The following is a 72,089-nucleotide window of genomic DNA, read 5'->3' as shown; positions in this document are numbered from 1 at the left end:
CATTAAAACTTTATGTTTTTAGTAAAAAACTAAATCCAACTAGATTATAATATTTATTAGAAATATTGGGAATGATATATACAAAAATCATATACATGCTAGTATTTGAGAAAAAAATATTTAGTTTCTTGTTACTGTTGGGATTGAGGATTTGCAAAAACCCCTGCAAAAAGTATATCCTTTTTATTCCAAATGAAGTAGAAGAAGCCGTGGTTTGCACAACATTGCATAGGCATGCAATAACCTACGGCTACTACAGCAGTGGCAGCTGCAGCTTCAGAACCTTCTTCGTTCACTTCAATGCAGGTTTTGTGTAAGACCTTTGAAATTTTAATACCTTGGGGTAATTCTAAAACACTACCGAAATCGGCTGTTTGTCCGAAAGCATTGACAATTCCCAGCTGTAAAAAAAGAACAAAGTGTCTATAATGTGGATTTAAGAATTTGAATTAGGGCAAGGAATGTTTCGTTAATAGAAAACATTTTCAGTAGTATCGGTAAACTTTTTTTGTATATATAAGACCATATAATCTATGCCTAAGGTTCATCATTTGTGTTGAGTACTCAAGCCGTTCATAAGTTAGCTAAATGGAAAGCCAATCATGGAACGTCGTCTGGACTGGGCCATAAAAACAGCCGGCTTAACATTGAATTTAACTTGAATTAGGCAGGAATTTGCGCAATTATCTTTGTAAAGGTTTCGTCTCCTAACTAAACCTTTAACAATTAGACACATGGAGCCATGAGTTCATATGTTGATTAATGACAATCTCTTGGCAGGGAGCGACTGTTCAAATCCTGACGGCCTAAACAATTTTTAGCCCCCGTTATCACCTCACCAAATGGTAGCAACATTTGTGAGTATTTCAGCCATGTACAACTTCTCAACAAAGAGGTGTAACTTTTAAGTGGGACGGCGTTCGGACTCGGCATAAAACAGGAGGTCCCCTTATCATTGAGCTTAAATTTGGGAAACTCTCAAAAAAACACTATCTCTTGGGTAGACATTAAAGTGTCTAAAATAGTTTTTTCCTTTTCAAACCATTTGAAAATGTTGAAAGAAAACACTTTTTTTTATTTCACACATTTTAAATTTACAAAAATATTCGAAAAACTAATGGAGATACTATTAACTGTTGGGGTTTCTAAAATTTAACTTTCAGCTGGAGGTTTTACAAAAGCACCGGCAAAGAAAATGTTTCGTTTATTCCAAATGAAGTAAAAGAATGCATTATTAGCTGAAAATCTCCGTGGCATGCAACGAAACTGTATTTTAAAGCCTGTAGCAGCTGCTGCCTCACATCCTTCTTCATTGACTTCTATGGAAGTTTTGTGCAAAACTTGTGACACATAGAGACCATGGGCCGATTCCACCATATTACTCAAATCAGCAGGACCAAAAGCAGTTTTGATACCCATCTGAAAGAGAAAAGGGAGGAAGGAAGAGAAATGGGAGAAGTGAAGTAGCCAGGTTATTGTTTATTCCGCTATAAAAAATATATTTTTTCACTTACAAAGGATTTTCAAAAATTAAAAAAAAAACTTAAAAAACAAGGACTTTTTGTCTCTATTTGTAATAGAAGCAGATTACCCTATAGTCTATAGCCGGACAATATCTGATTATATGGATTTTAATTATATTTTTATTTGAGCTCTTCAGAGTTTAAGGAGATACAACCATTTTAAGTTATTTTGTAAAAAAATATGAATGAAAATTATTGTAACGTCAATTTACACGTCTCAAGTAAAATCGTACAAAAATTGTGGTTTCTACAGGCTAAAGTCTATTTCGTATAAAAGATATATCAGGGACCTATATCTAAATCTGAGCCGAATTTTATGAAATTTTGCACACGTATTAAGACGTCAAATAAAAAAAACACCTCGTACAACATCTTGTTAAGATAGGACTAAAATAGTGGATTCTACAGCCTTAAAAGACCACATCGGACAAAAGATTTATATGGGAGCTATGTCTTAATCTAGACCAATTTATACGAAACTTTGCACTCGCATTGGGACTTTAAATAAAACAACTCACGCTAAATTTTGTAGAAATCGGGCCAAAATTGTGCCTACTACAGCCTTTAAAGTCCAAATCGGATGAAAGATATTTTGCACACATATGAAGTCGTCAAATAAAGCAGACCATGCCAAATTTGGAAAAGATCGGACCAAAATTGTGGCTGCTACAGCCTTAAAACTCCATATCGGATAAAATATACATATGGGTGCTATATCTAAATTTGCACCGATTTTTATGAAATTTTGCACACATATAAGGACGTCAAATAAAGCACCTCATGCCAAATTTTGTAAAGATGGGACGAAAATTGTGGTTTTTACAGCCTTTTAGAGCCATATCGGATCAAAGATATATATGAGAGCTATATCTAAATCTGTACCGATTTTTTTCAAAGTAACTTAATCACAAGAATGCATGGACTGACGACGAACAGACGAACATAGCTAAATCGAATCAGGAAGTGATTCTAAGCCGATCGGTATACTTATCAATGGGTCTAGCTTTTCTTCTTCTTAGCGTTGCAAACAAATGCACAAACTTACCATAGTGGTGGTGTAGAGTATAAAAATACTTTACATAGCAAAAATTAACCAAATCGGAGAAAATTCAAGGCTTCTTGACACTCATAAGGTCAATTCCATTTTATGTGGAAGGTATATTCAAATTTGAATCCATATGGCCCTTTTGTAACCCTCAGAGTCCTCATCAATAAGACCTAACTTTGCAATGTTTCAAGCGGATACCGCTATACCGGACTATAACTTGATATGGCCCCCATTTAGAACGATCTCCTGATTAGAAAAATTTTGGGGAGTTTGGTCGAGTCGAACCATATTTCGATATGGTCTGACCTGGGTTCATAAATGCTGCATTTTTCGCAGGATTTTCACAAAATTTGATTAATACGCATATATATCAGAATTTTAGTGTATCCTAAGTTCGCTCGGTTAAACTTAATGCCATTTTATATCCATCACCAAGGGATAGAGGGTAGTCATTCCATTTGAAACGAATCAAATTATTCATACCCGAGGTGTTGAGCCAGAATTTGCCACAGATCCGTAATTTGAACGGCAGATCCGTTTTTGAACGGGCAGTATCTGTCAAAATCAGTAATTAGTGCAATTTTGATTTTGTGCTAGTTCGTTACTAGTTCGCGCCATTTTTCGTTGTTTGTGTGTTATAGTTCTTAACCATAGTACACACACACAACCAAAACTCGTTGACAGATAGTGCACTTCTTGAGAAAAAATTTTACTCAGCTGTTAACGGTACACTACCTGGTAATTATGTCATGTGTCTATACAGACAAGCCCGCTTCATTTGACGGATGATGAGACAACATTGAAGCATTTATTCGAGAGATACCGGCCGAAATGTTGGAAAGAGTATGACAACATTTGCATGAAATAATCTTTAAACATTAAATCTTAGACATTAAAGATTTCATGCATTTCTCTGAATTTTAGGTGTTTTTTGTTTGAAAAATTTTCCTATAGCTCTTAAAAAATCGCTTTTATATCCATGGTGGGAGGTGTTCAAAGTACAGCACAGCCGAACTTAATACGTCTTTACTTGTTATGTATTTATTTGTTTGAAATTTGGTTAACAATATTATATTTTCTCTAATTTTTGAAACAATAATTTGAACCAGTTTGTTGTAAAAGACTTCACTTCTCCATGTATACACACACATTTTTCGGCACACTCTCATACCCATTCTGTGAGTACAGCTTTATGTTTTGAAATTGCACTCGAAGTAATAATGAAATGACATACATCTAAGAGAGTAAATATTACTCTTCATATTAACTCTCTTTCAATATTCCCATAGTTATTTACTTTAGATTTTATTTTCTCTTCTTCAATTTCACTTAAGTTTCAAAATTTTGTCAACGGAAAAGTTGGAGATCTATAACCAAAGATGATAAGAGTGCGTGGGATCACCCTAAATCCATTTCTATTCCTTTCACTTTAATGAAAAAAAATTCAAACAATGCTTACCTCTTTCAGCACATCCGACAATTCAATGGAGTATTCAATTTTAAATTTGGGAAATCTCACAATCATATCATCGGCATCATGTAATTTCTGATCCAAGTCCAATAGATTGACGGTTTTTAATTTCTCAGCCAAATCCTTTAGGCCATCACGTTTATCGGGCAATAAAACGAACATGCTAAGATCCGAGTCTTTGTAGGGCAATTCTAAGGCTTCACACTCAAACTCCCTTATATAGCCGTAGCGAAAATTTGACTGACGAAACATAAATTTCACCTGTACTGATTCCTCTTCATTAAGCCAGAAATCATCTTCGCGAGTGTCTTCTTCATCGAATTTCTCTTGCCATTCTCCCTTGAAATGCAAAGCATTGAGAAGGACCAAACGGGTATCGGGACCCAATGATTCGGCGGAGACTAAATCGGTAATTTTTCCAGCAGTTTTGTTCTCAACCCAAGCATTGATATTTTGAGCGGCAGCTTCGCTTTTGGCAAAATCCACGGTTTCAGCTGCAGCATGATACTTTTCCTTGGTCACTGTGGCATATTCAGGTTTGATGGCATTGCCTTCTTGGACATAAACCTTGTTGGCGATTTTCACCAAAGCACTGTCTTGATACTTAGCCAAAACAGTGTGAAATGATTCAGCCACTTCCTTGGGACACTTGGATACAAATTTCATAGCAGACGCTATTTCATCAGCAGTCGCACCTTTGGCACCGGCAAAGGCCAAAGCCATGGCTGTTTGTATGGACAGCGGTGAGAGTAGAATGTTGTCCTTGTTTGTGGAGGCCTGTAGTTTGTCGAAAAGCTCCAAAGTCAATTCGGCTCCACCACGAGCAAATTTCTTTTCAATTTCGGACATTTTTTACTGGAGAATTTTAATTTTATATTTCACTATATAGGTATGACTTGTTTTTCAAAATGCCAAATGATGCGAATGATGTCACGCAATCAAAAGTGAATAGATCCAGTAAGATGAGAGTTTGTTTTGCGAAAATAACCTTCCGCGAGCGCTGTCTTCTTTATAATGCTGCCAAATATATGCGAAGTTCTGCCCATGGGTGTTTAAGTTGTGCGTTTGAATGGCCTTAGTTGTATTTCGCTTATAACTCTCTCTCTCTTCTATGGCGGCCTTTCTCCTTCTCTTACTCTCTGTTTTTGTTTTTTGGGGAACATATATTGGGGAGCAGCCGGTGACTCAAACAAGTAGCCCACATATACAAATGTACATGCATGTGTATATGGATCAGGGATGGAAAATACAAATTTTGAAATGGTACTTAAAAGGTACTTTTTGGGCTGAAAGAGTAAAATGAGAGTTTGTTTTGCAAAAATAACCTTCCACGAGCACTGTCATTAGAATGCTGCCAAATATATGCGAAGTTCTGTCCATGGGTGTTTAGGTTTTGCGTTTGAATGGCCTTAGTTTTATTTTGCACATAACTCTCTCTCTCTCTATTTTTTGGGGGAACATATATTGGGGAGCAGCCGGTGACTCAAACAAGAAGCCCACATATACAAATGTACATGCATGTGTATATGGATCAGGAATGGAAAATACAAATTTTGAAATGGTACTAAAAAGGTACTTTTTGGGCCGAAAGATTACTTTTCAGGTTTTCATAAAGATTTGAAAAATATTCTAGTGAATAAATCAAGCCTTTGGTAAGATTCAAATTATTTTAAGTAAATTCAAAAAAAGTTAACCACACCACAATACCGTTATTATACCCGCCACCATAGGATGGAGGTCATACTTATCTAGTCATTCCGTTTGTAAAACCTTGAAATATTGATATGCGATCTCATAGAGTCTAAACAGCCATGTTCGTCTGTCGAAATCACGATAGCGGTCGAACGCTAAGTACGATCCGAATCGGTCTGTAAACAGACATAGCCCCCATATAAACCGATCCCCGGATTTGATTTGTTGGGCCCTTAGAAGCCTAAATATTCATCCGAGGTGGCTTAAATTTGGAACAAAGACTTCAAATATGAATTTTAACATCCATGCAAAGTATGATCCGAATCGATCCATAAACAGATTAGCCCCCTATAAACTGACTCCCGTATTTGACTTATTGAGCCCTTAGAAGCCTCAATTTTCATCCGATTTGGCCGAAGTTTAGAACAAAGACTTATGTTATGACTTCCAACATCCATGCCGAGCATGATTCGAATCGGTGTGTACATAGAGATATAGCCTCCATATAAACCGATCCAAGGATTTGACTTCTCAAGATCCTAGAAGACTCATCCGATTTGACTGAAACTTGGAACAAATGCTTGAGTAATGACTTCCAACATCTATGTCAAGTATGATCCGAATCGGTCTGCTTCTTCAGCCCTTAGATTTTATCTGATTTGACTGACATTTGGCCCAACCCCTATATAATGACTTAAAACATCAGTGCCAAGTTTTATCCGAATCGGTCAATGTGTTGTAATAGGCCCCTCTAAGTATCACAGTAGCGCAGAGGTTAGCATGTCCGACTATGACGCTGAACGTCTGGGTTCGAATCCTGATGAGAACGTCATGAAAATTTTTAGCGGTGGTTATCCCCTCCTTATGCTGGCGACATTTGGGAAGTACTGTACCATTTGGTATGGTAGCCATGTAAAAATTTCTCCACCAAGAGCTGTCACACTGCGGCACGCCGTTCGGACTCGGCTATAAAATGGAGGTCCCTTATCATTGAGCTTCAAACTTGAATCGGACAGCACTCATTGATATGTGAGAATTTTGTTCCTTAATGGAATGTTCATGGGCAAATTTGAAATTTTTCACTATTTTTGTTTTAGAGAATAAAAAAAAACTTGCTGGTTCCATTCAATACAACATTCTCTGCTATATCTAAATCTGGACCGATCTGGACCAAATTGCAGAGGGACGTCCAAATGCCCAACACAACTCACTGTCCCAAAATTTGACAATAAATCCGCCTTTTGTGGACCCAAGACCTTAAATCGAGTGATCGGTCAATATTCAAATCTGGACCGATCTGATCCAAAATGAAGAAGGATGTCGAAGGGCCTAACTTAACTTACTGTCCCAAATTTCGGCGAAATCGGATAATAAATGCGCCTTTTATCCGATCTGGGCCAAATTGAATAACGATGGCGACTGGCCTAACGCAACTCACTGTTCCAAATTTTGGACCCCAGACTTTAAATCGAGAGATCGGTCTATGGGCCAAATTGAAGAAGGATGTCGAAAGGTCTAACACAACTCACTGTTTCATATTTCACCAAAATAAGATAATAAATGTGGCTTTTATGGACCTTAAGTCGGCGGATCGGTCTATATGGGGGTTATATCAAGATATAGTCCAATATAGCCCATTTTCGAATTTAACCTTCCTATGGAAAGAAAAATAATATGTGCAAAGTTTCAATATCTCAATATCTCTATTATTAAAGACTGTAGCGAGATTTCAACAGACAGACGAACGGATATGGCTACATCGTCTTAGATTTTAACGCTGATCAAGAATATGTATACATTATAGGGTCGGAAATGAATATTTCAATGTGTTGCAAACGGAATGACAAAATGAATATACCCCCATTCTTCGGTGGTAAGTATTAAAACGAGCAGATGGAAAGGCATGAAAAACATCCAAATTGTCCAAATAATTCTTTGGGCTTGAAAAAGTACTAAATCAGTCACGGGGATATTACAGTACTCCTCGCGTCGAAAAGTACTCAAAAATGTCTATATTAATGACTTTTCCATCCCTGATATAGATATGTCCCCTTCTAGCGTTTGCTCTCACACTAGTTGCCATTGAAATTTCTCAACGGAATTGTTTTTGTTTTGATGGGGAGTGTTGATATTGTATGGTATATTTTTTTTATATATGTATGCATGTGTGTACGCATATATTTGTGAGATTGAAGAGCGAATTGCAATATCTGCTGGATGCAGATATTGCATCCAGCAGATATTGCAATATTAAATGAATTCGATATTATTATTCTATTGGAAACCCATCTTATCATGGAAAATACAAGACAGGCAGAAAAATACTTTCCCGATCATTGTATAAACTGGATAAATGCTACAAGATTAAGCCGATTTGGAAGGGCAATTGGTGGAGTTATGATAGGTGTAAAAAGGTCATTAACAAAATATAACATCAGCTACCACTTTCATAGCACCAATGAAGTACAATGCTTGCATATCAAAACTGCCTACTCCACGCTGCGAATAATACCATTATATCTGAGAAGCGCAAACTGGTCTAATGATTACTCGATTGTTAAGAACTTCGTGGAACAGTCAGATTGCGATAATTACATTCTAATCGGAGACTTAAATATACGTATAGGCAATTTACAGCAAGATATTGCTCCACTATATAGAGAGCTATTTCCTGCTGGAAAAGCAATAAGAAAATCCAAAGATGAGGAAATAAATGCAAAGGGCCGAACATATTTGGAATTCTGCAACGAAAATAATCTGATGATTCTAAATGGGCAAACCAGAGGTGATGAAAATGGGAATCTTACGTTTATTAGTACTGTTGGGGAATCTGTGAATGATATCTGTTCAGTATCTCAATCTTTGTTGAAATATGTGGAAGGCTTTCATGTTGATGAAAAAATATGGTCTGACCATCTACCAATAGTTCTAACATTGGAATTAAACTCGCCGAATAATGCTGAAAAAAATTTGAAATTATTACCTAAATTGCACTGGAAGGATGCAGATAAATATATTTACCAGAGCAAGCTTAATAGAAATTTGCAAACTATTCTGGAAAACAATGAAAGAATATGTCTAAAAGATTTGACTGGAGTTATAACAGCATCATCAGAAGCGACAATCACGTCAAAATTCACACCAAAGATGAAATGGTTCAATGAAACATGTCATTGGGCCAGAAGAAAGGTTTTTGAAAACTTGCGCAAATTTAGAAAAAATAACAATGAAATACAGAAGCAAAAATACTTAAGCGCAAAAAAGAAGTACAAAGAAGTATGTGAGATGAGCAAACGTAGGTACTTTTGTCTCATTAATGAAAAAATTAACAATATTAAAAATGGCAAAGAATGGTGGAAGCTAGTAAAAGAAATAAATAATCAAGAGCTTAAAATAAGTCATAAAATCTCAGTCGACATGTTAAAAGACTACTTCATACGGCTTTTGAATCCTGAGCAGACTTCATTACCAATACTATATGCCCCAATGCTAGCAACAGACCACTTGTTGGATATGGAAATTACAGTGGACGAAGTTAAAGATATGCTACAAAATGTTAAACTGCACAAAGCGCCAGGGGAGGACAGAATTCCGTATGAATTTTTCATACACGCCACTGAAGGGTTTCTATCGGAATTAGCTCGTGGATACAACAAAGTGTATGAAAATGCAGATGTGGAAGATACATTTATAAAGACCATAATATTCCCGATCCACAAAAAAGGTTGTCTTAGTGATGTTTCGAATTATAGAGGAATCTCCTTTATGAACTGCGTTGCTAAAATCTTCATGGGAATCCTCAATGAAAGGCTTATTACCTGGATTGAAACACGAAAGTTACTGCTGGAATATCAGGCTGGATTTCGCAGAAATTATTCAGCCGCAGACAACATTTATAACCTTGCTGCAATAGTTAATATCAAGATGGCAGAAAAAAAGAAAGTATATGCCTTCTTCGTTGACTTCAAGGCTGCATTTGATAATGTCAGTCGAAGTCTACTAATTTATAAACTACATGAACTTGGTATTTCCTATAAATTTGTTAAAATGGTAGAAAGCATTTATAAAAACACAAAATCAGCAGTTTGGGCAGGTGAGGAAATATCTGAATATTTTGATACATTATCGGGCGTGAAACAAGGCTGTCTGTTATCCCCGCTGCTTTTCGCGTTATATCTCAATGACCTCCATGATTTTTTAAAAGGTGGCTTGTATATAGAGGGCTTGAATATAAGATTATTGCTATACGCCGACGATATCGTTATTTTGGCTGAGGATAAACAGATACTTCAACTTATGATAACGAATTTAGAAAAGTATTGCTCTAAATGGAATTTAACGGTCAACATGGCAAAGTCGAAGATAATTGTATTTCGAAAAGGAGGCAGATTAGCCGAACAAGAAAAATGGGTTTTTAAAGGAGAACAAATTGAGATAGTTTCACAATATAACTACCTTGGAGTAATTGTAACGCCACAAATGTCCTTTTTAAAACATATACAAAATCGAAATAGCCAATCGAAGAGTGCCATAAACGTCACATGGAAGAATTTTATAAATAAAGATGAGGTGCCCTTGGCCCAAAAGTGGAACATGTATCAAGCTGTGTGCAGGGCAATCCAATCATATGCTGCGCAAGTGTGGGGCCATTTACATTTTGACGAAGTAGATAAACTACAACGATTTTTTCTAAAACGTGTTCTGAGATTACCTGAATCAACACCAAACTACGCTATTTCAATTGAAACAGGTCTTGATGCTGGCCACATTTATACACTTAAACTGCACTTAAATTATATTTGGAGGACATTGTTTCAATATAACCAAGAAAGGTTACCGTGTCAATTAAGTAAAATAATAATTCGGAAACAGCTATTTTGGGTTAGATCCTTAAATGATTTATTAACCGAACTGGATATGCAGACAATAGAGGAAAATATTTCACCAAATGTCTGGAAATTTATGGAAGCGGCTCTTATAGAACGTGTAGCAACCAATAACAGAACAAAGGATTTGCGTAGAGCACGGCAAAGTAACTCACGTATCTATAAACACTTAGATCTAACACGAGGCACATGTTATTTCAATGGTAATTTCAACAGACAAGAAATCTCCTGGATTTTTAAAGCAAGGTGCGACCTAATTTGTCTTAGTGGAAATCGTTATATATCAGGCACAGATGAAAACAACAACTGTACTATTTGCAATATAAATGAAAAGGAAACACTTCAGCACTTTCTCGGTAACTGTCCAATTCTCAGAGAAATTAGAATACAAATATTTGGTAAACCCCACCTTCAACAACACGAAATCGTATCAATACTAGATGGACATGATGGGGCTGATTGGAAAAAATTAGTGTCTTATCTTATATCGGCGCTTAGATATCGAAAACTTATACTTAATGAATACAATTAAAACAAAACATAACGAAAAAGCCAAACAAACAAGAAACAAGAATATATGCTCTCTTTAACATATAAGTAAATGTACATATTTTTACCGACTGACGACATAATGTCATAGTCGTGAATCCACTTTATTTTTTTTTTTTTGTTTTGCCCAATTGTAATTAAAATTACATTTATATTTAAGAAAATTTTGAATTGTACCAATTATTAAGAAGAAATAAAGTGATACTACTACTACAATAAGAAATAGTCAGCAATTCATAAGTTTTCTTCAATTTTTACTTTTAAAATACTTTTACACCCAGATTCAGAGAAAAGTATTTTTTTTTTATCGTTTTCACAAACAGAAAATAGTCAATTTGACTTTTATTAAATTTATGATAAATAAGAAAAAGTTTTTATTGCTTTAAGTTTTAAGGAATAAGCTGGAGAAAAACGTAAGTACTCATAATTTTTGATTTTATTCAAAACATTTAAAAGATATAAAAATATTGCAACAAAAATATTAAAAATGAATTTTATTTCGTTTTATTCAATATTATTTTATATTATTTTGCATATTTTCATTTTGTTTATTTTTTTTTTGTACAAAAACGCCCCTTAAACTTAATTGGGAGCATTCACAAAAGCTCCTGCAAACAAAATAGTCTGTTTATCCCATATCCAATAGAGGAATGGATGATCCGCTACAAATTCATATACAATGGGTGCGCAACGTTTCCTTATAACTCCTGCCGTGGAAGCAGCTGCCTCACAACCTTCCTCGTTCACCTCTATAGAGGCCTTGTGTATAACATTGCTTAGGGAAATGCCTTCAGCGGGGTCCAGCATATTGCTGAGATCTGCATCATTTCCAAAAGCTTTTTTAATGCCCATCTAAAAGAAACCAAAGAAAAAAGGGTAAAATAGGTCACTATATGGGATTATGCAGGAAATTAAATATTTCATTCGGAAAATTAAAATTTCTCCAAAAACAAATAATAAAAACGCATTATTATTTTAATTCTCTTTCGAAAGGTGTTTAATGATCGAAGATTTTTTTGCAATTAAAAATAAAGCCAGAAGATTACACAACACCAAACAGAGTATGACGCCTTTCGACCTCTTGGTTAAGGAGGTCATCATCGACTACCTTTAGGTATAAAGGCCTCAAGGACCTCATGTTGATAGGTTGTACTTATATCGAATTCATTACGAAAATGCCTTTGTGATATAAGAACGGCACTAACCAAGTTCGACACCCTATCTACTAGTTGTTTTTTTTTTCAATCCATGTGTTTGTATTGTAATATGGATTTTTAGTCCACCAACTACAATTGCTTCCCAAAGGAAAGGGTACTTAAGCTACCCTTTCGCAAAGGAAAGGGTACTAAAGCTACTATTTGCCAAAGGAAAGGGTACTAAAGCTACCTTATCCTAAGGAAAAATGTACCAAAGCTACCCCTTCTCAAAGGAAAGAGTACTAAAGCTAATTTTTCCCAAAGTAAAGTGTACTAAAGCTACCTTTTTCAAAAGAAAGGTTAAAAAAAGCTATCATTTCCCAAAGGAAAGGGTACTAAAGCCACCCTTTCTCAAAAGAAAGTGTACTAAAGCTACCCTTGCGAAAGGAATGGGTACTTAAGCTACCCTTTCCCAAAAGAAAGGGTACTAAAGCTACCCTATCCCAAAGCAAAGTATACTTAACCAACTCTTTCCCAAAGGAAAGGGTAAAAAAGCTATATTTTCCCAAAGGAAAGGGTACTAAAGCTACTATTTCCCAAAGGAGAGGGTACTAAAGCTACCATTTCCCAAAGGAAATGGTACTTAGGTTACCCTATCCCAAGGGAAAGTGTACTAAAGGTACCCTTTCTCAAAGGAAAGGGTACTAAAGCTATCCTTTCCCAAAAGGAAGGGTACTAAAGCTACCTTTTTCCAAAGTAAAGGGTAGTAAAGCTACCTTTTCCCGAATGAAAAGGTACTAATGCTACATTTTTCCAAAGGAATGGGTACTATAGCAACAATTTCCCAAAGGAAAGGGTACTATTGCAACACTTTTCCAAAGGAAATAGGAAAAAGACCCATTTCTCCAAGGAAATGGGATTTATGCTGTCCTCTCTCAAAAGAAAGTGTACTAAAGCTACCATTTTCCGAAGGAAACGGTACTTAACCCACCCTTTCTCAAAGGAAACCTACATTTTCCCAAAGGAAAGAGTACTAAAACTTCCCTTTCCCAAAAGAAAGGGTACTGAAGCTACCTTTTCCCAAAGGAAATGGTACTAAAGCTAAGCTTTCCCAAAGAAAAGGGTACTTAAGCTACCTTTTTCAATGTAAAGGGTATTAAAGCTACCTTTTCCCAAATGAAAATGTACTCAAGCTACATTTTCCCAAAGAAAAGGGTACTATGGCAACACTTTCCCAAAGGAAATAGGAAAAAGCCCCCTTTCTCCAAGGAAATGGAATTTATGCTGTTCTTTCCATAAGGAAAAGGTACCAAAACTATCCTTTCTCAAAGGAAAGGGTACTAAAACTATCCTTTCTCAAAGGATACGGTGCTATAGCTACCCTTTCTCAAAGGAAAGTGTACTAAAGCTACCCTTTCCCAAAGGATAGTGTACTAAAGCTACCCTTTCCTTTCCCTAAGAAAAGGGTATTAAAGCTACCTTTTCCAAAGGAAAAGGTACTAAAGCTACCCTCTCGCAAAGGAAAGCTACCGTTTCTCAGAGGAATGGGTACATAATTTACCCTTTCACAAAAGATGGGTACTAATGCTACGCTTTCCCAAAAGAAAGCGAACTAAAATTATCCTTTCCCAAAGGAAAGGGTACTAAAGCTAACCTTTCCCAAAGGAAAAGGTATTAACGGAAAGGAAAAGGAACTTAATCTACCCTTTCCCAAAGAAAAGATAACTAAAACCACCCTTCCTCAAAGGAAAGGGTACTAAAGCTACCCTTTCCTTATCATACTTGTCTCGAATGATGAGGACTCTAAGACAACTCGGTGTTCTAAATATCATAAAATTCTTTTGAAAAATTTCCCTTTTAATGGCTCAAGGCCATAAATAGGGGGATAGGTCTCTATGGCGCCTATACCCTAAAATGACCCTACGGAGACCTAGTTCGGCAAATATGTTGAGAGGTGAAATTAGTCAAATTTCGGCAAAATCGGATGATAAACGCACCTTGTATGGGCTTAAGACCCTTAATCCGCAGATTGGCCTCTATGGCAGTTATGTCGAAATATGGTTCAATGTAGAACAAATTCGATTTGAAAATCAAGAAACCTATTGCAACTCATTGCTCCAAATTTCAGCAAAATTATCTACAAATGCGGTTATTTTGGGCCCAAGACCCAAAATATGGCCTGATATAAAACATATTGGGTTTGGGTTTCGAAAATGCATCTCATTTTTTTAAAATTTCAGCAAAATCGGCAATAAATGAGGTTGTTATAGGCTTAAGACCCTAAATGGGGACATCGGTCTATGAGACAGCTATACAAATATATAGACCAATCGGGCTCATACACATTACCATAAACTGTGTATGAACAAAATACGAATGTGTGCAAAATTTCAGCTTAATACTCGTATCTCAAGTTTTGAAGGCCCTAGCGGGTTTACAACTGACAGACGGACGGACATGGCAAGATCGTCTTACACTTTTAGTACGATCAAAAATTTGTGATGTATGATCGAAATGGACATTTCGATGTGTTTCAAACGGAATGACAAAATCAATATACCAACAGGTATAAAAAAAGAGTCTAAACGAATCTGTAAAACAGGCTGCTCCAATAAGCTAAGAAGTACTTACGTCACTAATGCTAGTGACATATCTGAATATTTTAGCCTTGCAAAAAATGGGTGAAGCATGCTGTCCGTTATCATTGAACCTTAATTTAAATCGTGCTGCACCCCTAGATTTGAGATAACTCTCTTCATTTGAGATAACTCTCATAATAATACGTGAGAATATTAGTATTTTTTATTTCTTATATAAAGTTAAAAAGCATAAAATCTCCCCAAAAACATAAATTAGTGGGCGTTAAAAAGATTCAATTGAATTTGTTTGCTTTTGTTTCTTGTTATGTGTATTTTCATGAATTTTTTCATAATTTTTGGGAAATATAAAATGACGCAATTAGATAGATATTGCTCGTGACAAACAATCAACAAATTCTATTCCAAACATTTTTTTGCCAATAAACGTATTAGGATGTGCCGATACATTTTTTCCAAGTGACAAAAGTCTTCTATCCCTAGTTTGAATCTAAGTTAGATTGAATAAAGGATTCACGACTTCATAAGTATCCTAAAACGTTGTATAAGTTTCGAAAGTTGGCATAAATTCGAATGTTTATTTATCATCACAATCTAATATTACAAGAGTAGTAAGTTTCTTATGACCAGTTTACATGGCACATCATGATGCGTGGTTATTGTGAAAGTATTAATTAAAATAAGGGTGTATGCGTCACCCGTACACATAACCATCTTAGGAGTCCAAAAGTCTGTCGTGACATTGCCTTCAAAGGCTTCTTTAGGACAATTTGAATTTTTTCACCGATATGGCATATCTGCTGACGTGTCTTACTGATAGAGTGTTATAAAATTTGATTGTAGACGAATTCACTAACTGTGTCCACGAACAAGTCACCACAATATTTTTTATTGAGAAGTTTAAATTTTTTAATTTTAAACGGACGCTCTATAGAGTAAAGGTTATAGACCTTTCACTTGAATTTTCATGAGACATGATAAGATGTTCGTTCGCAATGTCGCTTAAGATATCATGCATGGATTTCGAGACAACTAGATGAAGATGTCATCAACGATTTGTATGGGCTGTCGGCTATATGTCTTTAACGATTTAACATGATCGAGCACCCTTCTTTTAAGACGTCTTGATGACGCGGCATTAGGTTAGGTTAAATGGGTCGCCCATCAAAGGTGAGTTCTCTCGGAGGCCAGTTTGGCCCATTGTGATACCCTAAAGAGAGAAAGGGAAGAAAAAGGAAAACATGTGAGACCTCTTGCTAGAGGTTATACACGAAAAAAAGACAGGAGGAGTGGAGAAACCCGAGCGGGAGGTGAAGAACCGCCTTTCGCTACTCAAGCGGGGACCTACCTACACCGGAGCCTGTGTCACCATCCATTCGGAACCATCCTATTCCCTCAACAAATCTCAGGAGAAATACCAGAGGTACATTCGCAAGTTCACCCAGATCATAGTAGAAACGGCTCCCCAGAGTTCTCCTTTCTGGGGAGCCGTTTCTACGTCTCTGTAGAACCGGACAGGAACAAAGCAAGTGCTCTATAGTCTCCTCCTTATCCTCATCGAGCCAACTCCTACAGAAGTCATTGTGCGGTATCCCCATGCGTGCCGACATGCGGTCTATGGCACATTGTCCCCTATTAAAGTTCTCATCGACCTCTTATCGAACGCCAGCAATTCCAACTACCTCCTCCAGTCGATGACCGGCCATAGCGCCTTCGCAGTCCGTCAACATCTACCGTGTCCCATCTCGCCACCGACGCCGACCTGGCCATCCTCTCTACTTTGTTCAGTAGCTCGACAAATGGCACACAGGCAAGACCGATGACCGGGCCGCCCGACGCAGACGAACACCCTCCTGGCGCGCTCGTCCGTCCTGATATTTCCTGGAATTCCCTCATGCCCATGAACCCATGTCAGCGTCACATTGTGGGCCCAGAGCTAATCCAAGGATTCCAATTAGTCCGCCACGCATCTCGACCTCACCATCCTCGACCCCAAGGCCTTGAGCGCCGCCATACTGTCCACATAAATTCTGAGTTTTGAGGGCGGTAGGTTCCTTGCCAGAATTTCTCTTGCGGCTACTGCAATGGCACCGACTTCTTCTGTCAGTCTCAGAGACATACTGATATTGAGTGCATCAGAGTAGACCCCCAATCCAGTCCCTGATGCCATCTTGGAGCCATCTGTGTAGATTGAGTTCTCATCCTCCTCAAGTACACTATCCACCCCGACGCGGCATTAGTCATGGCTGAAAGATCAAATTCATTTGATTTTTTCGACGATTGTCGTCTATCGATTACCGTTTTAGCCTAATACTGTCTTCAATTATTCCGAAATCCGACGGACTCCATTTTTTGCCAGAACACAAACAAAAGTCAAACAATAACACACAATAAAGACAACATCATTGAGTTGATTCTCATTTAACAATGTCTTGGGTCTTGACTTCTTGAGCCTCTAGAGGGCGCAATTCTCGTCCGACTTGACTGAAATTTTGCACGTAGTGTTTTGGTATCACTTTCAATAACTGTGTAAAGTATGATTCAAATCGGTTCATAATCTCGTATAGCTGTCATATAAACCGATCTCTTGGATCTTGACTTCTTGAGCTAATAGAGCGCGCAATTTTCATCCGGGACCGATTTCGTGGATGGTTTCGGTTCCAATTCAGTACGACATAAAATTTCACATCCTGGAATTTTGCTCTGACATCGGTTTGATATCGGTACAATATGGCGGTAAATACACCAGATTTCCCTCAGTCGTCTCTCATTTTTAGTTACGATGTCGGTAAGACATCGTATCCGATATCGGATTATTCATCCGATTGTCGGACCGATATCGGAAAGTTATGTTAGCTGGGTTAATGCCCATTTCGTTAGCATTTAATAACCTGGTGTTTGCCTACAATAACTTAGAGAACACGAAACCTTTTTTGGCAACCCTAGTTCCGTACGTGGGATGGTGGAAAAAACGGGGCAATCGGAAGGACAGCATCAACGACACATGGTATAAAGAATTGAATTTTATTTTACTTGTATGTCAATAGAATTTTTTTGTTATATTTTAAGATTTGTTAAAAATAAAACTTTTTTTAGCACTTTTTTCCTTCTAATTCTATTTACTTACCTTTTGCAAAGTCTTTGCCAGATCAAGCGAATATTCAATTTTAAACTTTGGAAACATAACCTGGACATTTTTTCTTTCACACATTTCCTTTGACAAATCCAACAAATTTACATCTTTCAAGTTTTCTGCCAAATCCTTTAAGCCATCACGTTTGTCGGGCAACAGAGCAAACAAACTCAAATCAGAATCCTTATAAGGCATTTCCAAAGCTACACAATTGTATTGGTCGAACTCACCATAACGGAAAGCGGTCTTTTGAGTCATGTATGGCAGTTTAATCGATTCTTCGGCGCTTATCCAAAAATCTTCCTCTGAGGTTTTGGCCTCATCGAATTTCTTACACCATTCACCTTTGAAGTGTAGAGCATTCAAGAGTACCAAACGAGTGGAGGCATCTAAAATACCCTCCTTTATCAAATTCGTTATTTTACCGGCGGTCTTTTCCTCCACCCAGTCATTAATTGTTTTGGTGGCCTCTTGGCTTTCAGCAAAGTCTATGAGCTCAGCACTGGCATTATATTTATCTTTTGTTATATTGGCATACTCATCCCGTAATTTGGATTCTTTTTGTAAATAAACTTTATTGGCTATTTTCAGTAAATCATTTTTGTGGTATTTTTGCAGGATATTTTCGAAAGAGGCAGCAACTTCATCGGAAGAGTTGGAGACATATTTCATTACCTGGGCTATTTCTTCGGCAGTTTCACCCTTTGCTCCCGCAAATACTATAGCCATGCAAGTTCGAATGGAGAAGGGTGAAAAGATGGTATTCTTTTTGGTAGTGGTCACCTCCAATTGTTTAAATAGTTCTTGGGTGAATTGAGCACCGCCTCGAGCATATTGCAAGTCCGTATCAGTCATGTTAATTTAATAATTTTAGAACAATTTAGGTGTTAGTAGTCCCTTTGCTTATGGTGTCTCGAGAAATACTATCTGAGATTGAATGCCTTTGCTGTGGACCGTTGAACTATTTGCTGCTTTCTCTCATTTAAAGAGAAAGTTTTTCATACCCGTAGCAGAATAGAGTTGCCAAATAAAAAAATTTCGTTGACCAATATTTAGTTTTAATACTCACCACCGAAGAATGGGGCTATAGTCATTTTATCATTTCGTTTGCCACACAGCGAAATTGATAAACTTCCGACTCTATAAAGTATTTATATATATTCTTGGTTAGCAACGGTTTGCGCAAATGGTCCTTTTACAACACATCGAAATATTCATTTCCGACCCTATGCAGATGCAAATTTGCCCCAATACATTCCATTAAGGAACAGGGGCAAATTTCTTACATATCACACATCGATTCAAGTTTAAGCTCAATTATAAGGGCTTCGTTCGAATTCGGCTATAGAAAATAGCCGAATTCGAACGGCGTGCCGTAGTCCAACACCTTTTGGGAAGAAATTTTTACATGGAAAAGTACCTCACAAATTTCGCCTCAAATAGAAAGGGATAACCACCGATGAAATGTTTTCTGATGTTCTCGACTGGATTTGATTCAGTGTCATAGGCGAACATGCTAACCTCTGCTCTTCGGTGGTCTCCGATATATATTCTTGATCGTCGTAAAAATCTAAGACGATCTAGCCAGGTCCGTTTTTCTGTCTAGCCGCCCGTCTAATGAAATCACGCTACAGTCTTTAACAAGTAAAAAGGCGTTAAGTTCGGCCGGGCCGAACTTTGAATACCCTCCGAAGTAAACCACCTTTCGTCAAAATCCAATGGAAAATGCATACCCCCAGCAGCTATATCGAAGTATGTTCTGAATTTGACCAAATACTTATAAGTACAAGTCATTGTTTAATTGTGTATAACAAAATATTGGTATTTTTAGTAGCTATATCTAAAAGTACACCTATCTGAACCATATACGACACGGATGTCGAAAAGCCTAACAAAAGTCACTGTGTCAAATTTCAGTGAAATCGGATTATAAATACGCCTTTTATGGGGCCAAGACTTTAAATCGAGATATCGGCCATATCGGTAGATATGGCAGCTATATCCAAATTTTGACCAAATTGGGGCAAGATTTAGAAAAATGTCTAAGGGCCTAACACAACTAACTGTCCCAAATTTCGGCGAAATTGGATAATAAATGCCCTTTTTATGGGCCCAAACTTTTAAATCGAGAGATCGGTCTATATGGCAGTTATATGCAAATCTCGATCGATTTGGACCAAATTGCAGGAATATGTCGAGGGGCTTAACTTAACTCATTGTCCCAAATTTCGGCGACATCGCACAATAAATACGCCTTTTATGGTCCCAAATCCTTAAATCGAGATATCGGTCTATATGGCAGCTATATTCAAATCTGAACAGATCTGGGTCAAATTGCTGAAATATGTCGAAAGGCCTAACACATCTCACTGTCATAAATTTCGGCGACATCGCACAATAAATTCGCCTTTTTATGGATGCAAAACCTTGAATCAAGAGATCAGTCTATATGGCAGCTATATCCAAGTCTGGATCGATCGGTGCCATATTCCAGAAGTATGTCGAGGGGCTAAACTTAGCTCACTGTGCCTAATATCGGCGTCATCGGACAATAAATGCGCGTTTTTGTGGGCCCAAAACCTTGAGATCGGTCTATAAGGCAGCTATATTCAAATCTGGACCGATCTGAAATTGAAGAAGGATGTCGACGGATCTAACACAACTCACTGTCCCAAATTTCAGCAAAATCGGATAATAATGTGGCTTTTATGTGCCTACGACACTAAATCGGCGGATCGGTCTATATGCAGTTATATCCAAATCTGGTCCAATCTGAGCCAAATTGAAGAAGAATGTCGAAGGGCCTAACACAACTCACTGTCCCAAATTTCAGCAAAATCAGATAATAAATGTGGCTTTTAGGGGCCTAAGACTCCAAATCGGCGGATCGGTCTATATGGGGGCTATGCCAAGATATAGTCAATATATATATAGATATAGCCCATCTTCGAACTTAACCTGCTTATGAACAAAAAAGAATATGTGCAAAGTTTCAGCTCAATATCTCTATTTTTAAAGAATGAACAGACGGATGGACATGGCTAGATCGTCTTAGATTTTTACGCTGACCAAGAATATATGTATACTTTATTGGGTCGGAAATGGATATTTCAATGTGTTGCAAACGGAATGACAAAATTAATATACCCCCATCCTTCGTTGGTGGGTATAAAAATGGAAAAAGTGAACGCGTTGTATTTAGCTAACGGCATATTAGATGCATTGCTAGAAAGTTCTTCATGCGAAGACGAACATGCGATCTTTATTATTTGATCAAAATGACTACAATGGGCATATGAAAAATCGGCCCCACCGAACTAAGCACGTTTTTACTTTTATTTTTATACATTTATCTGAACGTTGGTATCCCTGCATCACACTCACATCTATAGACTTTGGATGACGTCACGAAACACTGAGACCTCTATATTTCTATTCTTCACTCTCGCTCTCTCTCTCTGTCTAGATATTCAAATTAGTGACTGCTTAAAATCTAAACATAAACAATGTGCCGGCATTTTTGGTTTGTCACACAAAATTGCATATGCTTTGCATTTATTAGGATGTAACGTAAAATGAGATTTAAACATTTTTCCGTGCCGATTTTACTATAAGAAAAAATAAAATTTGAGAATTTTGTGAAACTCAAAAAGATTTCCCTTTACGAATGTATGGAATTTTTAATTTTGCCTTTTGTAACAAAAAATATTTTTATTACTTAATAGCTTTTGTTGATATAATGATGAAAATTATTTAAAAATTAAGAGATAAAAACAATTTCTGAGATTTACACTTGCTTTAATTTTTGTTAAGTACCTACATTAGCAAATACCCCTGCAAACAATATTAGCTGCTTATTCCAAATCCAATACAAAAAGGGATGATTAGCCACAAACTCTTTTACCGTTAAGCCACAACGGCCTTTTACAATTGCGCCTGTTGCAGCAGCTGCCTCAGAACCTTCCTCATTGACTTCAATACAGACCTTGTGGAAAACATTGGTAATGGATAAAGGTTCAGGAGATTCCAAAAAGCTTGTGAAATTTGCGTCAGCATCAAAAGCTTTAGTAATACCCATCTAAAGAGAAGAAAAATATTAAGGAATATGTTCGGCCAGCAAAATCGTATATACCCTAAATCAGGGACAGCAAGCATATTTTGATTTTGTTGTGAGCTACAGTTAACTTATAGTTTAAGTCCATGATAAAATCGTTCAAGGAACTTTACAAATGAGATCCATAATGGAAGGTGTATAAGGTTGACCAAACTTAACAACTTGTTTTACTTTTCAATTTAATTCAACTTTTTATTTTCATTATTAAATGGTCTTCCATAGTATGACTTACCTCTTTCAAAAACTATTTTTAGCTGCTTTAGAGTTGTTACAGAAATCTATTGATTCTGCCTCGCCATGATAATGATCTTTGACTACAGCATGATATTCTGATTTAATACTTTTACCTTGCCTGATTGGTTCTAAGGCTTAGTGCAAATATTGCGCCACCTCGCTATGGCAAATGGAACCATATTTCAAAGTATTGGCGATTTCATTGGCTGTCTCGCCTTCAGCACCCGCATAGACCAGAGCCATACATGTTTGTATGGAAAAGGGTGAAACAATAATATTTTCTTTGCTACTGAAGGCTTTTAGTTGCTCCAAAAGTTCTACGGTAAATAGGACACCACCTTGCATAAATTTTGGATTGAGATCTGTCATTGTGAATTTGTATGTATACTATGCTAATGCTTTGAATTTGACTTTTTCTATCCGTGATTTTTAGAGAATGTTTGACAATATTTTGGGCATGTTTGCTGGTGCATGTTCGTACGTACATATACATCTGTATTATGACGTAAGCGTTTCTCTCAGTTTGACCGTTAAGAGCAGATTTTTGAATGAGAGATTGCCTCTCTTTCTCTTGTCTTGCATAGAAAGCAAAAACAATAATTACCTTTATTTAGTATGTTTAGTATACTGTTATGAAATTGGGATTGCGTTCATTGTTCTCACAATAGTGAATGAGTGGCATTGTCTATAATAATAAACAAATTTGTATATAGTATTGGGCTAATCTTTGCTACATTAGTATTAATTTTCTTCATGATGGACCAAAAACTGCATATATTAAGAGAAGAGAAGACAAGACCTTGAAACTTTTGAATGGGTTACAAATGAGAGGTATAGTTGTCTACTATCTAGCAATGTCCGTTCGCTGTCCGTCTGTCTGTGGGAATACACGCTAACTTTCGAAGGAGTACTGCTAGGCGCTTGAAATTTTGCACAAATACTTCCTACTAATGTAGGTCGGCTAGGATTGTTAATGAGTCATATCGGTCTATATTTATAGCTCGCATATTAACCGATCTTATTTCTTGAGCCTCTAGAGGGCGCAATTCTTATTCGATTTTGCTGAAATTTTGCGTAATGACTTCTCCAAGTTACGTGCCAAGTATGGTTCAAATAGTCCTATATCCTGATACAGCTCCCATATAAACCGACCTCCCGAATTGACTTCTTGAGCCCATAGAGGGCGCAATTCTTATCGGATTTTGGCTGAAATTTTGTACTATGACGTATTTTATGACAGTAAGTGGATGTACTAAGTATGGTTCGAATCGGTCTTAAACCTGATATAGCCCCCATATAAACCGTTCTCCCGATTTTACTTCTTGAGCCTTATACGATTTTGTTGAAATTTGGCACTGTCACTGTATCCATGACTTCTAACAAAATGGTCTAAATCGGTCAATAAGCTAATAAAGCTTCCATATACACCGATCTCCCGATTTTTCTTCTTGAGCCCGTGGAGGACGTAATTTTTATCCGATTTGGTTGAAATTTTGAATTTTACTATTGTTTTAAACATCCAAGCCAAGTATGGCCCGGCTAAGTTTATAACTTGACATAGCATAGCAATTCTTATCCATTATCCTTTGTTTGCCTAAAAAGGGATACCGGGAAAAGAACTTGACAAATACGATCCATGGTGGAGGGTATGTAAGATTCTGCCCCGGCGAACTTAGCACGCTTTTACTTGTTAAAGTTAAAAAAGTAAAATATGAATAAATTCGGCTGGACCAAATCTTAAAAACTCTTTACCAAGAAAGATTTCTTATTAAAGGCTGAAACTAGCAGAATATAACTAGAGCCCATAATCTGTACAAAATTCAAGCTGGACAGTTAAATGTTACGCACAGTGGGATTGGAATATTAGTGTAAATAAGTCTGTCAATTGTTAACGGATACAGATCTCTTCAATGAAAACACAGTGTCCGTAGCCGCCACATGACCAAATAGAAAGCTCCCTTAGCCTCACATCAGTGGTCGCAGCAATTTGTCTGGCCGCAATATTCAGAAGCATTAAGAGGATAGTCCAAGGTTCCTTTGTCAGCACACCAAGTGCTGCCGACAAGGGTCTTGAGAACGTTGTTTCTACTTTTGTGTACGGTGATGGCATGTAAAGCAGTTGTAGTCCTATGCAGCCTTCGAAATGCAGGCTGATGCTCGAAGAATGAAAATTACCAACGGCAGGATCGGAAGGAGAAGTCCCTTAGGCGTCATGGCTCCTTATGAAAGAAGACAGATCGGTCTGTACGACTTCCCCTTGCTCGTGTCCTTTTCTGGTTTCAGGCTGAGGACAGTTGTAAGGTACTCGACTCCAGACAGATCCAGAGTCTTCAGCATCAGTGTAGAGCACGGATGAAATTCGTAGCTTCGTGCAGTGTAAATTGTATTGGCTGTCCAGCGGCACGGAGATCACGGATACTACGAATGGCGCCCCTTCTAGCCTTGTCACTCTCGGGCCAATAAATTGACGTTTATCTAAGGAAAAAATGTTTTCTTAAGCAAGCAAAGAAAAAACCAACCAAACCAAAAATCAGCTGTTCTGCAAATTTTCACTGGAAGTCGTTCGCGTTCTTTTGCCTGCAATTTTTCAAAGAGTGTAAAATGGCGCGTACTCTTCTGCAAATTTTGACAGACAAATTTTTACTGGTAAGGTACGCGAACAGACCTAAAAACTCGTCGAAGTGCACTTCACGAGAAAAATTTATACTCAGATGTTTACGGTACACTACCTAGTAATTATGTCATGGATGGTAGCAGCAAATATGGTACTGATCAGACTATATGTATATATAGCTGTCATATAGACCGATCACCCGATAAAGGGCCCGAAGCCCATTTTAACCGATTTCGTTGAAATTTGAAACAGTGAGTTATTTTTAGCCTCCTGATATCCTACCTAAATATGGTTGAGATTGGACTATATTTAGGCTTTATTTAAGCTTTATTTAATACCCGATTTCGCAGAAATTTGAAAAAGTAAGTTTTTCTGAACCTCCCGTTATCCGACCTTAAAATGGTTCAGCTCGGATTATATTTGGATATAGCTGCCAAAGTGACCAATACTTTGTTCTACAAAATTGAATAGTGACTTATATATATTAGACCAATCAATGTCTGTGCGGAATTTGGGTGCTTCACCGGATTGTGACGAAAAGGGGTTTACATATATTCCCGAGGTGGTGGGTATCCAAAGTTCGGCCCGGCCGAACTTAATTCCCTTTTACTTGTTTTTTTTTGCTTTTGATAAAAGAAAGTTTACTAGATTTCAAAATATAAAAAATTTGTTGACATTACCACAATTTATTGAGATCTTATAAATATTTTACAGCTATATTCGAATAAAAGTTTTACAGTTATGATATGTGAATTAAATATATATGTGTTTAAATAAAGGTATAACATACAGTTTCCTGATATTTTAAAAAGTCTACAAACTTCTGCAACTTAAGTGTTTAGTTCTTAAGCTTCTTTGGGAGCATTTACAAATGTACCGGCAAATAAAATATTCTTTTTATTCCATATCCAATATAGGAATGGATGATCCGCAATGAATTCAAAACTCATTAAACAACGTGCCATCATAATCGCTCCACTGGCGGCAGCTGCTTCAGTGCCCTCCTCATTGACTTCAATGGATGCCTTATGGAAAATATTCGATATGTTTATATCTTCAGAGGGTTCTAACATACCACTGAAATCGGCCTCTTCGGTAAATGCTTTTTCAATGCCCATCTGAAAGGGAAAAGGGAAATTAAAATTAAAAAATAAATAAAAAGAACTCTATTATATATTGGGTTGCCCAAAAAGTAATTGCGGATTTTTCATATAGTCGGCGCTGACAAATTTTTTCACAGCTTGTGACTCTGTAATTGCATTCTTTCTTCCGTCAGTTATCAGCTGTTACTTTTAGCTTGCTTTAGAAAAAAAGTGTAAAAAAATTATATTTGATTAAAGTTCATTCTAAGTTTTATTAAAAATGCATTTACTTTATTTTAAAAAATCCGCAATTACTTTTTTGGGAACCCAATACATATACTAGTAGAGCTTGTAAACTATCGATATTCGCAACATTCGATATTTTTTATAATAAATATCGATAGTATCGATACTATCTTAAATTTCGCATGACCTATACTTCAAACGGAGGCAACCGTAGCGCAGAGGTTTGCATGTGCGCCTATGACGCTGAACGCCTGGGTTCGAATAATAACAATATTTAAGCCCATCGGATGAAAATAGCGCCCTCTATAGGCGCAATGTGTCTTATAGGATACATTCAGTGTCGGATCGGTTATTAAAAGACCGATTTGGACCGTACTTGGCACAGTTGTTGGGAGTCATGGGAGAGCACTATGTGCAAATTTTTAGCCAAATCGGATGAAATTTGTGGCTTCCAGGGGCTCAAGAAGTGAAAACAGGAGATCGGTTTATATGGGAGCTATATCAGTTTATAGACCGATTTAAACACTATGTGAAAAATTTCAGCGAAATCGGACGAAATTTCTGGCTTCCAGGGGTTTAAGAAGTCAAATCAAGAGATCAGTTAATATGGGAGCTATTACTGGTTATAGACCGATTTGGACCGTATTGGTTTATATGGGAGCTATACCTAAATTTGAAACGATATGGCCAATTTGGTTACATGCCATTCGGGGCATATTTTGGAGTGGGGCGACTAGAAGCTAATTTTTATATAATTTTTGTATTTAACTCTCAAATACCTATCCTTTAAATCCCATATTGTCCCGTTCGGTGTTCATATCCATTTGGTGTCATATAGACCAATCTACTGTCGAAGGGGCTTAAGCCCGGAAAAGCCACATTTATTACCCGATTTCACTGAAATTTACAACAGTGAGTTGTATGTATCGGGCCCCGCGATATAACTTCCGAAAATGGTTCACATCGAACCACATTTGTCCATTTGTGGCATATTTTGGAGTGGGGCGACTTAAACCAAATTTGTATATAACTTTCGTATTCAACTCTCAAATACCTTTCGTTTGAGTTCTTTCTTGTCCCATTCGGTGTACATGTTCATTTGGTGCATAATTTTGGGGTGCGGCGACCAGCCTAAGAATATATCCCTTTTAGATATCTTTCGTATTTTACTCTCAAGTACCTTTTGTTTGAATCCCATATTGTCGCCATCGGCCTCCATGCCGGTGCGGGGGTGATTTTTGGGGCGGGGGCGCCCCCTGGGACTTGACCCCAAATTTTAATATAAGTTTCGTATTCTACATCAAATTACCTTCCATTTTTCCCATATTCCATACCCATATTGCGCCAATCAGCAAACATGGCAGGTGGGCGGGTACCTCGACATGTGAGGTCGAATTGTTCTATTAAGTTCGTACTCTACTCTAAAGTAACTTTCATTTGATACTGATATTGTTTCAAACGGGAAACGTTTCAAGTGGTAGATATTTTTGAGTGGAGCACTCCACTCAAAAATATTTATCACTTGATCCCGCCATTGTCTTAATAGGTCAAATAACCTATTTGAGGAGCTTTTATAAGGTAAAAGCGCCACCTAGATACGTGGACGCAAATTTTAATGTCATAGTCGTGATCTACTGCCAAATATCTTTCATTAAAATTCCGGCTATATGCCCATTTGGTGGGCTTTTGGAGGTGGGGTGACCCCCAATTACTTGGACCTCATTTTTATACCCACCACCGAAGGATGGGGGTATATTCATTTTGTCATTCCGTTTGCAACATATCGAAATATACATTTCCGACCCTATAAAGTATATATATTCATGATCAGCCCATTGAAATCACGCTACAGTCTTTAAAAATAGAGATATTAAGCTGAAACTTTGCACACATTCTTTTTTTTATCCATAAGCAGGTTAAGTTCGAAGATGGGCTATATCGGACTATATCTTGATATAGGCCCCATATAGACCGATCCGCCAATTTAGGGTCTTAGGCCCATAAAAGGCACATTTACTATCCGATTTTGCTGAAAGTTGGGACAGTGAGTTGTGTTAGGCCCTTCAACATCTTTCTCCAATTTGGACCAGATCGGTCCATATTTGGATATAGCTGCAAAGCCGTGACTTATGTTAGGCTTTTCAACTTCCGTGTCGTATATGGTTCAGATCGGTTTATTTTTAGATATAGCTACTTTTAGTATATTTTGTAATACACAATCCAAATCGGAACCTATTTCGTTATAGCTGCTATGGAGCATAAGGCATGCGTTTTTCACCGGATTTTGACGAAAGGTGGTTTACATATATACTCGAGGCGGTGGCTATCCAAAGTTCGACCCGGCCGAACTTAACGCCTTTTTACTTGTTTAACGTCATATTCGTAATCTACTCCCGAATACCTTTCATTTGAGTCGCATATTGTCATGATCGTCCAATAAGCCCATTTTAGGGGGTTTTGGGTTCGGGGCGGCCCCCCAGTAACTTGGACCCAATTTTTGATAAGAAATTCATACTCTACTCTTGAATACCTTTCATTTGAGTCACATATTTTCACGATCGGTCCACTTTTATTTTTGGGTGGTACTTTTGGGCTAAGGGGGGGGTTCGCCCCCCTTGCGATATCAAAAATTTATAAAGCCTATTGCTCCTACTGGACCACTACCACAATCTCTGAAAATTTCAAAGAAATTGATTTAGCCGTTTTTGAGTCTAAACGGCACAAACACATTTACAAACCCACAAACAAACAAACACAAATTCATTTTTATAAGTATAGATAGATTCTAAGGAGGAACAATAGATTCTTTTAACTTTCTTATGAAGTGAATTACTGGGAAAAATAACACCAATTATTGTTTGTAATAGAAATGCTTTGTATATCTGGGCAAGCCGTCTTGTAAGATAACTCTTGCAGGCATGTTATATCGAAATAGTTATCTCTTATGTCGACATCAATTTAATTAACTAATCGATTACTGTCATTAAAGATTATATCGCTCATTTATCTTTAGGTCTATTTCGTAAAATCCCGCTAAACATGTATGATACACACACGTACACAGGCTTACGTACTCGCATAAGCCTGTATGTTGTTGGTATCAAACAAACATTTCTTGAGTCAAGTCAACTTCAGCATATAGAATAAAAATAAATGCCTTTATTTGATGGGCTATATGCAACATGTAGGGCGCGTCAATGTTGTTGTTTACACTGTACGAGTGCGTCTGTATGTTTTCCCATGGCCGCGGGCATAGGAATTTATAAGCAGACTTGTATGTTGCCCTTCTTTGTACTAAAGTAACGAAATTATGTACTCTGTAAATGCGAGAGCAGTTATTAAAGTGAGAGAAACTGTATATGTAAATACACAATGTTAGGCACGATTCAAACCAGCCCCAAAACCCCTTAAAATAGGTTTATTTAACGATCATGACAATATGAGACTCAAATGAAAGGGATTAGAGTATGAATATGGTCACGAATTAGGAATAGGCGTTATACTTTGTTGATTACAGAAGGGGACGGACCCTCGACCGTTACCCCAAAAACACCACCAACATTCAAAAGTGGACCGATAAGGACAATATGGGTAACAAATGTAAAGTAAGCGGGAGTAGATAACGAATCTGGTATACAAATTCATGTCGAAGTATAGGGGGTCATCCCACCCCCTACAAAAATGGGCACATTAGCCAATCACGGATATATGGACTCGGTTTGTTTGTTCTGGATAGTCTGAAAAACGGCAGGACCGATTTTCTCGAAATTTTCACAAATTGTGTAGGGTGGTGTGGAAGGAAACATAGGCTATATAGTTTTTCGATATCAGACGGGGGACGGACCCTCCCCGTTATGACAAAAACACAACCCAAAATCAAAAGTGGACCGATAGAGACAATATAGGTATCAAACGAAAGGTATTGTAGAGTAGAATAATAATATGGTATTAAAATTTGAGTCTAAGAACCCATCGGGCCGCCCCAACCCCAAAACTCCCCCAAACAGACATATTGGACGTTCGTTTCAGATCGAACTATAGGGGGTCACACCAACCCTCAAAAACCCTATTAGACCCCTTTTTAACTAAATGATACTTGGCTGAACCGATTTTCTTTCCGATTCAGATTGTGTACGTTTGTCTGCGAGGAAAGGGGTGGAGGCGGACCCTCCCTATTACCCCAAAAACGCCACTTATATCCGAAAGTGGTCCGATGGGCACAACAAGGGTATCAAATGAAAGGTATTGGAGACCAGAAAGCGAACATGATACATAGTATTTGGGTCCAAGTACTACGCGGGCCTCCAACCCTAAAACTCCTCTAAACAAATATATTCGTAGTTCATTTCAATGTGGGACTCAAATGAAAAGTATTAGGCAGTAGATTACAAATATGGCATTAATCATTAAGTCCAAGTAATGGGAGGTCGCCCACCCCCACCCCAATACCCCCAAATGGGCATATTAGCAACCATGGCTATATGGGACTGAAATGAAAGATATTTGGGAGTATATTACGAATATGACATTAAAATTTGCGTTCAAGTATAGGTGGCGCTTTTCCTCCTAAAGATACGTCAAATGGGTTATTTGACCCATTATGACAATATGGGACTCAATTGAAAGGTATTTGAGAGTAGAAAACGAATTTGATATCCAATTTTGGAGCCAAGTGTTTTGGGGTACGCCCTAAAGCACCCCCTAAACTGAACTTCATTTCCGTTGGAAATAAAGAACGAATTCGATATTGCCGTTGGCCGCTCCGCCCCCGAAACACCCTCCAAACGGTTCATATTTACCGGCCATGGCAATATGGGGCTCAAATTAAAGGGATTTGGAAGTGCAGCATGAATTTGATACCCATATTTGAGTCGAAATGTCTGAGGTGCCATCCCTCCCCTAAAAAGCACTTTTCATTAACCTAATTTTTAAAAACACCAGGAACTGAGGAGGGTAAACTTCTCACACATCAATGAGTGCTTTCCGATTCTAGTTTAAACTCAATGATAAGGGACCTTTTTTTATAGTCTGAACGGCGTCCCCGGGTTGCGACACCACTTTGGGGAAAATGTTTTAAATGACCATGCATGGCATTGTATCTTGCAAATGTCGCCAACCACCGCTTTGTCCGATGTTCTCGCCAGAATTCGAACACGTTCAGCGTCATAGGCTACAATGGCACGAATTCAATATCCGCATTCAGGGCGAAGTGTCTCTATCCTAAAAAGATATTAGAGAGTTAAAGAAGGCGCTGCGGAGCGGGCCCGGTTTGGCTTGTAGTGTTTTGTTTGCTCCGTATAGACTCAAAAACAGTTGAACCGATTTCGGTTCAGATATTTTCACAAATTGTGTAGGATGGTGGGGAAGAAATTATAGGCTCTATAATTGTTCAGGGGTGGAACCTCCCCTTTACTCCAAAAATCTCTCCCAAACGGAAAATTAGACCAATGTGATAAATATGGAGCTACGACTAAGACGGTCATGAAGACCGATCGGAACAATATGGGACTCAAATGAAAGATATTTGTAAGTAGAAAATTTGCAACCATGTCTCAGGAGGACAATGTGGGACTAAAATTCAAAGGTAGACAGGGCCAGCTAGTAAAATATAAACACCATGGATTATTCTAAATATTTGACCATTTTCTTACCTCTTGCAAAACGTTTTTGGCATCAACAGCAAAATCCACTTTAAATTTGGGCAACACTAAAATGATTTCGTCACTGCTTATTTTTTCCGTCAATTCCAACAAATTAATATCTTTTAACTGTTCCATCACTTCTTTTAAACCATTACGCTCATCCGGCAAAAGAATCATCATACTTAGATCCGAATCTTTGTAAGGTAGTTCTAGCAGGCTAAATTTATGTTTATGGAAATAGCCTTGATTGAAATAGGCTGTCTGCCTCATGTATTGCACTTTAACCGATTGCTCGGCATCCGTCCAAAAATCGCCCTCGTGGGTATTGGCCTCATCAAATTTACACTGCCAGCTGCCCTTAAAATGCAAAGCATTCAACAGCACCAAACGTGTATCGTCACCCAAAACTTGGGAGGGTATCAATTCAGTAATTTTACCCGATGTTTTATTCTCAACCCAGTTGTTGATGGTCTGGGCAGCAGCTTCGCTTTCAGAGAAATTTATGATCTCAGCCTCGGCATGATAGCTTTCTTTGGTGGTGTTCTCATATGCATCTTTGATCTTCTTTCCCTCTTTGACATAGATTTTATTGGCCATTTTCAAGAGATCACTATCCTGATATTGATCCAATATACAACGGAAATTCTGCGCAACTTCCTGTGTACAATTGGAGGCATATTTCATGGTAGAGGCTATTTCTTGTGCTGTCTCACCTTGGGCCCCCGTAAATGCCAAAGCCATACAGGTTTGTAGAGAGAAGGGAGAAATGATGACATTTTCCTTGCTGTCAGCAGCTTTTAGTTTTTCCAAAATTTCCAAGGTAAATTTAGCACCAGCAGCTGCAAATTCATCTTTCAGTTGAGACATTGTTTATGTTGCTTTTTTTATCTCTATTTTTAACAGGTAATTTGTCAAAGAATTTAGCTTTGATGGTTGTAGGAGTAAGTTAAGTCGTTTCTCTTAATCTCCTAATGACCTAAAATATAAACACAACCTCTATTTAGCGCTGTTTATGTGGGACTGATTGTTTGACAACAAACTTTTCGACCTCAGCCAACATACGCATTTTAGTCAAAGAAGGCCTTCTCTTGTTATGGCTAATTCATTCTCTCACCGATTGGCCCTACAAACAATTTGAGAGTATGACTCACTTGTAATCAGTGTTGCCATAATGAAAGAAATTTCTACGACCACGGAAAAAAATTCTACGCCATTTTAGCGATTTTTCTATATTTTTCTTTTTATTCGTGTATAACCTCTAGTACGAGGTCTCACATTTTCCTTTTTCTTCCCCTTTCTCTCTCTAGGGTGCCACAATGGGCCAAACTGGCCTCCGAGTGAACTCACCTTCGGTGGGCGACCCATTCAACCTAACCTAGCCTAGCGATGTCCTTGCGTTTGTCAGTTTTAACCATACTACAGGCTTAAAAAAATTAGACATTGCATTGAGACAGGCAAATTTTCCCCATTAAGGAACAGGGGCAAACTTTTACGTATCAAGTAGTGCTGTCCGATTCTAGTTCAAGCTCAATGAAAAAGGACCACAATTTTATAGCTGAGTTTGAAGGCGAGGCCACCGTAGCATGCCCGCCTATGACGCTGAACGCCTGGGCTCGAATCCTGGCGAGAACATCAGAAAAAATTTTTTCAGTTGTGGTTAACCCCTCCCCATGCTGGCGACATTTCTGAGATACTATACCATGTAAAAACTTCTCCCGCACTGCGGCGGACTCGGCTATAAAAATGAGGCCCCTTATCATTAAGCTCAAACTTGAATCAGACAGCACTCATAGTGCAATTTTCACTATGCCCCCGATATTTGAACCGAATGTGATCGGACCATATTCAGATATAGGTGCCATATAGACGGATCTACCGTCGAAGGGTCTTTAGCCCAGAAAATCCATATTTATTACCCGATTCCATTAAGGAACAGGGGCAAACTTTTCAAATATCAATGAGTGGCGTCCGATTGATAAGGGGCCTCCTTTTTATAGCCGAGTCCGAACGGCGTGCCGCAGTGCGACACCTCTTTGTGGAAAAGTTTTTACATGGCTGGCATACCAAATGGTACAGTACCTCCCAAATGTCATCCGGCTCAGTGATATTAGTTCCAAATATAGATCTTCCGATTCAGGGTTCTAAGGCCATAAGAATCGTAGTAATTGTCCGGTTTTACTGAAATTTGGAACAGTGAGCTGCACCAGCAATTTCCGACCCCCAGTATGATAAATATGGGACAAAATTTAGATATAACTATTGGGTTGCCCAAAAAGTAATTGCGGATTTTTCATATAGTCGGCCTTGACAAATTTTTTCACAGCTTGTGACTCTGTAATTGCATTCTTTCTTCTGTCAGTTATCAGCTGTTACTTTTAGCTTGCTTTAGAAAAAAAGTATAAAAAAAGTATATTTGATTAAAGTTCATTCTAAGTTTTATTAAAAATGCATTTACTTTCTTTTAAAAAATCCGCAATTACTTTTTGGACAACCCAATATAAAAAATAAACTTAAATTAAATAACATTAAATACTCATCATTAATCTAAAGGGTGATTTTTTTAGAGCTATAGGAAAGATTTCCAAAAAAAACATAAAATTCAGAAAAATTCTTGAAATCTTTATTTCAATCGATACGGTACGGTCCATATAGTTTAATACTTGAAGATTATTTCATGCTAATGTTGACCGTGACTGCGCCTCACATAGTCACGGTCAACATTTTTTTTACACTTTTTTTCTAAAGCAAGCTGATAACTGACAGAAGAAAGAATACAATTACAGAGTCACAAGCTGTGGAAAAATTTGTCAGCGCCGACTATATGAAAAATCCGCAATTACTTTTTGGGCAACCCAATATTATTTTAATTAATTCAATTTTTTTATTTATTTAATTTAATTTTATTTTTATTTCCTTTTATTTTACTCCATTTTATTTTATTTTATTTTATTTTAATTTTTATATTATTTACTTTTACATAATTTGCTTTTATTTTCTTTTTATTCATTATTTTATTTATTTTAGCTTATTTCATTTTGGCGAAAAATTGCTCTATATATACAAAAAAACTCAAGTTGGCAACACTGTTGGTTATGTTTCTCATTGGAGAGAGATGATGTTTACCGCTCTATTCATGCTCGTTAAAATTCAAACGAATTTAGGTTGCTTACTTACCGGGAGAATGAGATTTAGGTCAGAATGGCTTGCTGGACAGCGATAGATTTTTGGTAATTGATGTTACTCAAAGTCAATTTGGAAAAAAACGAAAAACCGGCATTGTAGTCGTAAAACACCGACTGAAAGGTCATTCATTGGGGGGAAACCAAAAAAAAAAGATTGTAGGAAGTAGTTATTTACATAATTTCTAGAGTTTGAGACACAATTAAATTGTAGGTGACCCAAAAATGTACGAAAATAAACGGGGAACAGGTGGTGGGCAAACATGTAAAGTGTAGACAGCCTTGCAACATTATATTTTTTTACTTAAAACAATGGCTAGACCATATTTGGCTTGGTGGTGCTAGTGGTTTAATAAGTTTTCTGTGTGGAAATTATAGTTGTAAATGTCACGCTGCCTATTATAGCGGAATAAGACAATATATTTTTGATTGCAATTCAAATACAAAGTCAATCTAGCGATAGCCGTCTATTCTTTCTTAACGAAATATTTATTGAGCTACTTTCATTGGGATTCAAAATGGTTAAAGCCGGTCCATGTTTAGATACTGCTACCATAAGTCGGCTTCCTGAGCGTCAGATGGTATTGTATGCTCCAGGCTGATCTGATTTTTGTAAGTAACCTAATTTGTTTTAATCCATCTCAATGTGTCATATTTTTATAAGAATTAATCGATACTTATCGATTTTACATTAACCTTGTGAAATTCTCTGTTTACTTTAAATAAATAGCAGACAATGTTGCAGTGCAAATACAAAACCATCTGCAACCATTTGCTAATTTGAAATTTTACTAATTGCTCGATGGTGTTAGCAATTAGACCGAAATTGTTTTTGTGGCATAATGCGAATAAACAATTACGCCTTGCTGAAATCTAATAACATATGCATATAAATTATCATTCTCAACTGTTTGGAAAAAGGCGATAATGACATAAAACAAGAATTGAGTTATAGATCATCAATCATTTGGAGGCATTTATCATTCATACCACCATAATGGGTATTAACCTCATTCTAGGTCTCCTGGGACTAAACACAAAATGTTTTAAACTGATAATCAATGAAAGTTTGAAATTTTGGCCAAAGAATAACATCGGTATTCACAAATCTTAATGCAGCCTTAAAGCAGGTTATCTTGACAGTTCTATAAAGGAAGTTTGTCAAATAAACCTATTTTAAAGCTGAGTATTCTGTTCAGCTTTTCAAGCGGAATGCTGTCAAGCTCCATATAAAAAACGTCGGCGAAACGTTAGCTAAAATAGGCGGAAAAGTAGTACTCTGCTTATGAAAATGACAAAAAAAAAAATCAAAGTGGCAACACTTGAAGCCCTTGCGGGCATAATTTTTGTTTTTGTATGTTTTATTGGTTTCAATGATTGTTTTTATACCCACCACCGAAGGATTGGTGGTGGGTATACATACAACACATCGAAATATCCATTTCCGACCCTATAAAGTAAAGGGTGATTTTTTTGAGGTTAGGATTTTCATGCATTAGTATTTGACAGATCACGTGGGATTTCAGACATGGTGTCAAAGAGAAAGATGCTCAGTATGCTTTGACATTTCATCATGAATAGACTTACTAACGAGCAACGCTTGCAAATCATTGAATTTTATTACCAAAATTAGTGTTCGGTTCGAAATGTGTTCAAATTTTGTTCAGCGATGAGGCTCATTTCTGGTTGAATGGCTACGTAAATAAGCAAAATTGCCGCATTTGGAGTGAAGAGCAACCAGAAGCCGTTCAAGAACTGCCCATGCATCCCGAAAAATGCACTGTTTGGTGTGGTTTGTACGCTGGTGGAATCATTGGACCGTATTTTTTCAAAGATGCTGTTGGACGCAACGTTACGGTGAATGAACACATTTCGAACCGAACACTGATTTTGGTAATAAAATTCAATGATTTGCAAGCGTTGCTCGTTAGTAAGTCTATTCATGATGAAATGTCAAAGCATACTGAGCATCTTTCTCTTTGACACCATGTCTGAAATCCCACGTGATCTGTCAAATACTAATGCATGAAAATCCTAACCTCAAAAAAATTACCCTTTATATATATTCTTGATCAGCGTAAAAATCTTAGACGATTTAGCCTTGTCCGTCCGTCTGTATGTTTAGATCACGCTACAGTCTTTAAAAATAGAGATATTGAGCTGAAACTTTGCACAGTTTCCATAAGCAGGCTAATTTCGAAGATGGGCCATATCGGACTATATCTTGATATAGCCCCCATATAGACCGATTGGCCGATTTAGGGTCTTAGGCCCATAAATCCACATCTTAGGCCCATAAATCCGCATATAATTTGGGACAGTGAGTTGTGTAACGCCCTTTGACGGCTTCTTCAATTTAGCCCAGATCGGTTCAGATTTGGATATAGCTGTCATATAGACCTACACGCCGATTTAGGGTCTTGCGCTCATAAAAGGCGCAGTTATTGTCCGACGTCGCCGAAATTTGGTAAAGTGAGTTAAGTAAAGCCCCTCGACCTACTTCTGGAATATAGCACAGATCGGTCTAGATTTGGATATAGCTGCCATATAGACCGATCTCTCGATATGAGGTTTTGGGCCCATAAAAAGCGTATTTATTATCCGATGTCGCCGAATTTTGGGGCAGTGAGTTGTGTTAGGCCCGTCGACATCCTTCTTCAATTTGGTCTGGATCGATCAAGATTTACGTATAACTGCCATATAGCGCATTTATTGTCCGATGTCGCCGAATTTTGGGACAGAGAGTTGTGTTAGACCCTTCGACATCCTTCTTCAATTTGGCCGAGATCGGTCCAGATTTGAATATAGCTGCCATATAGGCCGATCTCTCGATTTAAGGTTTGGGCTCATAAAAGGCGCATTTATAGACTGATGTCGCCGAAATTCGGGACAGGGAGTTAAGTTAAGCCCCTCGACATATTTCTGCAATTTGGTCTAGATCGATCAAAATTTACATATAGCTGCCATATAGACCGATCTTTCGATTTAAGGTTTTGGGGCCGAGTTTTGTTAGGCATTTCGAAATTTTTCTGAAACTTGGCCCATCCGTGTCGTATATGGTTCAGATCGGTTTATTTGTATATATAGCTTCTAAAACGACCAATATTTTCTTATATACAATTAAACAATGACTTGTACTTATTAGTATTTGGTCCAAATCGGAACATATTTCGATATATATGATATGGAGCATAATATATGCATTTTTCACCGGATTTTGACGAAAGGTGGTTTACATATATACCCGAAACTTGTTTTGGTATGGAACGAAAAACATTTGATTGCTGTCAAATTCCGCTCGCAGAACAATTAAGATCCACGACAGTTTCGAAAGCAGGAGGTTACCGTAGCGCAGAGGTTAGCATGTCCGCCTATGACGCTGAAAGCCTGGGTTCGGATCCTAGCAATCCTATAAAAAGGAGGTCTCTTATCTTTGAGCTTAAAATTGAATTGGACAGTACTCATTGATTTGTGAGAAGTTTGCCCCAGTTCCTTATTGGAATGTTAATGGACAAATTTGCCCTCCGAAAGCAGAATAGAATAAAACTGCATTAATTTTTGTAAATATGGTCATAAAACTATAGCCTAATAGCTTTGATAACAGAAAATAGTAATCTGTTAAAAGACACTCAGTGTGGGTGGAAAATACGCAGAGAAACTGTCGATAATGGGATATCAATAGCATTGACGAAGAACCTTCGAACCAATGCCTGACAATGTTATGTGTAACCCAAGATATATTCATTTACAGGTAGTGGCAGTTGCCCAACAACAAAATATTGAGTGCGCTATCTGTCAAAATCAGTGATTTGTGCAACTCTAATTTTGTGTATGCTACTAGTTCGCACCATTTTTCGTTTTTGTGTGTTTGTTATGGTTGTTAACTATAATACACACACACAACCAAAACCCGTTGACAGATAGTGCACTTCGGGAGAAAAAATTGTACTCAGCTGTTTACGGTACACTACCTGGTAATTATGTCAGCTATAATAAAGCGGCTTAAGAATTATGAGGCAGCAGCATATACATCAAGTTGTTTGTACAATCTGATGGTAAGAACTTATCTTCGAGGAAACTTAGCATACTATGCTTAGTACACGGAGAGAAAACAGTATGCGGCAATTGCGTAGAAATAAACCCCCTTATCAAAAATTGCAAATTTGTCCATGAACATTCCATTAAGGAACAGGCGCAAACTTCTCACATATCAATGAGTGCTGTCCGATTCAAGTTAAAGCTCAATGATAAGGGGCCTCCTTTTTATACCCGAGTCTAAGCGAAGTGCCGCAGTGAGACACCCCTTTAGGGAGAAGTTTTTAAATGACAAAGAACCTCCTAGCATTAGGATAATCACCGCTGAAAATTTTATGCTGATGTTCTCGACAGGATTCGAACCCAGGTGTTCGACGTCATAGGCGGGCGTGCTAACCTCTGCGCTACCGTGGTCTCCACCTCGCAAAACATTTATTCCATTAGCCAAACTCTGAATAGATTTCGAAGCACCTCGATCTTTTGGGCTATTTCTTCAATTTCTGAGACTTGGGTTTTCCATGGAAGTTTTGGCCTCCCCTTTTGCGTTTACCACCAGTTTACCTTACAAAGACCTCTTAGCTGGTGCTGCCTAACCTAACGTATATGAACCAGGAAAATGGATACTCATATATAATTATAGGATTTTTTTTTATTTTATTAAAACAAACAATAAATACAAATACAAAAATTCATTAAACTAATTGGTTAAAAAAATATAATCTATTTTTCATCAGAAATGTTCTGGAATTTTCCTTCATTTATAATACTTTCTGTCATGGAACCTATGTGATATAGAGCTGGCAAACTATCTATAATAGCAACATTCGATATTGTCGATAATTTTAAGAATATCGATATTATCGTCGATTTCCTATCACCTTTCAAACGAAAATGAGTAGTAAAAATCATGCGATCGATTTATATAGAAGCAATATTAATGCATAGACCAAATAAAACGAAGGTTAATCAAGTCAGTAGGAAGTCATGAGAGAAATCATTGTACAAAATGTTAACCTAATCGAATGAAAATTGCGCCCTCTATAGGCGCTATGAATCTTAAAGAATACAATCATTGTCGGATTGCTTATTATTGTTTAGTTTTTCAAAAAATTTTACTTTTGCGATATTATCCATCAATCGATATTCAGTTAAAAAATTAAATATCGATAGTGCCATCGCTAATTTGCCAGCTCTAATGTGCTCTCCGTTCGGAGGTTATTTTATAGTTGCCAAATTTTTAAGCCTCGTTGGGGGCATTTACAAAAGCTCCAGCAAACAAAATGTTCTTCTTATTCCAAATCCAATAGAAGAATGGACGATCGGCTATAAATTGCAAAGGCAGCATCATCATACGGGTCATCATAATCATGCCAGTGGCAGCAGCTGCCTCTGAACCCTCTTCGTTGACTTCAATGCAGGCTTTGTGAAGGACTTTTGAGATGCTAATATCTTCGGGAGATTCCAAGATGTTGCCAAAATCAGCACAATCGCTGAAGGCCTTTTTGATGCCCATCTAGAAAGAGTAGAGAGGAAAGTGTTGGTGTTAATTGGGATTGTATCTATTTAATACTATAAAATTTATATCAAAGCAGCTGAGAGCAATAGAAGAAGAGTCATTTGCCAACAGAATGAAAAGTGGACATGCCCCCATAAATATTATAGCTGTTATCATGGCTGAATAGTGGAAGATTAGGTCACTTGCCAAAATTAGAAGATGGAAAGTCACCAAAAACATTAAAGATGTCAAAGCGAGCCGATTAAAAATGACACAAATGGGAGAGAAAGTGAAAAAGTTTACACCCTCAATGTCAAATTCTGTCAAAAACTAAAAAAAAATTGTATGTCGATTGATCACTTGGCTTAACCTTATTCAGCGAACCCTGGCACCCTATATTCACTTAATAAGGTTGTGTAAAGCGATATCTTTTTACATTCATTCTTTGTTTACGTTTTCTCCTATATGATGACATTTTCAATTGGCACATTTTGACATCCTTAATGGTGTTCATGGGGCCTATCCACTTCATGTTTTCGCATGTGACCTAACCTTCTATTAGTGAATCCTGCCTGACGGCTTATATGCTATTTTTTATTTTAGTCCTATAAAGTACAACTGTTCTGGATGAAATATCGGTGGAATGTTTTACTGGTGAGTTATCGATATCATGCAATATCAGATAGCCTAGTACTGACTTCGGCTTTACGCCCGAAGTCAACTCTCAAAACGCATTATAAAAAAATTATAACGAAGAAAATGCGAACATATTCCGTGGAAGTGGAACTGAGTTCTATAAGCAGAATAGTAGCGATAAGTTGCAAAGGATACAACATATCTAAAAACAAGCTCAAGATATAGCCTTAAGTTCCAAAAGCCACACGATCTTAAACAAAAACGTTAGACTCGTAAGAGTAAAGGTGGAGTTATATTCTATGCGCGCTACTCTACTTCACGCATGGCAATACAGAATGATCTTCGAATTGATTCGTCAAAATTGAAAATTCTTTAACTTTTGGGCGTCGCTTTTGTGGGACTTGCTTGCAGAGTTGCATTGTAAATGCGCGCGTATAGTATATAACCCCACCTTTAAGTAGTTGATGTGCTTGCACAAACGTGCTGAATTTCCGAACATGGGTCTACGAGAAAAATTTCGCAATTGATCAGTTCATAAACTCTCAAAATTATCGTTTTTTACTTAATCGAGCTTGCGCACATCAATCGTTTTCATTGTGACTGGCGGGATCGGGAAACATGTTCAAAGCAGTTTGGAGACGGGGGCACGCAGACATTCCAACATGGTAAGTAGGTGTAAATCAAGATTTGCTAAAAAATCATTTTCTGCACTTCATTTGCCAGATGTCAATCCGATGTACCTTTCTATTTTGGGACATTTTAGAGAGAAAGGTCAATAGAGCAACAGTCAAAGCAAAAGGTTGCCATATCGAGCTAAAGTGAATGGACAAAATCAAAACAATACGTAAAGCATGGTATTCTGTTCAGCTTTCATGCGGAATGCTGTCAAACTGCATATAAAGCTGAGTATTCTGTTCAACTTTTCAGACGGAATGATGTCAAACTCCATATAAAGTTGATTATTCTGTTTAGCTTTTCAAGCGGAATGCTTTTAAACTCCATATAAAAAACGTCGTCGAAAAGCTGGCGAAAAAGTAGTACTATGTTTATAGTGAGGAAAATGGAAAAAAGAAATCTTTTATTGGTTTCAATGGCTCGTTTTTTCTTTTTGTTGTTTTTTTAGTTGAGAAAAACATAAAACCATGAAACCCTGTTTAGATTGCTATTTAAATCCGTATTTTATGACTCCATCATATGTTTTCTCTTTATAAAATCAGCTGACGAGAACCTTAAATCCGGATTTAATGAGCAGTGTAAACGGAGTTAAAAAACGTCTTTAGATATCAAAATAAAAACAAAGAATTACTATAAAATTTCGCTCGTGAAACAAATAAAAATTTCAGAGACCATTCCTAAAGCAGAATAGAACGCCAATCCTAAATATAAACTGAGTTCGTGTACTCAAAAAATTGTGCAAATTTGCACAAATTTTTACTTGAAGTCGTTCGCGTACTTTATTCGCCAGCAGAAGAGAGCGGAAGTGTGCGTGAGAGCAAGCAAAATTTTGAGAATTTGGTAATTGAGATCTTGCATATTCCACAGGGATTTTTTTTTTCAGCAGACATTTGCAGCGTCGAACAGCTGTTTTATTAAAATCAGCTGTTAAATTCAAATAAGTTGCAAAAGAGAATAAGGACTGTTCTTACTCTCTTACAATTTACAGACCTATAGTGTATATCAATTTCGCCTTTTAGATGCCATATGTCGTTAGTAAAAATGGGCGTCATCTTTCTGTTATATTTTAGTTACAAGTAGTGGTCAACAGATGTCGTTGGTCAACATGGACCCAATCTTTTTTAACGAATTTCTTAAAATTTCATATTATAAAGGTAATTTTGCATCAGTGAGCCCTTGAATAAACGTATTTATCGATTAAACTAATCTGCACATGCACTGGGCTAGTAAATATGTCATTTTTGTAAAAGGTGTGGTAGTGCTTCCATACCAATAAATACAATGCCTTCCAGTATTCACTAATAGAAGGTTAGGTGGATAGGCCCCTTGAACATCATTAAGGATGTCCAACCTGCTGATTGAAAATGTCATCAAATAGGAGAAAACTTAAAAAAAATGAATGTAAAAAGAGAACAATCCTCAATGCTAAGTACTGCCGAAAATTCTATGTCAGCTGATCGCTTGGCTTAACCTTATTCAGTGAATTCTGAATGCTGTCTATGCGTTGAATATTATCCCTAATCAACATTTTCACATACCAAATCTTTACCTATTGTATATATTCACACAAAAAAAAAACATTTCAATTAGTAACACTTCGTGTCAGCTTCCCTGTAAAGTCTTAAAAAACAAACCAATTGTTAAGCTCTAGATAGCATAGTTGACTATATATTGATATACTATAAAGGCTTATAACAACAACAATCCTTTCAAGTGCTCAATAACTTAAAATATTTCAATTTTTAAATTTCACTCCTCTTAGATTCTTATCACTTGGCGTAATCAATATTTCATGTCACAAAAGTTAAATTTAGGTTATACAAAGAGAAGTGGAAAATTGAACTCTTATCAAAAGATATGGCAACAAAGATAAGTTTGGGAATTTCGGTACGCTATCATCATAGGCGGTGATATATAAAATGCTACCATCTGCAAGCACTAAAAGCCACATAAAACAGGTCATATTGATTATGCGACAACAACGACGGTGAAAATTATGCAACTGCACTTTGATAAGAAGCCCAAAATAAAATTTATATCATTCGAGAAGTGTTATCAAAGGTGGAATGTGAAGCAATATAGCAACTTTAATCTATTAAGAAATGCAATCATAGAATTTATTGACAGAGATATAGAGAGCTTCCTGCTCATGTGTCGTCAACTAGGCCATGAAGGGCTATCTTAGAAGACTTGCGCTTGCTATTGCCGCACCGTTGTATTGGGTTGCCCAAAAAGTAATTGCGGATTTTTTAAAAGAAAGTAAATGCATTTTTAATAAAACTTAGAATGAACTTTAATCAAATATACTTTTTTTACACTTTTTTTCTAAAGCAAACTAAAAGTAACAGCTGATAACTGACAGAAGAAAGAATGCAATTACAGAGTCACAAGCTGTGAAAAAATTTGTCAACGCCGACTATATGAAAAATCCGCAATTACTTTTTGGGCAACCCAATGGATATATGTGATCTCTTTTCTTCCCCTTAGGTATATCTGTAGAAGCGTTGTCATAATAAACGACCGCAGACTAAAGGTGGAGTTACATACTACGCGCGCAAAATGCATTAAAAATGCGAATCAATTTTTAACTTTGACGCCTAAAAACACTACTTCACTCATGGAACACAGAATGACCCTCGAGTTCAATCTTCAAAGTTGAAAATTCTTTAACATTTGCGCGTCGCTTTTGTAGGATTTGTTTGCACAGTTGCAGGATGCACTTATATGGTGAGGTCATGCGAACAGCTGAGTCCATTTTTTTCTATTTTTTTTTTTCGATTTTCCTGTAAATCTAAATGTGAAAGGCTCGATCCAATATTCCACACATGAGTAACAAAACACTGTTATAAGGATGAAAATACAAATATGGAATACACTTGAAGAAGATAAGTTGTTAGACAGAGTTTATTTTTAAAACCACTTTGACAATTAAATTTACAGCATTTGCCACTCAAGGTAGCTTTGTTGGTGGTAGCATTTTGTTGTTGTGCTAATGACTCTACCTTTTAATTGTACCATGGCACAGTTGCATTTTTAATGCGTGCACATAGTATTTAACTCCACCTTATAGGCCTAAACAGACAAGTGTCGCATTGAAAAATGCAACTCTGCAAACAAATAACAAAAAATCAACTCGCAAAAGTTGAAAAGATGTTCAATTTTGACGTTTAAAAACTTGATTTCAATTGTGGCAAAACAGAATGCAAATGCAAATTTTGCCCATGAACTTTCCACTAAGGAACAGGGGCAAACTTCTTACATATCAATATATATATATATATATATATAGCTGATTCAGAACGGCGTCCCGCACCTCTTTGGAGAGAAGTTTTACATGGCATAGTACCTCACAAATGTTGCCAGCATTAGGAGGGGAAAACCACCGCCGAAAATTATTTCTGAAGGTCTCGCCAGGACTCGAACCCTGACGTTCAGCGTCGCAGAATGACGCTCGCTTTCCAGCGTTTGGTTTTAAACTAAAATTTCTTGTAATTCTTCTGTGAAAATCAGGATTCACTTAATAACATTGTGAAAAGACTGTTGAGAATGTCAACATTTTCTTGTTATGTTTTTTTTCCCTATTTGGGGTGGCATTTTCAAACGATACATTTTGACGTCCTCAGTCTTCATGGAGTCTTTCCAGTTTTCGCCGTCGGAAAGACACATAACCTTCTACAATGAGGACCCGTATCAAAATCGCGGAATCAAAATCAAATAACTTTAAGAAAGACATGATTGCGATTTGGGTATCTCGAATTTGAACTTGTGATGAAATTTTTCAACTAACAATATTTCGAAAAAGTACTTCCGATCTCTTACCTTTTTCAATGTATCTGACAATTCAATTGAATAATCCACTTTGAATTTGGGAAATTTAACCACCACTTCTTCGGTATTCATTTTATCCGCTAAATCCACCAGATTGACTTCCTTCAGTTTGGCAGCCAAATCCTTAAGACCCTCTCGCTCTTGTGGCAATACAACAAACATACTCAAATCCGAATCTTTATAGGGCATCTCCAGGGCGGTGCAATTGTATTCCTCAAAATAGCCATAGCCAAACTTGGCCTTTTGATTCATATACTTCACTTTCACCGACTCCTCTTCGGCAATCCAGAAATCATCTTCTTCGGTTTGGGCTTCATCGAATTTCTTTTCCCAATCACCCTTGAAATGCAAGGCATTGAGCAAAACCAATCTTGTGGTGGCATCCAAACAATCGGCCGATATCAATTCGGTAATTTTTCCAGCTGTTTTCTCCTTAACCCAATCGTTCATGGTCTGGGCGGCTGCCTCACTTTCGGCAAAATTTAAACTTTCCGCCTCAGCATGATAGTGCTCCTTGGTGGCGTTGGCATATTCGGGTTTGATAGCCTTGCCATCTTGCACATACACCTTATTGGCGATTTTCACCAGATCACTGTTCTTGTATTTCTCCAAAACGAATTGGAAAGTTTCTGCCACTTCGGGAGGGAAATTTGAAACGTATTGCAAGGCTGTGGCTATTTCTTCGGCGGTATCATCCTTGGCACCGGCAAAAGCCAAGGCCAAACAATTTTGTATGGAAAATGGCGAAACTATGATGTTTTCCTTGGTGGTGGCAGCATTGAGTTTTTCAAAAAGTTCCACAGTGAATTGGGCACCACCACGAGCAAATTGCAAATTGAAATCGAACATAGTTGATTTTTTTTTATTGGACACACACAAAAATTTAAATTTCGAACGTAATACGTTTAATATAAACTTGAATATAACTTTCCTTGAACGCGGACTGCTATGGAATGGCCGAAAAATATTATTTACACATAACAAAAGTACAGACTTTTAAGGCCTCTTTGCCTTTTGAAATATGTCAACAAATGATATTTCGCTATGACTCACGGCCCGATAACGAATTGTTTCTCTATTTTATACAGTCGACTTATAAACATCATCTCCCGCCCAATGTTAAGTTTTATTCGTTGTTGTATTTCCTTTTTGTATTACTCTCTCTCTCTCTCTCTCTCTTACTTTTCGTTGTTTTTTTTTGGGGAAATACCGTTGACTAGGTTTGTTTGTTTTTTTTTTATTGCTCTTCCTCTGATTCTCTCTCTCGCAGAAATGCTAATCAGTGTTGCCACTACAACAACATTTTTCCGACCAAAATTTTCCAAACAAAACCTTTAAAATTCCCTTCTAGCCTACCAAAATTGTAAACTAAATCGAAATCGATCAAGAAGATTGCGTTTCTTGCGACAGTTATTATTGTTTAACTATATACAATCTTATATAGAAAATTGAATTTGTATTTGTTTGTTTGTTTGTTCCGTATAGAATCATGAACGGCTGATCCGATTACCTTGAAATTTTTACAGATTGTGTAGGTTGGTCTGGAAAGAAACATACGCTATATAATATTTTGATATCGGAAGGGGGCGGACCCTTCTCCTTAAAGTACGACCCAAAAATGAAAGTGGACCGATCAGGACAATTTGGCACTCAAATGAAAGGTATTCAGGAGTAGAGTACGAATTTCACATTAAAAATTAGGTCCCAATAATTGGGAGGCCGCCCTAAACACAAAATAGGTTTTTTGGACGATCATGGCAATATGGGACTGAAATGAAAGGTGTTCGGAAGTAGATTGCGAATATGGACAGGAAGGAGAAATAGGCTTTATAATTTGTTGAATTCGGAGGGGGCGGTCTCTCCCCCTTACCACAAAAACGCCACCCAAAACCAAAAGTGGACCGATGGGCATAAAATGGTTATCAAACTAAAGGTATTGGAGATTAAAAAACGAATGTCGTATTAAAATTTTGGTCTACGTACCCATCGGGCCGCCCCAACCCCGAAATTCCCCGAAACAGACATATTGGACGTTCATATAATGTTACGAATCTGAAATCAGTTCGAAGTATAGGGGGTCACCCTACCTCCCAAAAATGCCTTAAATGGGCATGTGACCCATCATGACTATATGGGACTCGGTTTTTTTGTTTGTTCCGTAGAATCAAAAACGGCTGAACCGATTTTCTTCAAATTTTCACAGATTGTGTAAGTTTGTCTGGATGGAAACATAGGCTATATAATTTTTAGATTTCGGATGGGGGCGGTCCCTCCCCCTAACCACAAAAACGACACCCAAAACCAAAAGTGGACCGATGGGCATAAAATGGTTATCAAAGGTATTGGAGATTAAAAAACGAATATCATATTGAAATTTTGGTCCAAGTACCCAGCAGGGCGCCCCAACCCCAAAACTCCTCTAAACAGAAATATTCAACGTTCCTATCAATATGGGACTCAAATGAAAAGTATCCGGCAGAATATTACAAATATGGCATAAAAAATTAGGTCCAAGTAATGAGAGGTCGCCTCGCCCTTAAAAAACCCCCAAATGGGCATATCAGCCGACCATGGCTATATAGGACTCAAATGAAAGATATTTGGGAGTATATGAAAAATATGACATTAAAATTTGCGTTCAAGGTGGCTCTTTTCCTCAAAAAAAGATGAATAGATAAATTGACCCATTATGGCAATATGGGACTTAAATGAAAGGTATTTGAATGTAGAAAACGAATTTGATATCCAATTTTGGGGATACACCGTACATCACTCCTTAAACTGAACTTTATTTCCGACTATAGCAATATGGACCTCAAATCAACGCCATTTGGGAGTAAAGAACGAATTTTATATCTATTTTCAGGGCAACGTGCCGGTGGCCTCCCCAGTCTCAAAACACTCTCCAAATGGTTCATCCTTACCGACCATGACAAAACGGGATTTAAAGTAAAGGGATTTGGGAGTGGACATAAATTTGATATCCATATTTCTATTTTTGGTTTCTATTTTTGGAGACGGGTGCCGCGGACAGCCCAAAACCCGCCAAAGGATATATAGACCAATCACGACAATATAGAGCCATGTGTTTGGGGAGCCGCCCTACCCCAAAATACCTCCCTATTATATAAAAGCTATTTGGGGTGGATATTTAATGATTTTCGGGAAATTTATATTCATTTTCAGGACAAAGACCCCGATCATGCCATTATGGGACTCATACGAAATGTTTCTGAAAGTAGAGCACTAATCTTAGAATCTACCAAAATCGAAATGGGCCGTCAATCCAACCAAACACAAAAATATAACATAAATCTTACCAAATTTGGTAAAAAAAACCGAAACGGCAACTCTGATGCCAATAAAATTTTTCAATTAGTAAACAAAGTTTTGTGAAAAGAATGAGTCTCTTTATAAGAATTTCGATAGAACTGAACTATCTTATCTATACAGGAATTTCAATTATGGACTACAAACAAAAGTCTCATATGGCTGGTATTGGCAGGTATGAATAGGTGTTTTAAAAATATTCAATTGTTTAATAATTCTATTGTAAATAAAATATGCGACGCAACACGGACTAATGGTAACAAGTTGTAGAAGGCAAATTACAAAATAAGAAAACCGATAACTGACTAAAAGACTTTACACTGACGAACAAATATAAGAGCAAATGGATAATTAAGAAATTCATGAATTTGTTAAAATTGTAAGTCATAAAAAATTAGTAATGGTTAGGTTTCGAGGTCATGCGGTAATAGATAATAATAACCGGTTATATGGAGTGTTTGAGAGAAACCGTAAACAGCTGAGTACAATTTTTTCTCGCGAAGTATACTGTCTGTCAACCAGTTTTGGTTGTGTGTGTGTATTATAGTTAAGAAACATAACACACACAAACAACGAAAAATGGCGCGAATTAGTAACATACACAAAATTAAAGTTGCACTCATCACTGATTTTGACAGATACAGTGCACTCAAAATTTTGTTGTTGGACAACTGCCTCTACCTGTATATGAATATATCTTGATCGTATGAACAACGAGCTGTATGACGCATAGTTACACATATCAAAATACTACGGCTGCTTTGGCAAGGACATGTTGTCAGGATGGGTGAAGAAGCTCCAGCAAAGAAGTCTTTTGAAGGCAAGGTGGTAAACGCGAACCGGGACTACCAAAAGCCCGATGGAAAGATCAAGTGAAACTTGGTGTCAGAGATTATAAAAGAACCGAAGAAGGTCGAGGCGCTTGGAACGCTGTTATACGTTCGGCTAATGGAACAAATATTCTGTCATAGCCAATTAAAGTAGAGTAATATAAGTTATAAAAGATTAACACTATATATAGTGCTAAAATAAAACAGCAAATACTTCATATCTTTGATATTTTCACCGAACATTTTTTTATAATTAAATTTTTTTAGAAGTGTTTTCAAAATTTAATTATCCAATAAAATTTCCGACTTTTGATTTGCACAAAAAATTTAGATTAAAATCTATATCGTTGGAAAATATCGTCAACATTTTGTTTTGTGCCAAACTTTGTCAAACCTAGATATCCATAGTAAATTTCATCAAAGTTTAAAATAATAATAAAGTAAACTTGCGCTATGAAATTGTCTCTCCATGCAATTCACCAAGATTGGAGAATCGCCTCCAATGGAGATGGCTTATATACCTGCCAGCCAGGACATCAACGAAGGAAAAGTTGAAATGTCTCATCCTCAGGACGACAGCTTCCACAGCTATCATTATGGGCCACCAAAGGGGTTTATAGCGCCGTACCCGGTTATGCGATTTTTGTTCAAAAGCAAGCAACACACATTCGTTCCGGCACGGGATAGCTGTGATAGAGATCCAATTTGAGTTGTGTTCATTACTGTCGCGAGGACAGGTTGGACAGGTATTCATCGCCCAGAAGCCTTAAGGTATTCCCACATGATCTAGAGCGTTAGGCCACGCGCTACAAGAGAGAACCTTTAGATCAAGCGCCGTATCAAGCAGGCCTAGACAACATTCATTCAGACACGGTAGCAGATGCGGTAAATACCTACCGGGTGAATGTAGTCCTTGACCACCCCCGGCAAACCAGAGTAGTTCTGGCTCAATTACGTTTCGGCAGAATAATCCCAAGACTTGCCAATAATGAGAGAGAAAGACTAACTTTGCTCAGGGAATAGTAGCTGGACAGGCTATTAGACACTACATTTCCTAACTCGAGAACGGTCCGGCAGTCTATGGTGAATACCCAAGAGAATTTAAACACGTGTATTGAGTTGATAGATAGCGTTCCTCGATATATTCCGACATCCTTATGAAATTGCATGGACAATCTGGAGGAGGATTGTGACGATGCAGGCTGGTATGGGAGCCGATTCAAAGTAATATCTTTAAGTAATCAACGTTCAACTAACATGTGCCGTTGCACTTAGAGTGCAAATTGCAAATTTGGTCCATGAAAATTCCATTAAGGAACAGGAGCAAACTTCTCACATATCAATGAGTGAAGTCCTATCCAAGTTTAAGCTCAATGATAAGGGGCCTCCTTTTTATAGCCGAGTCCGAACGGCGTGCCGCAGTGCGACACCTCTGGAGAAAATTTGTACATGGCATAGTATCTCACAAATGTTGCCAGCATTAGGAGGGGAAAACCACCGCTGACAATTTTTTCCGATGGTCTCGCCAGGATTCGAACCCAGGCGTTCAGCGTCATAGGCGGACATGCTAACCTCTGCGCTACGGTTGCCTCCTTACACTTAGAGTGCAGATTGTGGAAATTTAACCAGAAGCAGCATTTGATTTAGCTAAAAAAGAGTTGCTACTGAAAACTTGTCTAAGGAAATATCATTCACATACGTAAAGCCTGGAAATCGCCCAGCGCGATCAGATGGAGGTCAGTTGCATTAAGGCTAAAACAGAATGAGAGCGATGCATTGAAAAATGCAACTCTACAAACGAATGTCAAAAAAGTATAGAGCAAAACCTAAACAATTTTTAACTTTGACGCCTAAAAACACTACTCCACCTATGGCAACACAGAATGACACTCGATTTCAGTCGGCAAAGTTAAAAATTCGTTAACTTTTGCGCCTTGCTTTTGTGCGATTTGTTTGCAGAGTTGCATTATTCAACGCCTCGCTCCCATTCTGTTATTGTCTTTGGACTCAAAATGTGCACATGCGGCAGAGGAGTAAAAAATTAGAGGGTGCTTTGATAACAGAAACCGGGGAAGCATCGTCCACACCGCACATGTCTAGAATGGTATGAGGTGGTTCTGCTTTCTCAGCTGCGTTTAGATGCGGAAATATACTCATCATGACAAGGTCAAGTGAGTGAAAACAATACTTTTATTAAAATTTTATTGAGAAATGTCCTTTTGATATCAGCATGTTATGTTACTTCGAATAATATTATCAAAAAAAAAAAAAAACATCGTGAAAAATCTTTCCACCCTTTAAATGCGGTGATTATTCTTAACATATGAATTTGATTTGGCTGCAAGGCGGATTTAAAAATGTGGTCTCACGTCTGGTCTGACAGCTGTACAGATATTTCTTCTTTCTCTCGATTCACTAAATAAGGTTAAGCCAAGCGATTAGCCGACATACAATTTCGATCAGCTTGATGGCAAGATGGTAATTTCACCATTTTATGTTGTTGTACAGATAAGACAACCTTTAAAATAATGCAGCCATAATTTGGCTGTATAACTTAGCTTTTTTCATTTTTTAATCCACTATAAGTCGACTTTGATGTTTTAAGAGAACAAATCGAGGTATCGATTTGTCGAAAATCGATATTTCATTTGAGGAAATTAACAAACAAACATCAGCTGTTCAGATGTATTAGAAAAAAGCAGAAGCAAAAAAATAATTGAAAAAAAACTGGCAACACAAGCAGATAAACTCATTATAATACTATAATTTTATTTGGCATCTTACAAAGTAAAATGCAACGCAGACGAAAGAAATAAATTAAAACTATTTGCGGATAGATAGAAGGAGAATAGTGAAATAGTTTAAAAGAGTGACGTTGAATTGGAAGGAAGCACTCACTGCAAGCATACATAATTCATGGGAAAAAACAAAGAATAAAATTCTTTGAATCCACAACAACACAAAAAGATAAGAAATTGTGGACATCTGAGTTTGTATACTTTGTACAAAACCACTGGCGATAAATCAAAACATAAACAAGCAAAATAAAAAAGTTCAAGGAACCCTAGACAGCAGCATAAGGGGATTCCTTGCATACAGCGTAACCATAACGTTGCTCCCATTTCTAGCCTTGGAAAACATTTTGGCATTGTGGAAGTCATCATCAGCTTGGCAGTCATTGGAACAGTCACTCGGCCAGTATGAGAGGCATTGAAGGCAAAGTTGTTATTTTGGGGTCCAAAGGTAAGACAACACTCGTAGGAGATAACGACGCTTTTTTAAGATTCATGTTATATGTATGTCGACATGCTTGACTTAATTTAAATTTCCTCTGTCATCCATTCATTCATACAATTTTTATTGATCCCTCAATTATATGGAGCACTGAGCAAGTGTATGCATGCACTTTGCAATTTATTTTATACCGCCGTTGTTGTTCTTTATGACTTTTTTCACTGTTCAATGAATTGTCACAAGAAATAAATCGATAAGAAAGGCAGAGGGGGCCTGCGAGAGTATATGCGCTGATTGGACTTTTGTTTACTGTTATGCGAAGAGGACCGTGTTAAAGGGGGCGTACATAGCCCACATGCATATTCTTATGTACAAATAACCTTGAAGGCAGCCAACCACTTGCATTCTTTTGTCTTTTAATCTTCTTAGTCATATTCATAAACCCGTATAAGCTGTAGGCAAAGAAGAAATTTTGCTGCTAGTGTTTGTTCTAGGCTCTAGCTTGGGTATTTGTTATATTTGCTAGATTGTTGAAATATTTTAATTTTCATTCATAAAAGCTTTTGAATGAGAAAATTAACTTGGGGTTAAATTTCTAATGAGGTAGGGCTCAACAACCTCTGGGGGCATCACAGTATATAAGGGCTGCCGCCTTTGGGTATAACACACTGCTACAACAAAAACGACAACAACAACCATAGTGCAGTAATGTTCTCTTTTCCTCCTTGTATGCAGTATGCAATTCAAAGGAACACTAGATTTAGTTGCTGATGGGAAATTCCGAGGCATCATTACCGCATTAGCCGTTCGCTATACAAGCCGGTCGAATACTCCAAGTGCGGCCCGATTTTCCAGCGCAGGTTGCGGTACTCGCAGACGAGCGTGTTGTGATTCGATGCACGGACCCCACTTAACCCAGCGTGCTGAATTTGAAAATAAACAGGGTAGTCAATGAACATAAGTGGAATTTGTGGCTGGAACACTTGGCGCAATGAAACTTGAGTACTGGTTTAGGCAAGCTGTGGTCTACTGTTAAGTCACTCTCGACCTCCATTAGAAGTGATGACAGGACATCAGTCACTTTTATCGATGTAACTGTCACAGACCCGAGATGCGTCAGGTTGTTTAACCATCAATTTTTTTAGCATCCCGAGAGTGACAAGGCTAGGGTAGGAGCCATTTGTTGTATCCGTGGTATCCGGGCTAATGGACAAAGTGACGAACGTCATTCGTCAAGTCACTCGCTAAGGCGTTGGCACCGATGGAATCTCTACACTGATGCTGAAGAATCTTTATATACCTGGAGTCGAGTACCTAAAAACTGTCTTCAATTTGTTTGAACACTTATGTTGTTGTTGTAGCCACATTTTCATGTGGACGTGGCGATCCTCGTCAGGCTCCTGTTGTTGTTGTTGTTGTTGTAGCAGTTTATTGTGTTCTATCTTTCGTCTGCTTGATTCTGTTGAGTGTCAAGACCCAGGAACTCTGCGACTAAGATGGGATGCGTCCACAGGGATCTGGGTCTGATTCTGAGTGGGTCTGACCGGGCAGTTCACCAGGTGACGTGTATCGTGCGGTCCCTGGTTACAATCGGGACATACATCTTGCACGTCGGCATCAATCCTAGCTGGGGTGCGTCCACGGGGATCTGGGACTGAGTCTGAGTGGGTCTGGCCGGGCAGTTCAACAGGTGACGTGTATCGTGCGGTCCCTGGCTACAATCGGGACATACATCTTGCACGTCGGCATCAATCCTAGCTCTGTGGGAATTGAGGCGGCTGCATCTGCTGCCTGTACTTGAGCAAGCTCGTTTGGGTCCAAAGGACTGATACCCGATGTCTGGAAGAATGGGCGAGTGATCCCTCTACCGAAGCCTAGAAAGGTCCAAGAAGGGGGAGATACCGGGAAAAGAATTTGACAAATGCGATCCATGGTGGAGTGAATATAAGATTCGGCCCGGTCGAACTATAATACAACAAAGTCAAGTTTAACGCCTACATCACAGATCAAAAATGCAAAATTGCCTACGAACATTCCATTAAAGAACAGGTGTCAAAATTCTCACATATCAATGAGTGCTGTCTCATTTAAGTTTTAGCTCCCTTTTAAAGCCGAGTGAGAACGGCGTGCTGCATGGCGATACGAGAGAAGTTTTTACACGGCTCTATGCCAATATAAACATGGGGCCTCACTCTTGTCGCCAGCATTGGAAGAAGATAACTACCGCTGAAATTTTCTAAAGTTCTCGTCAGGATGCGAATGTAGGCGTTCAGCGCTATGCACTGCATTGTTCGCCATAGATACGTCGGCTACTGAATGTTGTTGTTGTTGTGTCAGTGTTGTATACTGAGGCGGCAGCCCTTGCCGATGAAGGAATCCATCAGGTCAATCTGGTTCAAACAACCGGCTGCCATGGGATTGCTACTGAATGTCAAAGGCGATAGCGTAACAATTTTCACCACCATCTATCTCAAATACTTGGTGTCACATTTGACAGAATTTTCAAGTTCTTCACATATTCAACTGCAGTATGTGACATTAGGGTGGTTTTATCTCAAAGGGAAAAAATCGATGTTGATATTTTTGGGGGCAACCACCTAGAATGTTTCATTTTATTTGATTTTAAGATTCCTAAAATTTAAGCACAATTGAAATATGTTAACACGTGCTGCTGGGGCCTCAAAGTTTTGAAAATCTTGACCATTTTGGCTATTTAGGGACTTTGGCGACCCATATCACTGAAACGGGTAAAGCTATGAAATTAAAGGTCATTTTCTTTTTATACCCACCACCGAAGGATGGAGCTCACAGATTCTTTTTTTGTCCATAAGGAGGTTAGGTTCGAAGATGGGCTATATCGGACTATATCTTGATATAGCCCCCATATAGACCAATCCGACGATTTAGGGTTTTGGGCCCATAAAAGCCACATTTATTATCCGATTTTGCTGAAATTTGGGACATTGAGTTGTGTTAGGCCCTTCGACATCCTTTGTCAATTTGGTCCAGATCGGTTCAGATTTGAATATAGCTGCCATATAGACCGATCGCACGTTTTAAGTTTTTGGGGCCATAACAGGCGCATTATTGTCCGATTTCGCCGAAATTTGGTACAGTGAGTTGTGTTAGGCTCTTCGATATCCTTATTTAATTTGGTTCAGATCGGTTCAGATTTGGCTATAGCTGCCATATATGTCATGGGCTTTGGGCTAATAAAAGGCGCATTTATTGTCCGATGTCGCCGAAATTTGGGACAGTGAGTTAAGTTAAACCCCTCGACGTATTTCTGCAATATGGCACAGATTGGTTCAGATTTGGATATAGCTGTCATATAGACCAATCTCTCGATTTAGGGTTTTGGACCTCTAAAAGGCGCATTTAATGACCGATTTCGCCAAAATTTGGGACAGTGAGTTGTGTTTGGATCTTCGACATCCTTCTTCAATTTGGCCCAGATCGATCTAGATTTGAATATAGCTGTCATATAGACCTATCTCTCAATTTAAGGTTTTGGAGCCATAATAGGCGCATTTGTTGTCCGATTTTGCCGAAATTTGGGACAGTGAGATGTGTTTGCACCTTCCACATCCTTCTTCAATTTTGGCCCAGATCGGTGCAGATTTGAATATAGCTGCCATATAGAACGATCTCTCGATTTAAGGTTTTGGGGCCATAAAAGGCGCATTTATTGACCGATTTCGCCGAAATTTGGGACAGTGAGTTATGTTAGGCTCTTCGATATTTTTCTGTAATTTGACCCAAATCGGTCCGAATTTGGACATAGCTGCCATATAAAATGATATCTCGATTAAAAGTCGTGGCCCCATGAAAGGCGTATTTATAATCCGATTTCACTGAAATTTAATTTTACAATATGTTAGGCTTTTCGACATCTGCGTTGTATATGGTTAAGATCAGTTTATTTTTAGACCAATTCTAAGTTATACACAATTTAACAATGACTTGTGCTTATTAATATTTGGTTCAAATCGGATTTTATTTCGATATAACTCCTATGGGGCATAAGGTATGCATTTTTCATTGGATTTTGACGAAAGGTGATGTACATATATACCCGAGTTGTTGGGTATCTAAAGTTTGGCCCGGCCGAACTTAACGCCTTTTTACTTGTTTGTATTGTAGAAGATACAGCGTAGCGTGCTTGGTGGGCTAGTAAAATTTTGAACAACCGTTAGTTGTTTTGTTTACCTTTGAGATGACAAAATATGCTCGACTGATCGATATTTTTTTTTTTTTTTTTTTCATTTTTTCATTTATTAACCAAATATGTAATATAAAGCCAATAAGGCCCATAAAATAATTACATACAAACATTTCAGTAACCTGAGTATAACAGATAATTAAATTCATTTCTTAACATAATGAGGTACTTTATTATATTTACCTAATATTTGGCTCCCCAGCCATTAAAAATAAAGAATATAAAAGAAATCCAAATGGAAGAGAGCGATAAATAGAAAGTGGTCCAACAAAGTGCACAAGAATTAAAAAAAGCGCAGCTATATTTAAAAATAGTGCAGCTTTGAAAATCCGATGTAAGAATAGAACAAGGAGAAAAAAATTAACCATCAGCAAAAGAGTTATAAAAATCAAAAAGTTTTAAACGGAAAACGTTGTTGGAATGGGAAAAGATGCGTAATTCATGAGGCAGTCGGTTCCAGCATCTTGCTACTCTAACAGCATATGATCTCGCATATATGTTTCTTCTAATTCTAGGAATAAATAATTGCGGGTTTCTAGTAGACCGAGAGAATACAAAAATCCTCCTTAGAGGAACAGGTCTAATATTAGCAAAAGCGTTATGAAAAAGTAGTAAATTCCTACACTCAACAAACCTTTTAAATGAGCAATTGAGAAAACGTTTTACGAAGCAAGATATACGATCTCGTCTTCGGACATTGTAGACAAACCGCACAACGGAATTTACAATTCGCCTCAATTTTGTAAAGTTAGCCTGAATAGTACCTGAAAAAACCTCCAAACCGTAAAGTATCTGAGACATTAACAGAGAATAAGCCAGAAGCTTTCTCACCTTGAAAGGTAGGTAAACAATAGAAGAATACATTTTACGAAGGCAAGACCAAACCTTCCCTGACAAGGCATCAATATGGTATCTAAAAGATAACTCAGTGTCAACAATAACACCCAAACATCTATGTCGGTCGACAAACTCAATCTCCGAATTTCCAACAAAAATGTTAAGAGATGTGGTAGTAAAGTTTCCAAACATTAGAGCCTTGGATTTAGAGGGATTAATCCTTAAAGCATTGGCAGAAGCCCAGTTAACAACCCTGCCCAAAACCGAATTTATATCATTCTCAAGAATATCAGGTGTTGTAGAACTGCCATTAAAAAGCAAGAAAATGTCATCAGCAAACATAAACGCCTCACAACTCCTACAAGTAGTAAAACGATGCAAATCATTCACGTAAAGTATAAATAAAAGTGGACCCAAGATGGAACCTTGTGGTACACCAGAATGAAGAGAAAGCATGCTTGAGTTTGCACCGCTCAGAACCACAAACTGAGATCTGTTACTTAAGTAAGAAAGTATCAGTTTGCAGGCAGATGTAGAAAAATTGAAAAAATCACGCAATTTAGTAAGTAATCGAACAAAATTAATAGAATTGAAGGCTTTTGACAAGTCAAGAGAAACCATCACACTGCGTTTTCCGTTATTGGCATTCACTCGGATGGAATCAGTTAGCTTAAGCAGCAAATGAGTGGTGTTGAGTCCTTGGCGAAAGGCATATTGCATATCGTGTATTCGAAGCTGCGATGATTGTAATATTTGATTCTTCATTATGTGTTCAACAATCTTAGACATTGCAGGAAGTATGGAGATAGGCCGTAAATCATCAACCCTTCTAACATGCTTCGCTTTGGGAATCGGTATAACCCTGGCAATCTTCCAAGCCAAGGGAAAAGAAGAAGACATCAGAATAAAATTAACAAGATCCAAAATAACATCGGAAACATAAGGAAAGACGGTCTTGATAAAACGCATTGGAATACCATCCACACCAACTGACCCAGACTTCACCCTACTTATAGCTTCAATAATTTCAAACTCATTCACACAACAAAACGAAAAGGAAGAGTCAGTCTCTCCTTCACATGAGAATTGAGACCCATCATCGTGCGTTCCACCACCTTCAACAAAAAACTCATTAACTTCGTTGGCATCAAAATCATCATTGAAGTTATCATCACCAACATATCCAGAACGTTTGAGAACTTTCCACATACCAGTTGCATCAAGCCCCCAAAAAAGTTTAGAAAAATGGTTGCGTCTTATCCGACGAATAACAGACTTCGCCTTGTTCCTATACTTGCAATACGTTTTCCACTTCTCATCTGATCTACAAGATAGAAATGCAGAATAAGACAAATCCCTTAAAGATCTAGCAAGAACAATCTCTCTAGACTCCATCCACTTGTCATTACAATCACGTATCTTTCTCTTGACTGTAGGAACAAAAGAGAACAAACTATTTATTTCTCTGAAATCGATAATTTTTTGACAATTTACCTTTGTAAGCCATCACCCAAATTGTATTTACGGAACGGAATAAATCTTTGAATAAAAACTTGCTCGATAATGGATGCTAGTATTGTATTATGCTGTTTCCCCAGTCCCCATATGGATCATCTTCAGCAGAAGACAAAAAACTTTCCCTTGCGAAGACACCCCGGGATAGCTGTAAGCACCATACAAGCTGAAACATTGAGGTCCGATCTGTGTGGTGTTCATTGCTGTCATGAGAAGCTTAGCTGCGAGCTAACGGGCGCGTCCACAGGTTGCGGATAGTGGAATGCTTCATAGAGAGTGGCTGTAACGGCAGTCGCGGACAATCAGCAGTAACGAGCAGGGAGTCTCAGTGAAAGGCCGGGTGGCACCGGCTCTTCCACAAATACTGAGTACCTATGATGCTCGATATGACAAGGCGAGTTATTGGCGCCTCGAAATAACCAATGGCCACCTTGTTGCCGCGGCGATCGGTCCTTTGGACCGGAACGAGCTTGCTCACACAGAAGCTTGACGAGGATCGCCACCTCCACATGAAAATGTGGCTACAACTACAACAAGACACCAACACATGATGTCTAAGCAGTATTTGCAGCGCTGTTATCGCACCAGCCATCTTGGGAAAGGACAACCGCCGTCCAGGGACGGTAATTTGGATCTTCCTGATCTAGATCGAGAGAGATTCTGCGTTTTAGAATAAAGGATTTAGTTCAAGCTGCGTATCACGAGAAAACGGTAACGTAGGCCACTAACAGCTTCAGAATTCACATCCCCCGAAAAACCGAAATAGTTCGGGCTCATTCGTAGTAGTACTGACTCAATTATTAATAGGCCGGGATTGATGTTGGAGGCCACCGTAGCGCAGAGGTTAGCATGTCCGCCTATGACGCTGAACGCCTGGGTTCGAATCCTGGCGAGACCATCAGAAAAAAAATTTCAGCGGTGGTTTTCCCCTCCTAATGCTGGAAACATTTGTGAGGTACTGTGCCATGTAAAACTTCTCTCCAAAGAGGTGTCGCACTGAGGCACGCCGTTCGGAATCGGCTATAAAAAGGAGGCCCCTTATCGTTGAGCTTAAAACTTGATATGTTAGAAGTTTGCCCCTGTTCATTAGTGGAATGTTCATGGGCAAAATTTGCAAAAAAAATTTGCATTTTTTGGATTGATGTAAACGTGCCAAATGTGTGTTTCGCTTGTTATCAGGGACTATATGGCACATCAACTGTTTATTTTTCAAGTCAATGCTACAAAATTAACATCCTAAAGTTTGACCGTGATTGCAACTAACGGAGAGAAAGACAAACCTTGACTAATTGTCTTGGAATTTTACTATGATCAAGAATAAAGTCAAAGTTTAGGATCGGAATATATCAAACGGAATGACAAAATGAACATTCCCTTCTACCTATGCTATAACCACTATTCACCCATTCACTCATTCATATGAATTGATTAAATTGTATTCACTCATTGAAAAATTGCTTGAGTTTTGCTGAATATTTGTTATGACTGGTGCCATTTACAATATTTCAAGTTGAGTTGTGTTTTGTTTTCCCATTTTTCAATATATATTCAATTTTTATTTACGTACAGCGGTCAAAAAAAGTATTCATCATTAGCATAATTGATAATAAATTCACTTATTTTGGGTAATTGAAGAAAATTTAAAGTAAACAAATAATGCAGTTTTATGCAATAGTTTATTTTTCGTAATATGTTTTAAAATAAATTCAAAAAATAAATTTAATTAGCGCAAAAAATGCAATTTTATATAATAACACCAAAAACAGAACAAAAAAAGTATTCATCATTGATGTGCTTCATCAAAGTCAAATTCAAATATTATTTGGGAATCCCCCTTTTTTGTTTTATTTAGTAAAGGAGGCTTTGCCCTTGACAGCAAATATTTAATTTCATTGAAAATATAGTTTTTGTCAAAATGGGTCGTAAGCAAAACGAGGTTTCTGATGAGGTAAAAGTTTTGATAATAAAACACCACAGGAATGGTTTAACTCAAAAAACTATCAGTGAAATATTAAATAGACCACGATCTACTATACAATCCATCATCAGAAAGTAGACAGAAACGAAAACTGTTGACAATAAACCAAGATCTGGTCGACCAAAAGCACTTTCAGTTGGAGATGTGCGTTGGCTAGTGCGGCAAGTTCAGAAAACTCCGAAGACAAATGCGACCATTCTTCGTAAAAACACTATGGAATATTTAGGGAAGGAAGTTACTACACAAACAATTCGAAATACACTCAAAAGGCATAGTTACAGAGGAAGAACTGCACGTAAGAAGCCCTTTATAAATAAAATAAACCGAGTGAAAAGGCTAAACTTCGCAAAAATGTATGTAAAACAGCCCGAATCATTTTGGAAAACAGTCATTTTTGCAGACGAGAGCAAGTTTAATCTTTTTGGGTGCGATGGAAAGGTCATAGTGTACAGAAAACCAAATACAGAGCTTGAAGAACGAAACACAGTTGCTACTGTAAAACATGGTGGAGGTGGTTTAATGGTTTGGGGGTGTATGGCGGCTTCAGGAGCGGGAAATCTTGAAATTATTAATGGAGTAATGGATCATAAGTATTACATTGACATTTTAAAGAGGAATTTAAAAGATAGTGCTGTAAAACTTGGGCTTGGTAATAACTTTCAATATTATCAAGATAATGACCCCAAACATTCTGCTTTAAATACCAAGATGTAGATGCTGTATAACTGCCCCAAAGTCATTAAAACTCCTCCTCAAAGTCCCGACTTGAACCCAATTGAACATCTTTGGGAACATCTCGAACGCAAATTGAGAACGCGCAATTTTTCGAGCAAGAGTCAAATACAACAGGTGATAATGGAGGAATGGACTAATATAGACCAAAATATAACCGCTAAATTAGTCCAATCGATGTCAAACCGTTTAAAAGAAGTTATAAGACGCGGTGGTCGAATAACAAAGTATTAATTTTTTTAAATTATGTTATTTATTTTTTTGTTTTTTTGCAATGATGAATACTTTTTTTGTTTAATTTTTTGTGTTCAGCTGTAAAATGGCCCTTTTTGTTCCAAAAAATACTATTTTTTTCTTTAAAAACAATGAAATTGTGTACATATATATCACACAAGCACTACTGCATCATTAGTTTAATATGTTTTTATTCCAATTGTCTTTTGTAGACTTATTAAAAAAAAAAGCATTGAATGATGAATACTTTTTTTGACCGCTGTAAGTTTAATCAATATGCCCACATTGTTTCTTGTTGTCAGCTAGATTGCTGTGAATTTAGTTCCGAGTAGTCCGTACAGTCACGTTCAATATTAAAGCGTAACTGATAGTGCAATGCAATAACAAGAGATTATCCATGAGGCAATGCACATTTAAAGGGATTTTTAGAAAAATCCATTGAAATTTATTTTTTATTGCTGAATACATTTGATATGAAGCACATTTTTCGATAGTATGAGTATTAGAAGGCTTACTCAGGCTGTTACCTAGGGTTTCAAACTTCACTCATACATTCTTTTTTATCCACGTGTAACTGTAAGCATTTTTTCTTATTATTTCAGGTGTTGGCAAATCATGTCTCGTAACCAAATACATAAAAAATACTCTACACAAAGATGTTGAGCATGTCAGCGCAGCTTCATTTTTTACCTGTAAAGTTGTATTGGAAGATGCCAGAGTCAAATTACAAGTAAGTACCACCTATGCGTTTACCCTATGAAACTGAAACTTCCTAATGTGTCATTTTTTTGAAAACTAGATCTAAGCCAGTACCAAATAGGAGTTTTTTGACTACAACTGCTAAAAGTGGTTTTTATTAAATCTTCTCTTAACGCCCAATTTTCAATCTCTAACACCAAATTAATCCAAATCACCCTGAAATTTTCTGCTGCTTATTTTTCGAAGATTTATTCAAGATTTATTATTTGAACGTTTAGAATTCTAAAAAACGTGGCACTTTAATCCATCCCTAGGTGCCCTTTGAAGCGATTACATGCTGTTGGCATATGGCAACACCAGGGCCGGCACTAGAGCTGGCAAAATATCGATAACACTATCGATATTGAATTTTTAATTGAATATCGATTGATATTTTTCTGATGGATACTATCGCAAAATTTAAATTTTTTGGCAAAAACAAAAACAAGTAAAAAGGTGTTAAGTTCGGCCGGGCCTCGGGTGTATATGTAAACCCTCTTTCGCCACAATCTGGTGAAAATTGGACATTGAGTGGTGTAATAAATATAAGTCACTGTTGAATTTTGTATTTCAAATTTCAGCGAAATCGGATAAAAATAAAGCTTTATGGGCTTCAGACCCTTTATCTGGAGATCGGTCTATATGACAGCTATATCTAAATATAGTCCGATCTGTACCACATTTGGTTCGGATATTAAGAGGCTTGAAATAACCCACTGTTTTAAATTTCAGCGAATTCGGGTAATAAATAAAGCTTTAATGGTCTTCAGACCCTTTATCGGGAGATCGGTCTCTATGGTAGCTATATCTAAATATAGTCCGATCTGAACCATATTTGAGTCAGTTGTCGGGAAGCCTTAAACTACTCACTGTTTCAGCAAAATCGGATGAAAAATAAAGTTTTTATGGGCATTAGACCCTTTATCGGAAAATCGGTCTATATAGCAGCGATAACCAAATATGGTCCGATTTGGCCCGTACAACGTACTTAACCAGCGTGCATCAAAAAGACGTATCTGTGCCAAATTTCAGCTCAATATCTCAATTTTTGAAGGCTCTAGAGTGATTATAACAGACGGACGGACAGACACACGGACATCGTTAAATCGTCTTAGAATTTTACGACGATCCAAAATATATACACTTTGTAGGGTCGGAAATTGATATTTCGATGTGTTGCAAACGGAATGACTAAATGAACATACCCGCTGTCCTACGGTGGTGGGTATAATAATCAATGCGACACTGAATGTACCCTTTAAGATGCATTGCGCCTATAGAGGGCGCAATTTTCAATTGATTAGGCTAAAATTTTAATTTATCTCATGGGATGGAAATATGTATTTTCGACCCTATAAAGTATATATATTCTTGATCAGCGTAAAAATCTAAGCCGATTTAGCCATGTCCGTCTGTCTGTTGAAATCGCGATACAGTCTTTAAAAATAGAGATATTGAGCTGAAACTTTGCACAGATTCTTTTTTTTGTCTATAAGCAGATTAAGTTTGAAGATAGGCTATATCGGACTATATCTTGATATAGCCCCCATATAGACCGATTCGCCGATTTAGGGTCTTAGGCCCATAAAAACCACATTTATTATCCGATTTCGGTGAAATTTGAGAGAGTGAGTTGTGTCAGGTCCTTCGACATCCTTTTGCAATTTGGGTTAGATGGGTATACATTTGGATATAGCTGCCATATAAACCGATCCTCCGATTTGGGGTCTTAGGCCCTTAAAGGCCACATTTATTATCCGATTTTGCTAAAATTCGGGACGGTGAGTTGTGTTAGTCCCTTCGTCTTTCTTCTTCAATTTGGCTCAGATCGGTCCAGATTTGAATATAGCTGCCATATAGTCCGATCTCTCGATTTAAGGTTTTGGGCCCATAAAAGGCGCATTTATTGTCCGATGTCGCCGAAATGTGGGACAGTGAGTTGTGTTAGGCCCTTCGATATCCTTCTTTAATTTGGTTCAGATCGGTTCAGATTTGGATATAGCTGCCATATAGACCGATCTCTTGATTTCAAGTTTTGGGGCTGTAACAGGCGCATTTATTGTACGATTTCGATTTAAATAACCAATAGCAACACTGTTCTCGAAGCGATCGGTCCCTTCTATCGGAACAAGCTTGCTCAACTACAGGAGCTTGACGGGGATCGAGACCTCCACACGAAAATGTGTCAACAACAACAACCATATATGCAATCCCATGGCAGCCGGTTGTAAGTACCGGATTGGCCCGATGGAGTCTTTCATGGGCAAGGGCTGCCGCCTCAGTGTACAACACACTGCTACAACAACAACCATATATGTACGCAAGAACATAAATACTGATAGGCCCATGGGCTTGGAATACTGTGCTCATGTATTAGTGTGCCCATCACAACTCCTGTTTGTTTAGATACACCCTGATATCTCTGGACGGTGGATGCCTATACACAAAATGATGATAGGCTACTGCTTGCTATAACAGTCCCGTAAATACTGCTTAGACAATATGTTATTGTGTCTTTGCACGGGTAAGACCTTTGTTCCCAGGTGTAGGTGGTCCTCTCGAGAACGGAGAAGACAGCCCGTCGTAGTACGTAGAGCAGCATGCTGACAAATCTGTATCATATTTCGCTGCGTGTCGCTCAGGTTACAACGGCACTGCACGATTTGAACCTGTTGACCGGCCAATTGTTTTGTGTGTAGTTAACAAGATTTCTTTGCCAGTACTCCTAGTGCTACCGATGAGTGTTTTGAGGACCCACACAAACTTTAGTACTTACACGCACAAGCTACGGAAGAATGTGGCACCAAGTTTTTGCTGTTGTCGAGGCGGCTCTATCTCCCGGATCGCAATTGAGCCAGAACTACTCTGGTTTGCCGGGGGAGGTAAAACTTCCTCAGGTGTGAAGGGTGGCGGTGGTTCTTTAAGGACCACATTCACCCGATAGTTATTCATCGCATTTGCTACCGTGTCTGCATGAATGTTGTCTAGACCCGCTTGATATGCGACATCTGGCTGCGCTGAACCTCTCGCTCTAGATCATGTGGATCCACCTTAAGGCTTCTGGGCGGACATGTTAATTTATGCGCTACGGTGGTCTCCATCCAGGGGACTTGGTTGAGCTAAATATGATTTTGCTAAGCCGACCTTGTGTTTAATGGTTGTTTTTTCGTACATCCTTTATAAATTTTTTTATTCTCTTTCAGATCTGGGATACTGCCGGCCAGGAACGCTACAAAGCTGTTGCTCCCATGTATTACCGCAATGCTAATGCTGCTATTCTAGTTTTTGACTTATCACAGTATCGAACATTCACAGAAATCAAATCATGGATACAAGAATTGCATCGCAATGTTCAAGACCCGCTCATCCTTACCTTGGTTGGTAATAAACTGGACTTGCAAGCCTCGCGGGCGGTTTCACGAGAGGAGGCCGTGCTTTTTGCCAACTCCATAGGAGCCACGTACTTTGAGACCTCAGCAGAGACCGATCAGGGTTTGGAGCAAGTATTTCTCAGCACAGCCTTGGGATTGCTGCGTTTGGCACGTGAGGGAAAATGTCGTTCATTGCGTCAATTCGATTCTTGCGATTCCATATCCACATACACCAACAACAACACAGCCTTTAATTATTCCACCCAGGCCATAAGTAATCGTTATGTTTATGACAATGGCAACATTATATACTTGCCTTCGGTGCCCATGGGTATACCGGTGGATGGGGAGGATGTCAAGGCCACTGCCGAGGGTCGCCTGGAAACACCCTCATGGAGCATAGAGCACATAGCTTTGGGTGAGGTGGAACCGGTGAATTGGTGTTGCTAAACACACGCAATATGCCCCGGACATGAAAGCCATGGAGGAAAAAAAAAACCGCAAGGTGTTGAAAACAAATGTGATTTATTACTAAAAACAAAACAAAGCAATTTTAAGCTAAACAACCAACAAACAAACCAATTAACCAAAATAAGAGGATATTATTTTGAATAAGTAACAACAAAAACAACAACAAGAACGCAAGCCACTGCAAAACGGTATCTGAAATTTATTTACAATGACAACCAAGACGATGCTTTTGACCAAAAAAAAAAAAAAAAATACCCATCGAATTTCTTCTTCCCCCCAAAAACCAAACCAAACCACTGACTTCTGTAAGGAAATGTTTTTTGTAATATTTTTATTTCATACGAAACAGAAGAAAGTTTAGTTTGTAAACACCACCCAACTATCATCTCATCGCATCTACAATCACCTCTAACTCTGCGATATGTTATTCGTATGTACAAACACTATATCATATTAAGGAACATGTGACATGTTTTTGTTTCTTTTTTTTTACGGAAACCTCATTGTAATCATTTCTTAGTTCTTAGATGCCAGCATTGACCAAAGGTCATGGAAAACATCGATTTTAATTAAATTCTCAAAAGGTTATGTCTTTTTTTTCTATATTTATGATACATTAACATAGCTAACTGTGCACAGGAATATATGTCAGTTTCGCAAGATAATTCTTTCGATTGAATAAAAGAAGTTCAGCTTATTTCATGCATTGGAATATGTTTATGGCTCTATAAAATAAAAAAAAATTATTTTAAAATGACAAAAGAAAAGAAGTTTTAATCAGGTAATAGCTTAAAACCTTATTCAGCCTAGCTGAATTAAGATTTTTCCCTTGGAAAACCTTATTCAGCCAGGCTGACTTAAGATTTTCCCTTGAAAAACCTAATTTAGCCAGGCTGAATTAAGATTTTCCCTCGGAAAACCTTATTCAGCCAGGCTGAATTAAGATTTTCCCTTGGAAAACCTAATTCAGCCAAGGTGAATTAAGATTTTCCCTCGGAAAACCTAATTCAGCCAGGCTGAATTAAGATTTTCCCATGGAAAACCTTATTCAGCCAGGCTGAATTAAGATTTTCCCATGGAAAACCTTATTCAGCCAGGCTGAATTAAGATTTTCCCATGGAAAACCTTATTCAGCCAGGCTGAATTAAGATTTTCCCATGGAAAACCTTATTCAGCCAGGCTGAATTAAGATTTTCCCATGGAAAACCTTATTCAGCCAGGCTGAATTAAGATTTTCCCATGGAAAACCTTATTCAGCCAGGCTGAATTAAGATTTTCCCATGGAAAACCTTATTCAGCCAGGCTGAATTAAGATTTTCCCATGGAAAACCTTATTCAGCCAGGCTGAATTAAGATTTTCCCATGGAAAACCTTATTCAGCCAGGCTGAATTAAGATTTTCCCATGGAAAACCTTATTCAGCCAGGCTGAATTAAGATTTTCCCATGGAAAACCTTATTCAGCCAGGCTGAATTAAGATTTTCCCATGGAAAACCTTATTCAGCCAGGCTGAATTAAGATTTTCCCATGGAAAACCTTATTCAGCCAGGCTGAATTAAGATTTTCCCATGGAAAACCTTATTCAGCCAGGCTGAATTAAGATTTTCCCATGGAAAACCTTATTCAGCCAGGCTGAATTAAGATTTTCCCATGGAAAACCTTATTCAGCCAGGCTGAATTAAGATTTTCCCATGGAAAACCTTATTCAGCCAGGCTGAATTAAGATTTTCCCATGGAAAACCTTATTCAGCCAGGCTGAATTAAGATTTTCCAATGGAAAACCTTATTCAGCCAGGCTGAATTAAGATTTTCCCATGGAAAACCTTATTCAGCCAGGCTGAACTGGAAAATAAATGCGCCTTTTATGGGCTTAGGACCCTTAATCGGCAGATCGGTCTATATGACAGCTATATGTAAATAAGACTCGATCTATAACATATTCGGTCGGATATCAGAGGACTTGTCCAACTCACTGTTCTAAATTTCTTTCTTTTAGGGTACTTAGACCCAAAATTGGCAGATCGGTCTATATGGCAACAACATTCAAATACGGTACAACTGGACAATATTTAGTTCAGATATCGAAGGACCTTTAAACTCACTATGGCAAATTTCATTGAAAGAGGATAATAAATGCGGCTTTAATGGGCTTAGGACCCTAAATCGGCAGATCGGTCTATATGACAGCTATATGTTAATATGAATCGACTTATACCATATTCGGTTCGGATATCGATCGGCCTTATAAAACTCCCTGATCAAAATTTCGGGGAAAACGGGTAATAAATGCGACTCTTATGGGTTTACGATCCTAAATCGGCACATCGGTCCATATGGCAACTATATTCAATTATGGTTTGATATGGATCTTATTCAGTCCGTATGTCGAAAGGCCTCATAAAACTCCCTGACTCAAATTTCGGCGAAATCGGGTAATAAATGCGGCTTTAAAAGGCTTAAGACCCCGATTCGGCAGATCGGTCTATATGACAGCTATATGTAAATATGTCCGAGCATGAACCACATTCGAGTCGGATATCGATGGACCTCGTAAGACTCCCTGACTCAAATTTTAGCGAAATCGGGTAATAAATGCGACTCTTATGGGTTTAAGATCCTAAATCGCCACATCGGTCTATATGGCAACTATATTCGAATATAGTCTGATCTGGATCATATTCAGTCCGTATGACGAAAGGCCTCATAAAACTCCCTGACACAAACTTCGGCGAAATCGGGTATTAAATACGGCTTTAATGGGCTAAATACCTTAATTCGACAGATCGGTCTATATGACAGCTACTTGTAAATATGTCCGGATATGAACCACATTCGGGTCGGATATCGATGGGCCTACTAAAACTCCCTGCCTCAAGTTTTGGCGAAATTGGGCGCTACGGGAGGCCACCGTAGTGCAGAGGTTTGCATGTCCGCCTATGACGCTAAACGCCTGGTTTCGAATGCTGGGGAGACCATCAGAAAAAAATTTTCAGCGGTGGTTTTCCCCTCTTAATGCTGGCAACATTTGTGAGGTTCTATGCCATGTAAAACTTCTCTCCAAAGAGGTGTCACACTGCGGCACACCGTTCGCACTCGGCAAGGAGGTCCTTTATCATTGAGCTTAAACATGAATCGGACTGTACTCATTGATATGTGAGAAGTTTGCCCCTGTTCCTTAGTGGAATGTTCATGGGTAAAATTTGAAAATTTGGGTAATATATAAGGCTTTTATGGGCTTAAGACCCTAAATCGGCAGATCGGTCTATATGGCAACTATATTCAAATATAGTCCGGTCTGGACTATATTCAGTTCGCATATCGATGGGTCTCATAAAGCTTCCTCATGATGCTGTTTTTATGGGCTTAAGACCCAAAATTGGCAGAATGGTCTAAATGACAGCTATATGTAAATATGATCCTATTTGGCCCGAACAACTTGCGTATAAAAAAATACGTATCTATGCCCAATCACAGCTCAATATCTCAATTTTTAGTCATTCCGTTTGAAATATTCGTCCTCGACGCTCTGAGTCGATCTAGCCATGTCCGTCCGTCTGTCGAAATCACGAAAGCTGTCGAACGCATAAAGCTAGCTGCTTGAAATCATGCACAGATACTTTATATTGATGTAGGTGGTTGGGGATTGCAAATGGGCCATATCGGTTCAGATTTGGATATAGCTCCCATATACACCGATCTCTCGATTTGACTTAATAAGCCCCTGGAAGCCGCAATTTTTGTCCAATTTGATTGAAATTTTGCATGTTGTGTTCTGTTATGACTTTCAACAACTGTGCTAAGTACGGTTAAAATCGGTATACAACCTTATATAGCGCCCATATAAACCGATCTCCTGATTTGACTTCTTGAACTTCTTGAGCCCCTGGAAGCCGCAATTTTCGTTCGATTTGGCTGAAATTTTGCAAGTAGTGTTCTATAAAGACCTCGAACATCTGTGTCAAGTACGGTCCAAATTGGTCAATAATCTGATATAGCTGATAGATCGCCCGATTTGACTTCTTGAACCCCTGGAAGCTGCAATTTTTAACCGATTTGGCTGAAATTTTGCACATAGTGTTCTCTAATGACTTCCAATAACTGTGTTAAGTACGGTTCAAATCGGCCTATAACCTGATATGGCTCCCATATAATCCGATCTCCCGATTTGACTTCTTGAGCCCCTGTAAGGCGAAATTTTTGTCCGATTAAGCTCAAATTGTGCATGTGGTATTCCGTTATGACTTTCAACAACTGTGCCAAGTACGGTCCGAATCGGTCTATTACCTAATATAGCTCCCATATAAACCGATCTCCCGATTTGACTCCTTGAGCCTCTGGAAGCCGCAATGTTTGTCCTATATGGCTGTTTAATTATGACTTCCAACAACTCTGTCGAGTACGGTTCAAATCGGTCTATAACCTGATATAGTTCCTATATAAACCGATCTCCCGATTTGACTTCTTGAGCCCCTGGAAGCGGCAATTTTTATCCGATTTGGCTGAAATTTTGCATGTAGTGTTTTGTTATGACTTTAAAGAGCTCTGCCAAGTACGGTTCAAATCGGTCTATAACCTGATATAGCTCCCACATAAACCAATCTCCCGATTTGACTTCTTGATCCACTGGAAGCCGCGATTTTTATCCGATTTGGCTGAAATTTGGCATGAGGTGTTCTCTTGTGACTTCCAATAACTGTGTTAAGTACGGTTTAAATCGGTCTATAACCCGATATAGCTCCCATATAAACCGATCTCCCGAATTGACTTCTTGAACTTCTTGAGC

The 72,089-nt window shown here is 37.9% G+C and overlaps 5 protein-coding genes across 9 annotated transcripts in view; 1 reads left to right on the top strand and 4 right to left on the bottom strand.

Annotated features, from left to right (window-relative positions):
* The window catches only part of LOC106080739 (serpin B4), a 10,332-nt gene extending 5,206 nt beyond the window's left edge, over positions 1–5,126 (bottom strand). Inside the window, exons 1-2 of one of the 3 annotated variants that reach the window (XM_013242247.2) lie at positions 4,031–5,126; positions 82–401 (exon numbers count right to left, since the gene is read on the bottom strand). In XM_013242247.2, coding sequence (XP_013097701.2) covers positions 132–401; positions 4,031–4,891 — 1,131 coding nt within the window. In that variant the 5' untranslated portion in view covers positions 4,892–5,126 and the 3' untranslated portion in view covers positions 82–131. Of the gene's footprint in view, positions 1–81; positions 402–996; positions 1,420–4,030 lie in introns of those variants that run through there. The other 2 variants (XM_013242248.2, XM_013242249.2) reach the window with 2 other exon arrangements.
* Positions 5,127–11,650: 6,524 nt separating this feature from the next.
* LOC106080732 (antichymotrypsin-2) lies at positions 11,651–18,938 on the bottom strand. The gene is made up of 2 exons (XM_013242235.2): positions 18,030–18,938; positions 11,651–12,021 (listed from the first exon to the last, which is right to left on the bottom strand). Exons 1-2 carry the CDS (start codon positions 18,888–18,890, stop codon positions 11,752–11,754), a joined length of 1,131 nt encoding a protein of 376 aa, XP_013097689.2. The 5' UTR covers positions 18,891–18,938; the 3' UTR covers positions 11,651–11,751.
* Positions 18,939–25,753: 6,815 nt separating this feature from the next.
* On the bottom strand, positions 25,754–32,966 carry LOC106080734 (serine protease inhibitor 42Dd). 2 transcript variants are annotated; one of them, XM_059368981.1, is made up of 3 exons: positions 32,804–32,966; positions 31,977–32,712; positions 25,754–26,115 (listed from the first exon to the last, which is right to left on the bottom strand). In XM_059368981.1, the coding sequence occupies exons 2-3, from the start codon at positions 32,706–32,708 to the stop codon at positions 25,843–25,845; spliced, it is 1,005 nt and encodes a 334-aa protein (XP_059224964.1). In that variant the 5' UTR covers positions 32,709–32,712; positions 32,804–32,966; the 3' UTR covers positions 25,754–25,842. The 2 variants fall into 2 exon arrangements, with proteins under 2 accessions (XP_059224964.1, XP_013097691.2); XM_013242237.2 differs by having other exon boundaries at positions 31,977–32,966.
* A 7,363-nt stretch (positions 32,967–40,329) lies between these two features.
* LOC106080731 (leukocyte elastase inhibitor) lies at positions 40,330–46,864 on the bottom strand. Its single transcript, XM_013242234.2, has 2 exons — positions 45,807–46,864; positions 40,330–40,694 (listed from the first exon to the last, which is right to left on the bottom strand). The coding sequence occupies exons 1-2, from the start codon at positions 46,662–46,664 to the stop codon at positions 40,419–40,421; spliced, it is 1,134 nt and encodes a 377-aa protein (XP_013097688.2). The 5' UTR covers positions 46,665–46,864; the 3' UTR covers positions 40,330–40,418.
* Positions 46,865–52,645: 5,781 nt separating this feature from the next.
* On the top strand, positions 52,646–68,019 carry LOC106080735 (ras-related protein Rab-5B). 2 transcript variants are annotated; one of them, XM_013242238.2, is made up of 3 exons: positions 52,646–53,218; positions 63,330–63,457; positions 66,669–68,019. In XM_013242238.2, the coding sequence occupies exons 1-3, from the start codon at positions 53,176–53,178 to the stop codon at positions 67,284–67,286; spliced, it is 789 nt and encodes a 262-aa protein (XP_013097692.1). In that variant the 5' UTR covers positions 52,646–53,175; the 3' UTR covers positions 67,287–68,019. The 2 variants fall into 2 exon arrangements, with proteins under 2 accessions (XP_013097692.1, XP_013097693.1); XM_013242239.2 differs by lacking the exon at positions 52,646–53,218 and adding an exon at positions 61,189–61,292.
* The last annotated feature ends 4,070 nt before the right edge of the window (positions 68,020–72,089 follow it).

The sequence above is a fragment of the Stomoxys calcitrans genome, chromosome 5 (genome assembly GCF_963082655.1).
Source record: "Stomoxys calcitrans chromosome 5, idStoCalc2.1, whole genome shotgun sequence".
NCBI lineage: Eukaryota > Metazoa > Arthropoda > Insecta > Diptera > Muscidae > Stomoxys > Stomoxys calcitrans.
Note: the sequence above shows the minus strand (reverse complement) of the source record. Positions and strands in the feature narration are given on the sequence as shown.

Bases quoted from the DNA above. Each gene is read 5' to 3' on its own strand.
- LOC106080732 (XM_013242235.2), bottom strand. From the start codon at position 18,890: ATGACTGATACGGACTTGCAATATGCTCGAGGCGGTGCTCAATTCACC. The intron at 12,022-18,029 runs GTAAGTAAATAG...GGTTTCTTTTAG, and splicing joins TGGCAAAGACTTTGCAAAAG to ATGGGCATTAAAAAAGCTTT.
- LOC106080734 (XM_013242237.2), bottom strand. From the start codon at position 32,834: ATGTCTCAACTGAAAGATGAATTTGCAGCTGCTGGTGCTAAATTTACC. The intron at 26,116-31,976 runs GTAAGAAAATGG...TTTCCCTTTCAG, and splicing joins CCAAAAACGTTTTGCAAGAG to ATGGGCATTGAAAAAGCATT.
- LOC106080735 (XM_013242238.2), top strand. From the start codon at position 53,176: ATGAGAGGCATTGAAGGCAAAGTTGTTATTTTGGGGTCCAAAG. The intron at 53,219-63,329 runs GTAAGACAACAC...TTATTATTTCAG, and splicing joins TGTTATTTTGGGGTCCAAAG to GTGTTGGCAAATCATGTCTC. The intron at 63,458-66,668 runs GTAAGTACCACC...ATTCTCTTTCAG, and splicing joins ATGCCAGAGTCAAATTACAA to ATCTGGGATACTGCCGGCCA.
- LOC106080731 (XM_013242234.2), bottom strand. From the start codon at position 46,664: ATGTTCGATTTCAATTTGCAATTTGCTCGTGGTGGTGCCCAATTCACT. The intron at 40,695-45,806 runs GTAAGAGATCGG...TACTCTTTCTAG, and splicing joins TGTCAGATACATTGAAAAAG to ATGGGCATCAAAAAGGCCTT.